Source organism: Electrona antarctica, assembly GCF_951216825.1.
Source record: "Electrona antarctica genome assembly, chromosome: 1".
Taxonomy (NCBI): Eukaryota; Metazoa; Chordata; class Actinopteri; order Myctophiformes; family Myctophidae; genus Electrona; species Electrona antarctica.
This window is the reverse complement of record NC_136806.1, coordinates 60247634-60319722: the sequence shown is the minus strand read 5'-3', so window position 1 is coordinate 60319722 and position 72089 is coordinate 60247634. Positions and strand designations below refer to the sequence as shown.

At 43.6% G+C, this 72089-nt stretch overlaps 3 protein-coding genes across 3 annotated transcripts in view; 1 reads left to right on the top strand and 2 right to left on the bottom strand.

Annotated features, from left to right (window-relative positions):
• rab33a (RAB33A, member RAS oncogene family) overlaps window positions 1–1871 on the bottom strand; it is a gene marked incomplete at its 5' end in the record, with an annotated part of 14665 nt that extends 12794 nt beyond the window's left edge. The window contains one exon of the mRNA XM_079497574.1: window positions 1461–1871. Within this exon, the coding sequence (XP_079353700.1) occupies window positions 1461–1871 (411 nt within the window). The remainder of the gene's footprint in view (window positions 1–1460) is intronic.
• An 18394-nt stretch (window positions 1872–20265) lies between these two features.
• On the bottom strand, window positions 20266–71294 carry LOC306924521 (matrix-remodeling-associated protein 5). The gene is made up of 16 exons (XM_079503069.1): window positions 71175–71294; window positions 70115–70242; window positions 62960–63089; window positions 55410–55648; window positions 53909–54060; window positions 46932–50012; window positions 45344–45624; window positions 43879–44194; window positions 43227–43421; window positions 30755–31273; window positions 29857–30028; window positions 28247–28519; window positions 27407–27533; window positions 25294–25374; window positions 23127–24273; window positions 20266–21100 (listed from the first exon to the last, which is right to left on the bottom strand). The coding sequence occupies exons 1-16, from the start codon at window positions 71259–71261 to the stop codon at window positions 20547–20549; spliced, it is 7482 nt and encodes a 2493-aa protein (XP_079359195.1). The 5' UTR covers window positions 71262–71294; the 3' UTR covers window positions 20266–20546.
• On the top strand, window positions 38069–39550 carry LOC306927113 (zinc-binding protein A33-like; the record flags this gene model as incomplete). The annotated part of the gene is made up of 1 exon (XM_079506774.1): window positions 38069–39550. One exon carries the CDS (start codon window positions 38069–38071, stop codon window positions 39548–39550), a length of 1482 nt encoding a protein of 493 aa, XP_079362900.1.
• Window positions 71295–72089: the final 795 nt, after the last annotated feature.

Sequence of the window (72089 nt, the reverse complement as noted above, 5' to 3'; positions counted from 1 at the left end):
CCATTGGTCATGATATTTATTTTGCATATAAATACCCCCCACAGAGGCATTATGTAAATAAAACGTGTTTTAGCTAGCCTACTGCAAAGTTGTGGCATGTCTTCTCTTCAGTGCCCTCTTATTTCTGTCACCGTGCATACAGTACAGTACAGTACAGTACAGTACAGTACAGTACAGTACAGTACAGTACAGTACAGTACAGTACAGTACAGTACAGTACAGTACTTATTACATACAGTATAGGCAGCTCGGCAAGGAGTCAGATACTGTAAAAATCATCATTAAACAACCACAAGACTTATACACTATATAGGGCAGGCCTATACTTTGTGTGTGTGTGTGTGTGTGTGTGTGTGTGTGTGTGTGTGTGTGTGTGTGTGTGTGTGTGTGTGTGTGTGCGTGTGTGTGTGTGTGTGCGTGTGTGTGTGTGCGTGTGTGTGTGTGTGTGTGTGTGTGTGTGTGTGTGTGTGCGTGCGTGCATGTGCGTGCGTGCATGTGCATGTGCATGTGCATGCTCATTTCAATGATCAATCAATTGTGTTCCGGTCAGTGTTACTTTCTAAATAAAAAATAAGATATGATGACAATTTTGTCAACAAATCAAAACTAGACGAACATGTTAGGGAGTGACTACTGTCGCGTTGTGAGATCTGCTGTTCGGGCAGGCAGGAAGGTATACAGTCATTACGACGCCATTGAGGCCTGCCAAAAACATATTTTAGTTCTATTGATTTATTAATACACTTATGCCTGCTATTTAATACTCAACTAAAACTAAAACATGTCAGATGGCTAAATTTAACTAGGGTTTAAAGAAAAATACATAGGACTACAATAGTTTTTTACTTATTTTTTACAATAAATTATATATATATATATATATATATATATATATATATATATATATATATAAACCACCTACTCCAAAATGTTTATTTTCCAGGAAATTAAAAATATACATTATTCAGAAATGTAAGAAAACCTTATATTTGTAAAACAAAGCAATACTGCCTCTGCCTCATCAAAGTTGGTATAGTGACTTTATATAATGTCAATTTACTTGCATGAGAGGAGAGCCTATTATTTTTTTGAGTTGACTGATTATGATTATTTTGGGCCCCACTTATTCACTTGCAATATCCTCACGGCACACCAGTGGGTCCCGGCCCACAGGTTGAGAACCACTGGCCTGATGGCCCATAGAGCTTAGATTTATTTGGATATATTTTTATCCTTATTCATTCACTTTACTGTTTACAATCATGAAACCGCCATGGCAAATAGAAAGGTCGCCTAAATTCAACGGCTGATTTGCATCATTAATGTTGTTATTATTAGCCTATTGTGGAGAGGTTGAATTGGTTGACAGCAGAATGACTTCATAATTCATATCGAAATGAAACAAAGAAGCGAAAGTGGCATTCTTCTCTTCTACGCGTTATTTGTGTTGTGTGTTTTACCTTAATCGTCTCTCCTTCGATCTCCACCGCCTTCTCCCTGAAGTCGACGCCGATCGTGGCCTCGGTCTTGTCGGGGAAGCTCCCCCCGGTGAAGCGGAACGTCAAGCAGGTCTTCCCCACGTTGGAGTCGCCGATGACGATAATTTTGAAGATGCGCGTCTGGATGCTCGTGTCCAGCGACGCGCTCAGCTCCATGGAGGACGACAGGCTGCCGGATCCTCCAGCGCCGCCGATGTCGTTGTTGTTGCTCGGCCGAGCATTAGTGCTCCGCGTGGGGATGTTTTTCCTCGTCAGATCCATGGAGGACGTGAGGATGGTGACATTGTCATTGGGTCGGTGCCTTTCTCCTCCTCCTCCTCCTCCTGCCTCGGCGGTGGTGATGAGGATGTCCTCCGGGGAATCGTTGGTCATGATGCCGGGCAGGAGTGATGCTGCGCCAGGCAGAGTGCGTGTGTGTGTAGCCTACACCCGGGTGGTGGTGGGAGGGTCCGAGGAGATGATAGGTGGATGGATGAACTGGTGGAGGAGGAAACCCGAGATGCAGTAGGAAACGGCGATGCGATTCTTTCAAGGCGAAGCGGTTAGGCAGAGAAAGGGAGGACAACAACGCAAGAAGAAAGCATTAAGAATATCATTCTGCAGACTTATAGGCATAACGAATAATTCATAATTTGGTGACGACTTCAAGCCAGGACACATGTTGGAACGGCCGAACGGTTAAATATCCTATATGTGCACATCACTGACATGCGATTTAATTGACTTTAATATAGCACGCACACACACGCACACACACACACACACACACACACACGCAAACAAAGCAGGCTATTTAATTTGCAGTCTAACGCCTGCACACTGGCTATACTAAAACCCACACAGCAGACTGTGTGACACAGACTGTGGATCACCATTTAGATTGTTCTGCCGGAGCTCAGAGAGCTCTGCTTGAAAGACTGAAACAGAAGAGAATAGGTGACATTGTGGTAGCTATAGCTACTGTGACACAGGTAGAGAGAGAGAGAGAGAGAGGGGGGGGGGGGGGGGGGCGGTGGGTTGGGAGAGAGACAGACAGTTCACACTGGGGTAGAATTGTCTTTGATTTGGTCGTCACAATGTCATGTGACTTGACCAGCTGATCACATCATGATCACATGTGGCAGCGGTGGCCGAACGGATAGCGGCGCGGTCTAGATACCGGAAGGTTCCCAGTTCGAACCAGCCGTCCGACACGTTAAAATTACCACCGCTGAAATGCCCTTGAACAAGGCATCAACCACTACGATGAAATGTGTTCTATGAGCAGGGCCTGGCTGGAAACAAGTTCTTGAGCTTAGCCCAGATACCCTGGGTAAATATAGATTTCATTTCATTTCATTTCATTTCATTTCATTTCATTTCACATTCCATATAGCTATAGCCTCGTAGACCGACAGGGCTATAGGATCAGACCTGACCGGCTGACCACATGATTGACTTTAGGGAAAACCTACAGGGATGCGATGCCCCCTTAGTCAGCTGGTCCAGGGACTATACACAAACGCAAGCACAACCACCAGACGGAAAACCCATTGGACGCAACCAGATTATAAGAAAACAAAAAGAAAGCTACCTGGCTGGCATAGCCTACTGGAAAGAGACTATACCCAAAACCAAAGCAAAATGGAATGATATCTATCACTAAAAGAGAATTGGCTGAATACCTGAATACGGTAAAAGACCCCAAACTAAGGAAACCATTGACTATAGGTACAGACCTGGTACAGACTCAGTGAACACAGCCTTGCAATAGAGAAAGGCCGCCACAGGCACAGACAGACCCCGCTCCCAAGGGAAGACAGATTATATGCACCCAGTGTAATGCTTAATTGTGTCGTCCACTCACAGTTAACAGCCTTTGTATTGAGTTTGTGCTTGAAATGTACTGTAATTCTGCAAACTGTTAATACAATTTTCAATCAATCAATCAATCAATTGCACACAAAATGTGGTGGAAACCACCTGCCCACTATTGGGAGAAATACAACAATGTGCAAACACGGCAGCAAGATTTGTGAACTGTTGTGACAAAAGAAGGATAGCCAATGGAATACAACCACCCTAAGGACTACTATCTGTACCAATACCGCTAGACCTTGCACATGTAAACAAGATCTGAGTTTTTCCTGTATTTAAATAGTCCTGAGGAAAAAATGCTGCCATTTGCCCCAAAGTGACTGCAAAGAATTGCTATTTGTTTCAAAAAAGCTTTATACTATAGGCCAGCGGTGGGCAACTTTGACAATGGAGAGGGCCACTATATTTCCACACTCACTCCCTAGGGCCATATATTACGGTCGTCGCAAAAACATTTCAAATGCCTTTAATTATACTTGTGTTGAAGCATTGAGCTACTAATTTAGACTGAAGTAATTAAAGCGGGTCATGTTTGCATGTTGTGGAATTGTAATCAGCTGAAACCAATATTATATCAGAATTCTGACATTAACCTGAGGGCCGCATTAAGTGAAGGTGGGGGCCGCATGTGGCCCCCGGGCCGCCAGTTGCCCACCCCTGCTATAGGCCTAACATGTATATAATGATGCAATGTGACATCTGTTTACGCTTGTCACCGTGAGGGTGTCGGTCAGAAAGAGTCATTGGTCAGTCATTGTTGTTCCCTGACCAGTGGTGGACAAAGTACTCAAACTTTTTACTTAAGTAAAGGTATCAATACTGCAATAGAAATACTTTGTTAAAAGTAATGGTCCGGAATTCGACATTAACTTGAGTGAAAGTACAAAATTGGCCTCAAAATGTACTTAAAGTACCAAAAGCAAAAGTAGAAATTGTGCAGAATGTCCCATTTAAAGTTTTCAAATGTATAATGATCTTTAAAAATAGCATTGTGAGCTTGCAGATTGTCTATTTTCAAATGGACGGTTGAAGTGCATGGATAATGTCAAAATCTACAAAGTAACTAACTATTACTAACTAGTTTTCAAATAATTGTAGTGGAAATGTACAATATTTGCCTCTGAAGGCAAATATTAAAGTCAAAACAGTGGACATTTGAAATACTCAAGTAAAGAACAAGTAAAAACAACAAGAAAAAAACCTCAAAATTGTACTTAAGTACAGTAGGCTACTTAAGTCATTGATAATGTCCTATTATGTGAGAGGGGTGTGTTTTTTTATTTCATTTGCATTCCAGTCCAACTAAATAGACTTTGTTGTCTTTAATAAAAGCATTGACAGTAAAAACGCTTGAACTAAGAACCTTATATATAAGTTCAGGCAAGTACTGTTGTCTGGCCACTATGTTTTCTAGAACGCCACTAGATGGCAGGCCAGAGCATAATCAAAGTGTCTATGATTCACCTTCAACATGAATAAAGGTAGAGTTCATTTCTCTATTTGGACATTATAATACAGCCTATATGTGGGACTGTAAATTATTTACACAATAGTTTGCCAGGCCATTTCTGTCCTTATGTCGGGCACATTGTTTTATTTCATAGATTTTCATTCTTTAAGAAATTGTCAAATGTGCCATTACAAGCTCATAGGCATTTCATTGCGACACATTATGAGCTTGTAGATCTGCTATTTTCACTTATTTCCACTTAAGTAAAAGTATCAATTCTGCAATATAAAACTACTCTACTCTGAATTCAAAATATACTTGAGTAAAAATACAAAAGTATTGGCATCAAAATGTAGCCTAGTAAACGTACTCATTGTGCAGAAATGTCCAATTTCAAATGTTCAAATGTATACAAATCTTTTGAAAATAGCAGATCTATAAGCTCACATGTGTCGCATCGGCGATGCATTGTGATCCTGTAATGATCTCGAAATGTATAGAGCTGCAGAGGTTACTGTATCTTTTGTAATTTAACAATTAAAGTTTTCAAATAATTGTATAGTGGAGTAAAAGTACAATATTTGCTTTTGAGATGTAGTGGAGTAGAAGTAAAAGTATTGGAAATTGGTACAAATACCCAAGTACAAATACCTAAAATGTGTACCTAAGTACAGTACTTAAGTAAATAAATGTACTTACAAGTACAAGCACGGCACGAAGTGAGCTTACTTAATTATTCTATTGTTTTTAAATTGCCAATGCAATGCATCTAAAGTGATACAGGTGCCGGTTTTAATAGGATAACTTTTACCACCATTGTTTTCTAGTTTTCCACCAAATAATAGAAAAGTAGTGATATCAATTATTATTATTATTATTATTATTATTATTATAGTAGTAGTAGTATTGTTCATGTCAAAATTAATGATCCCCATCCGCTGTATATGTATATGGCTGTTTATTTTTTATTTTGTTTGTGGATTTATTTTGTTATGTTTTTCTTTTCCTGTTAAAGGAATTAAAAAAGGTCTTAAAAAGACCTTCAATTTGTACTTAAGAAATCTGCAGATACTGTACCCTGCTAATTATCCTAATTTTACAAAAGGTTTTTATATCGGCTAAGCATGGATATAAAAACACTCGTTCACTCACCCTGTTTGTGTTGTTGTTGTGAGAAGAGATGCTGAGGGAATGTGTGTGTGGCTGGTCTACCACTCTGATTAGCTCTCTGTGGAACAATCCTAACACACACACACACACACACGCACATGCACGCACCCACTCACACGCACGATCACACAACAGTCTCCGTCTCAGACACATACACTAACTTGCTTCCTCTATAGCTCCACCGTACGATGGTGTCGCGCGCCCCGGAAACATCCGATCTACAAGGTCACACGCCGTCGCACTGTGATGTGCCGTGACCTTGTAGATCGAGCGTTTCTGCCACGTGACACCGTCGTACGACAACGTTTTAACCAAATTTGGGCGGGAACCCCTTTTGGTGTTTTAAACATTATGTTATAATTTAGCTATTGAAAAATAGCAGATCTACAAGCTCATAGCGCGCCACCGAGTGGCGCGCTACGAGCTTGTAGGTCTGCTATTTTTGAAAAATCGTGAAAATATTTATTTCAGAAAACTGGAGGATTTAGAACAATTTTTTTAAATTTCGAGGTCAGGCCTAAATGGGTTAAATGGGAGCTCAAGTCTCACACCCACAGACTCTCTCACACACGGAACAATCCACACGCTCTTTCCCCGTGTGTGTGTGTGTGTGTGTTCGAACAGTCCCGATGTTTGTGTCTGACAAAGATCCCTTCTTCCACCCCGAGTCAAAAGCCTGCTCTGTGCGAAGGCCAAGGCCTTAGTGGAGGGCATTCACAACGTGTGCAACACACAAACACAAATGAACACTCCAACGTGGCGAACAAATGCGTGCGCAGCAAAATCCCTGGTGTTGATTTAAATCGGAGAGCAAGAATGGACTCTTAACGAACGGGTCCATTCCGTTTGTAAGATTTGACTGCTCTTGTACAATCACAAACGCACATACGTTTGTATGTAGGAAAAAGTTAAATTCTGGGTTTCAAAATGCACTTGACTAAAATTGCATAAGTATTGGTATCAAAATGTACTGAAAGTAGAAAGTACCCATTGTGCATTGTCCCATTTCACAAATTTTCAAAAATCATATGAAAATATCAGATCTACAAGCTCACATTGCATCGCATCGTGATGCATTGTGAGCTTGTAGATGGGCTATTTTCAAATGGCCGAAATGTATGTCGTTACATTTTGTGGTCTCGAAACACAAGCACACAGTGCTTTGTGAGCTTTGTAGATCGGCTATTCTATTAGGCTACTGGGAAAGTGTGTGCGTCACAGTGCATGTGTTCACGACATAACATTGTGGCTGCTAATTTCCCCGTCGGACTGGGACTCCAAAAACCCTGTTGTAGCCGGCTATTTGTCTTTTTTTAATTGATAAAAATAGCACATTTTAATTAGCCGGCAAGGCCTGATGTTAACCGATTCATAAAATGTCTCCATTTGGCCAGCCCTAGTCAGAAAAGGCCAGCTCCATATATGGAGATGTCCAGAGCCTGGGCAGTGGCTTTTGTGCTGGTTCTGGACAACCGGCGATCCGACAGCCTTGACACCGAGCATTGCACTTCCTGTGGTGGTGTGGAATGCGTGTGAAAATGTGTCGGTGGGGCGAACGGTTCTCAAGTTATGTGTATTACAGACGTACGTACACACGTACGCGTACACGTACACACACTCATTTATATTATTAATCTGCCATTCTCAGTTGCTGCAGATGTCAGAGCATCATGTGATGTCAGAACAGGTCAGCTCCATATATGGAGATATAGGGGTGATCAGGGCCTTGTATGCTGATTCTGGACAACGGCGTATCCGACGGACTCGATACCGGGCACTGCACTCCCTGTGGTGGTGTTACATGTTTTTTTGAGTGGTGTAAACCACTCCTACAACTGGCTTTGTTAGTCTGTCTGTGCGCAAAAAATTAGCATGGTTGCTACGGTCACCCAGTTCACCCACAGCTGATCAGGCTATATAAGACCTTACACCACTCAGTTCACACGGGTGTGATTTTTCACATTGCAGTGGGTGGAGGTGTAATAAGAACGTGTCATGTTCAGGACACACGCACAAACTGCAGCGGTGGCTGCACAAATCGACATTGTTATAGCAATTGTGCGTGACGTCAGAAAAGATGTCCGTCAACCCATATAAAGGGTGAAAATGAGTTTAGACACCCACTTTGTCTGAGCGTGTTAGTGACGTTGTCTTCCTTTCAGAGACATGAGGTCAACATCGGACGAATCTTCCAAGAACAACGGAACTATATTCCATGCCATGTGTAGCAAAAGCTTTGACGTTGACCCAGGCATCCTGGAAGGTGCTGACTCCTCCCAGACTCAGGTTGCCTGTTCCGTGAAGAAGAGCCACAACGACCCCTACTGCCAAATGTCGAGGAATGGACAGATTATCTCAGCAGCCCGTCAGCCAATCAACGGCTCTATAACCAGCCAGAAGAAAGAAGACACCGACACGTCTAGATCCTACAACCATCAGCAGTTTACCGAGACGTTAACTCAACCAGGAGAAGTAAAGACACGACAGCCATCTTACACGGGAAAGAAACCCCAAGCCTGTAAACTGTGTGATAAGAGTTTCAGTCGGTTATCTAATCTGAGGACACACCAGTTTATCCACACTGGGGAAAAACCTTTCATTTGTAAACAGTGTGACAAGAGTTTCAGTCGGTTATCTAATCTGAGGACACACCAGTTTATCCACACTGGGGAAAAACCTTTCATTTGTAAACAGTGTGACAAGAGTTTCAGTCAGTTAGGTCATCTGAAGAGACACCAGCGTATCCACACCGGAGAAAAAACATTCAACTGTAAACAGTGTGACAAGAGTTTCAGTCAGTTAGCTAATCCGAGGACACACCATTTTATCCACACTGGGGAAAAACCTTTCGTTTGTAAACAGTGTAACAAGAGTTTTAGTCAGTTAGCTGATCTGAAGACACACCAGCGTATCCACACCGGAGAAAAAACATTCAACTGTAAACAGTGTGACAAGAGTTTCAGTCATTTAGGTAATCTTAAAACACACCATCTTATCCACACTGGGGAAAAACCTTTTGTTTGTAAACAGTGTAACAAGAGTTTTAGTCAGTTAGGTAATCTTAAAACACACCAGCTTATCCACACTGGGGAAAAACCTTTCATTTGTAAACAGTGCGACACAAGCTTCACTACCTTATATTCTCTGACGATACACCAGCGCACTCACACTGGGGAAAAACCTTTCGTTTGTAAACAGTGTAACAAGGGTTTCATTCATTTAGCTAATCTGAAGAGACACCACCCTATCCACACTGGGGAAAAACCTTTCGTTTGTAAACGGTGTAACAAGGGTTTTAGTCATTTAGCTAATCTGAAGACACACCATCTTATCCACACTGGGGAAAAACCTTTCGTTTGTAAACGGTGTAACAAGGGTTTCAGTCATTTAGCTAATCTGAAGAGACACCACCTTATCCACACTGGGGAAAAACCTTTCGTTTGTAAACAGTGTAACAAGGGTTTCAGTCATTTAGCTAGTCTGAAGAGACACCACCTTATCCACACTGGGGAAAAACCTTTAGTTTGTAAACGGTGTAAAAAGAGTTTCAGTCATGTAGGTAATCTGAAGAGACACCACCTTATCCACACTGGGGAAAAACCTTTTGCACGATTTACCATTCTTACCATACTTAATGTTCAAACGGCTTGAAAGGGCGTTTGAACATTATGCATCCAAAGCATGATAGTCCACCTCATCTCCAGGCTCGTCTGTCTCTCTGATGTGGTATGAATGAAGATGGCTTTTAAATTCCACTGTTGAGAAAAGGTTCCCAACAAGAATCCAATGTGCCCTAATATGCAGAATTAGGGTTATCTTTGTGACCGGTGGCCGAAATTAGTCACATAGGGCCTCATTCACAACGGCGTTTACGCTCATAACGTTACGTAACGTGAGCGGAGCGTGAGCGGACTGGCATTTACGTGGATTCCCACATTACGTGGGAATTCATGAACTTGAACGTGAACTTTACGGTGACGTTGTTTGGTCGGAAACTCCGCTATAAGCTGCGCCAGCTCAGAGGGTCGTGTACTGCTTGCGTAGATTTATTCAGAAGGCTTTAGTCTTCATTCTGAATCAATTAAAAGTCCCCAAATCTCAGATAAAATATGTAGGCATGTGTCCAAAACATTGGTCAGCACATAAACAAATGATAGCTTATATAAAAGCCAAGTATCACTCGGATGCCTAAATGCATGCATTCTAGAGGCAGGTTAGCCTAGAGTCCCATACAGAAACTGCCCCTGCAAACCCGACACCTTTTTATTTATTTATTAGGATATTTTTAGCATGCGCGATTGCGCTGCACTTGACAGCTTTCTACTCGCAGTGCAACGCGTTGTGAGCTTGTAGATCGGCTCTCGCGGACTCACGCTGCATGTTAAAAAATAAACTCACAATTATAATAAGAACATACACTTATCTGCATTCTGCACTGTACGAATTCATTGGAAAATGAATATAACGGTGCGGTGAGCCCGGCCCGGACACAACAGATTATTTCTATGGTTCACAGACATGCCGGTCTGACAGACAGACAGCAGTCACGAGGGCTAATTAGCCCTATAAAAAAATAGAAGTCCACATTATTGCATCAGCGCGTGCAATTCGGCCAGTCATAGTTTTAAGCCAGTGCACCTTAATTAATTATAATATGGGGAATTTATAGCTAGGCTGTAGGCTACTACATTGATGAGATCAATCAAGTTTGGTGCCAAATGTCCCGCGAAATTCGCGAATCATTTTAATATGACGACATCATCATAAATGAACCTGCACTTAGATCTGACAAAGAGGAGGCTACCCGCCGTATATGGTTGAAATTTTAAATAGCTATAGGCCTATGCCTACGTGTCCATGATCAGAACAAATCCATTCTCCACATGGCATTCAGACAGATGACAGTGAGATGATATTATTATCTATTCCCCGCATGAATCAATGCAGCTCTGATAAAAATATCGGATATATGTTTTACCTCTGCAAAGGTGTGAGTGAGCAATTGTTCAATAGAAAAGAAAAGGCTTTATAATATAATTGCCAAGTATACGCTAGCTTGCTGCCTTGGTCCCGAACTTAAATAAATAAATGGCCAAGCTGCATTTTATGCCGTAAGTCAGCTTGACATTGCTGCAGCGGTGCGGAGCAGCGTTCACCGTTTTGTAAGCTTGGGGAAATGATTTATATAGTTTAATGGTAGGCTATAGAGTAGACAATATAAAGAATCACCCACAAATGTAATGGTATATGGATGTAAAAAAAAGCAGGTGGTGGTCGTCGCTCCGGCGCTTGACATGGTCAGATCATTTTCTTTTAATTTCCTAATATAGCCTAATTTCTTTCCAGCAATCATTTTTATTTTAATTTGTGAAGCCACTATACTGGAAAATATCATTATTTTGTTGCATTCCGTCAGGAGGACCTCTATTTCGTTTGAGCTGTAAGGCCTATAGTTCTTTTTTGTTTTTTTACTGCTGTCTGCTGAGTCATGCTTGACGCCTTTTATGGTGTGAAATGGGGCGTGGATCAATGCAAATTAAGTTGTCGGGTGATTTTCCGATCATTTGGCACCCGCTCGCATTCTTTATGACATACACCTGCGTACCTGTGGTACACACCGCTCTTTGAATTGCACGGCAAAACAACGTAGCGTGATCGGACGGAATTTCCCGCATCTGTATACGCTTCCGTTACGCTTCCGTTACACTCTGGCGTATTTCTCCTTTGTGAATGAGGACCATAGAACCTAATATTCAGGCGCACTGTTTAAAAGTGCAAGGTGCATATTACTGTGTAACTCAATAGACCCTTTTAAGTCTGCTGACTACGCCACTTGATTTAATAGCGAGACCAAGAACTCCTTTCAATATATTCATTAAATAGATAAGGTACACACAAGGTTCGTGTTTTTCACCAGGTAAAAGAGCATTGCAATTCGGAGTACCAGGAAGAAGGACTGAGGCGGAAACGGTTTTTGTAGGGGGCTTACAATATCAAATGTTTTATTTATCTAAGACAATGGCACTCTATATGGCCGTAAAAACACAATCTTTAATAGAAAAGCTAAAACCCTAATCCTAAAAGTATTAAACACTAAGTAAACCTAAAATAAACAATTAACCAAAATAAAAAACCAAAAGAAAGAACTATAACTGTTTAAAACGTTCAGTTCATCATTTGGATGTGCTATTAAAGTGTGGGGTGCTTCAGAGGACCATCAGTCCGGTGTCCCAAGGGCAGGCGTCTACTTATTGTACTGTAACACACAGGAAAGCTGGCGCCAATTCAACTGTTCCATTTACATTTATCCCATGCTAAGATGTAGCCGTAGACAGGTGCATATACTGCGTCGGTTCGGTACTAATTACAGGCAACCCAGGCATAACCTGGGTCTGTCTGTGTCTGGCGTGCAGTACCCTCTGGTCTCCGTCTCTCTCCGTTCGGTTACCACGGTCTAGGCTCGTCTCTATCCGGCTCTCTCCCTCACTGGATCTCCCCTTCCAGCGATGTCGATCACCCTCACAGGATGACTCGACACGCTCGAGTTGTCACTGTCCCGACTCGATGGCTTGGCGTGGGAACAGTGGATCAAGTCCCCTCTGCACTGTCACAATCCTCTCTCGCACGGCGCTCCTGAGAGCTGTCAGCCGGCACAACCTTTACTCCTCGCTGCCTTCCTGCAGACCGAGGTTGGCCATTTGAATGCACCTCATGGGCCCGCCCCTCAACGGCGTGTGCAGCCGGTGTTCATCAGCGATCAGGGAGACGTTCAAGAACACAATGAACAAATACACTCAGACACCCAGGGAGAAACATTGCATTAACACAGGGGTTCTCAACCCGTGGGTCGCGACCCCTCGGGGGGTCGCCAAATTATTTTAGGGGGTCCCCAAATTATTATTTTTTAAAAAAGAAAAATATATATATTTTTTAAAAGTTTATTTTCACGATTTTTCAAAAATAGCAGACCTACAAGCTCGTAGCGCGCCACTCGGTGGCGCGCTATGAGCTTGTAGATCTGCTATTTTTCAATAGCTAAATTATAACCCCTTTTGCTTAAAACAACAAAAGGGGTTCCCGCCCAAAATGGGTTAAGGTTATTGTAGCAGTCAATTTATATTGGGGGTCGGGAGGGGGCGGGGCGGGGGTCCCGAGACATTGCCAAAGCATTTCCGGGGGTCCCCGGCCAAAAACGTTGAGAACCCCTGCATTAACACAACAGCACATTAAGACAGTAATATACATGACAGAAGGGAAACAACATTACTGATTTACAAGTAAATAAGGCCATTATACATAACACAAACAAAAAGAAAAAGCTGACCCCTGTCACATCTTCACAAACAGTGGTATCTGCTCTCCATGCACAAGATCAAGAATTAAGAAATCCCCAGCCGCAATACTTGACAAGAGTCCAAAACAATATACGTTTACTCTTCCAGAGCTTCTCATCAACACCAATGGGAACCTCCAAGTTCTTAGAATGAGCCTGCAAGTTCACTGGAAGTTCTCGAAGGGACAACTCACTGACTGCTGGTTGTGCATCATCTTTGATGAGACTTGAGGTCTGCCAATCCCAACACTGCCGAAGCTGATTTCTCTTCGCTAGAGTCTGACAAATGTTTACAAAGATATTGGTGATCTCTGGCAACTCTCTTGAAAAAGAAATGTTTGGCCTCAAACCTCATGCACCAATGGGACCGAGGTGGCCCGTAGTACTCAAGGATGAGCCGAGGGTAATGCACTAGGAAATGCAGCTTAGGTGTGAAAGCACCAGGAAACAGCTCACTGAAATCTGTCATAAACAATGAGTGTTGTAATAGTTGGTGCAAGAATAATATCTCCTATTTCTCTGGCCACGAGGTAGAGCTGCCTGAACTTGTTGCTTTCTTCAATCCTTTCTCCAATAAGGAAAGGAAGAGTCCTGAATAATGTCCATTTCTCTACAGCCTTTCCAGAAATATGTCCATCAACTGCTACCTTCTCAGGTTTGGAAGGGCTATATCATTCTGGCCAAAAGAAAATGTCTTTAAAATGTCATTAACATCAGGCGGGAATGCCTGTGTAGTATCAAAATACACTTCAAATGGTATGCATGAGTTTCCTTTGTCCTGAGAACACAATCTCCTCACTCACTATCTTATACTGTAAGTCAGTGGTTCCCAAACCTTTTCGTGTCAAGGACCCCCAAATCAACATTTATTAGGCCGCGGACCCCCATTTGAAAACATATGCCAGTGACCCCGATAAGGGAGGATTTTTACGGCTCTAGCAGTGATTCCGAAACATATTCATTTCATGGACCCCTATATTTCACACGCATTATGCTACGGACCCCCGATTTAATGGCATTTCTATCTCTGGTACCCCAATTTATATTGTAAAACCACTGTTAATTTAACTCTGATAGTGTACAAATGGAACCAAATGGACCCGTTAGGGTCCATTTGGTTCCATTTGTACACTCTCTGAGTTACAGACCCATAAGGGTGCCTTTGGTTCCTAACTATCTCTAATTGAGTTAGGTAACCCCTGGAACTCCCTCAAGTACCCCCAGGGGTCCCCGGACCCCACTTTGGGAACCCATGTTATAAGTCATCATTCATAGTGACACGTACAAAATCTGCATATCCTACCACTGCTGAATGAGCAACTAAAAGCTGCAAGTCCGTGAGCTGAGAGGTTGTCTGCCGATACAGTTTCTAGAGCACTTTTGATGCAATAGGGCTTTTCCTCAAAAAGTTGTTGTAAACCGTATACTAAACCATACGTTTTTGAAGTCTGAAGAGGCGGCTGTTCATAGCTACTGTGGAGTCAGTACTGCTGTATGGGGCCGAGACATGGACCCTCACAGTACAACCTGGAGACTACACAAGAATGCTACGAATGGCACTAGGTGTCACATGGACGGACCGCATCAGAAATGTGGACCTCTGTGGGGACCTACCACGGGTCACGGACAAAGTCAGAGAGAGAAGGATGAGGTTGGCAGGGCACTGCGTCAGGCACCCAGAACTTGAGGCAAGTACATTGACTCTATGGGAGCCAACGCAGGGCAAAGCCAGGAGGGGAAAGAAGTGTACCACCTATGTAGACGTGCTGCGGCGCGACAGCTTGGCTAACAACACTGCAGAGCTCAAGAACCTGATGATGGATAGGAATTTGTGGAGGGCAGCGATCCAGGAATCCCGAGTTGGTGTTGGCTAGACCTCACTCTCGCAGTTACTAACTAATTTGAGAAGTATCAACAGATGAATGTTCCTTAAAGCAGATCGGTGCTTTGGTGGAAGATTTCCAACAGTAAAATAAAAAGCTGATATTTTATGCACAGTCCTCTTGGATCCTAACGTGTATACTTCATACTTTGTACGACGAAGAATAAATCAGGCATCAGTGCGCTTCACTCACTGGGAGGGAGATGTCTTTTGTTGGCCGATCATCATAGTATGGACAGTTTGGACACATACCTCCTCGATGCAAAAATAACAAGCTTTGGAAGCAATTTTTCGTGGCACATTATGTTTAATCAACAAGTTTACCTCCTCACTCAGTGTTTGGGTCGGGAGCAGAGGCGTATCTACAATAAGGCGAGGACAGGCATCCGCCTGTCCAAATCCATTTTCTGCCTGGCCAAAATCCAAAAACAAGACCTGAGAACTATTAGTGGACAGCTGATTGGCCGTTGCGCGTATAGAGCGCGACCCTCAATCACCCATGCGAATGCAAATGCATGCCTTTCAGCCTTTGTATCCTACTGTCTGGCAGGTATATCTCTTTGAAAACCTTTGCTACTGATTGTTGGACGACAATGAACACATCGTGCCTGCCCAAAATGTAATTCCTGGAAACGCCACTGGTCGGCTGTCTGCGTAGATGACTGGTCGACTGGATCATCATGCAGTTAGATTGTACAGCTGAGAAAGATTAGTTAATTTGTGTCGGATAAGCTGCGTTCAGACCTGAATATAATATATTGGCCTTGGTTCGTCCAGTTTGTACCACGGCAGGTCGTCTACAAAGTAACTATAGTAACTAAAGTTTTCAAAGAATTGTAGTGGAGTAAAAGTACAATATTTGGATCCGAGATGTATAGTGGAGTAGAAGTAAAAGTATTGGAATTTGGAATTACTCAAGTAAAGTACAAATACCTCATAGTTGTACTTAAGTAGCCTACAGTACTTAAGTAAATGATGTACTTAATTACTTTCCACCACTGCATATACACACTGTATATTGCAATGCATAGTGGAATACAATCTCCTTGTGGGTGTCGCCAGGAAACATATTAAACAAGTGTTTTGATATGTGTTTAATAGAAAAATGACATGACAGAAGACAGCATAAATAGTATTTTCTCGACAGAGCCGCAGCCTGCTCAAGGCCAGCCTCAGGCATATGGGGCATATAGTAGATTTAGCAAATTGTATGCAAACACAAGTAATATACCATATTATCCACCCATTATGAAGCCCATCATAATTAGCACAATAGAGTCTGCGAAGGTACAACTTTGCCACGACTCATCTTGACACTATACAGTATATTCGTTGACCTCTATAGAAGGCTAATAGGTTCCCTCCTGTTTTCCCTCGGAATCCTTTCACCGAAAATAGCCAATCTACAAGTTCTGTGAGCTTGTAGATTTCTTTGCTGAATGTTCGCTTATTTTGCCAAATGGTCACCTCTGATGACGTCATGTCAAGGCATGCTAGGGTTCATGTGGTTAAGTTCAAGTTCAAGTTGATTATATCAGTACAATGTTGGGTCCTGTTATTCAGCCCCATCACCCCTGCAACTGCATTAGTTTGATCCAAACTCTTCACCGACCAACAACACAAAGTTAACAAAATACAAATAGAATTCCTCCTTTTTTTTCCTTTAGACCTCATGACAATGCTTTAACTGACCAGTGGTGGGAAGTAACTATACGTACATTTACTTAAGTACTGTACTGTACTGTACTGTACTGTACTGTACTGTACTGTACTGTACTGTACTGTACTGTACTGTACTACAATTTCCAGTACTTTTACTTCTAATTCACTACATCTCAGAGACAAATATGGTACTTTTACGCCACTACAATTATTTGAAAGCTTTAGTTTCTAGTTACTTTGTAGATTTTGATTATTATTATTATTACAAAACATACATTAACCACTTCAGCCCTATATATAAAAATAGCAGATCTGCTATTTTCAAAAGATTCGTATACATTTGAATACTTGAAGTGACATTCTGCGTATACATTTACTTTTTGTACCGATACTGTACAGTTTGATGCCAATACTTTTGTACTTTTACTCAAATACATTTTGAATTCCGGACTTGTAACTTGTAACAGAGTAGTTCTACATTGCATTTTACGTGAGTACTTGTTCCACCACTGCTAGATTCTGAATCAAATCCTATTCCAACATTAATTCATAGAACACAATATGTAGGTGTGTTTGACACATTACTGAAAATGTCTTATCACAAATAAGAAGGCTTAGACTAGTTGAATAGCATATTGTAGAATATGTTTTTTTCCTTCTTCTTGTTAAATTGTAGGCATTATGTACGAGTTTCTCACACAGTATCACAGAAATGATCCGATTCTTTAAGACACTTTTAAATTGATTAAAAATATCACAAACTCAGTTAATTTTTTTACACTGAAAACAGAACACACACAAAAGGACAATCATCTTGTAAAGTGCACTGTAATGGTTAAAAATACATTGTCGACAATGTTTATGTGTCTGTAATATCCCCATAAAAAGGACAACTTTGTGTTATTTTCAACTAAGGTTCATGTTTTAGGTTGTTATTAGGGAAAGTAAAAGATGAGTGTTACATTTTGTTAATTTGCTGCCTTCTTTCATTTTAATGATTTTAGCTATTTTTGACAGGGGGACAAGGGAATTCAGCCAAGCTGGACACGTGGCTGAATATGTATTTTTCTTTACAAAATGTTACGGCGATTTCTTTATTATTATTTACTATAGTCCTACTAGACCCCAGGAAATTACATCTGGCCTAGCCTGGGCAGCATTCCTTTTCGGGTTTATGATCCGGTCGGGAGCGAATGATATCGCTATGTCATGTTGTAGTCATTGTTTTGTAGTCATCAGGCAGGAACCATCAATCTGGAACTTCATTTTCCCTCATTCCTTTTCCCTCATAGCTTTTGTTATTCTTCCGGTATTATTTTCCAGATGATGAAATTAAGTTCCAGATGATGGTTCCTGCCTTATAACTACAAAACAATGACTACAACATGACGTAACGATATCATCCGCTCCAGACCGGTTCACATGGCAATTTTGAAAGCCTTGTGATGCGAGGTTACATCTGGCCACAAAAGATCACGGGATCTACTGAATGTGAAGGGGCATACTGACATATTGAGGCTACGACACACATTATGGTATATCCCCCTTCACATGCAGTTGATCCCGTGATCTTTTGTGGCCAGATGCAATTTCCTGGGGTCCAGTAGGACTATAGTAAATATCAATAAAGAAATCGACGTAAAATGTTGTACGAATATACATATTTAGCCACGTGTTCAAATGCCCCCACCCCCCCTGTCAAAAATAGCTAAAATCGTTAAAACGAAGGAAAGCAGCAAATGAAGAAAAAAATATATAATAATAATAATAATAACAACAACAACACTCATCTTTTACTTTCTCTAATAACAATCTAAAAAAAAGTCCTTTAAACACTTCACACTGCATGTTTTAAAACCATCACTGTAATCTAAAGTGAAAACTGCAATGGAAACTCTTCTTAGAGAGTCTCTCATGGCAACTGTAGGTAGTGTAAAGCACTGGGGAACCTTTGGGGACCTTGGGGGGGTTCCATGGGTACCCCAGATAAAAGATTCACCCTTTATAGGGGGTTGTCATTTTGTACAAATGTTGTTTGTTTAAATTAAGGAGGATTTTACAGTGTAGATCGGGGTCGCAGAAAAAAAAAAGAAGAATAGGTCGGAAACATATCAAATAGGGATCCATGACGTAATGCATATCAAACCAGGGGTCCATAAAATAATAAAGGCCATAAGACAAATTCCAATACCCAAAATCTCGGCCACTCGATCACTCACATTCAGTCACTGTCACTCCACCATGGTGGTGCTACGGTGAAATTGGTGACCTGCTGAAATATGTGAAAATCGTACTGTAGACAATCACATAATCTGTCAGTGTCCGAATGTAAATCGTTGCAGTTTGTTTAGCAGAGTTCAACCTAGCTGGTATTTAGGCCACGTAAATACTTCCATGTAAGTTACGTGAAGTCAACAAGAATGGTCACATATTTCGGCATGGTCACCAATTTCACTGTAACACCGCCATGCTGGAGTGAGCGAGTGTGAGTGAGCGAGTGGCCGAGATTTTTGGGTATTGGAATTTGGCTGTCAGCTCCAGACCCTTCTAAGGGGATTGTGGCAAATGTCACACCCTAAAAGAAAGACGCTGTCAGTTTGTCTGCTTATGTACTCCATGCACAAGATTATGTCACCCTGTCTGTAAAATGTCTGTCCATCCGAGGGTGCTGAATATTCCAAAACAAACGTGGGCTAAAACAGTGGTTCCCAAACACGAGGTCATGTTTTTTCATATACATATGAAAATACCTCATTACGAGATTTAACCATTTTTGTCTACTCGGGGTGTGTGTGCCAGAGAACCCACTTACCAGTGACATTATCGATGGGGAATCCAAGCTAATAGAAACGGCATGCTATAATAGAAGCCGTTTTTCTCGCATTAATAGAAAAATAAAATTTATTTTTTTGAAATCTTGTTTGAAATGACCAAACCTGCGTACCGATTATGTTTCATAATTCATAATGTTTTTTTTTTGTACGTTTGGGTCCCGGGAGGGAGACACCAAATGTCTCTTTTGGGTCTTGAGCTGAGAATTTAGCCAATGGGCTAAAACCAGTGTTGTTTTTGGCAGCACATTTTTATTTCAGTTTTAGTCATAGTCTCTTGAATAGTTTTCATTTAGTTTTAGTCACATTTTAGTCACCCGGAATGTTTTAGTGTTAGTCTAGTTTTAGTCGACTAAATATCACAAGATTTTAGTCGACTAAATCTACAGTTGAACAAAATGTGTGTTGGCGGGCCTTGATGCCGTCGTAATGACTGATTTTTTCACTTGCTGAAAATAGCCGATCTACAAGCTCACAACGCGTCGCGCTGCGACGCGCTGTGAGATTGTATATCGGCTATTTTCAGCGTGCAACTAATTGTAAAATGACTTATAGTAGATATCTTGTCCACTAGTCCCTTTCCTAACATTTTAGTCTAGTTTTTATTTGTTGACAAAATTGTCAGTATATTTAGTCTTATAGTTTTAGTCATCATAGCTTAGTTTTCATTTAGTTTCCATTTAGTTTTCGTCAGTGGAAAATGGTAGTCGACGAACATTCTTCGTCTTAGTTTTAGTCGACGAAAACAACACTGGCTAAAACACACCACCACCCACACAGTGTCCACATGAAAGGCAACTCATCTATGTATGCACACCTCTTTGTCACCATGTTTGACTGATAGAACCGCACGCTGTCAATGTCAGTTCACCTGCAGGTACGTGGCTTTGAAGTCGGTTCCGAGGGCGTTCCGAGCGTTGCACTTGTAGATCCCAGAGTGCGTGAGCACGGGGTGCTGTATGACGAGGCTGCCTTCCTCCGTCATGTGGATCCCGCCCTGCGCCGAGAAGCGGTTATGGGGCACCAGCGTGGTGCGTCCGGGCAGCGTCCACGAAATGTCCGGCCTGGGCATGCCGCTGGCGACGCACCGTATGCTCACCGGCGACCCTCGGGTCACCTTGGTGACGGAGGTCGGCGCGCTGGTGATGCGCGGCGGGAAAACCATGACCACGACCGGGTAGGCCAGCGTGGACGAGCCCAGCGCGTTGGAGGCCTTGCACGAGTACGTCCCCCGGTCGAACGTGGCCACCTCGTTGAGCCGGAGCGTCCCGTTGGCGAGGAAGGAGACGCGGCCGACGGTCTGGGGCCTGTCCATGACGAGGCCGTTGGGCAGGGTCCAGGCGACGGTGGCCTGCGGCCAGCCGTCTGCGGAGCAAGGCAGGGTCAGGCTCTGGCCGTACGCGATCCTAATGCCACCTGGACAATGGGTGTGAAATGGGAACGACAATGACAATTGTTGATATAGTCCTATCCTATTCACACAGCAAAACAAATGTCCTAATAACAGACATTTCAGACTCAAAAAAAGCTCTGCTCATGCCCTTTGGTGGAGGATAGACTTCATATTTCCCTGCTGTCTTCTGACAGAGGCATTGTTTCATCTAAAGTCCTGGCCGTCCTGTATATCGCAGGCTGAGGTTTATAGCTCTGATGAACACACCTGCAACACCAGACATTCATCACAAGGTCTCTTTACGCTTGCCTGATGTAACGCGACACACTCTATACACAGTAATGTACAGAGCAATGAAAGTGCCACATAGTCTTCCATCACCACTCAACTCATACAGGCAACACGTAAAATCTGATTAAAAATAAATAAATTAAATAAATATCTCAAGGAATCTGCTTTTTGATTATGGCTAACACATAGGCCTACTGCACAATATTTAATGTTTCGTAGCAGTATCTGTTTTTTGGGGGGTTTTAACTATGGTTGTTGAGATATCACTAAGATGTTATATTTATGAAATGATGTACTAACACCGCGTATAAAAAAAGATGTAAAATGTTTTCATATTATATAATGAAATGTATCTTCATGGATCCCAGGAAGAGTAGCTGCTGCTATGGTAGTAGCTAATGGGTAGCCTTGCGTAGCCAGCCTTCATCTGCCTTTGCAATTGCCCAGGCAGATTAACCCAGGACTGATGTCGAAATTTAAAAAAAATCTTCTAAATCCGAAATAAATATTTTCACGATTTTTCAAAAATAGCAGACCTACAAGCTCGTAGCGCGCCGCTATGAGCTTGTAGATCTGCTGTTTTTCAATAGCTAAATTATAACATAATGTTTAAAACACCAAAAGGGGTCCCCGCCCAGAATGGGTTAAGTCTGTCCCCACTCAATTCACGGCCGAAATGGTGACGGCCAACCAGATTTGTCTGGAACCAGGCTATAACCAACCCAGTTAACAAGCAACAGCAAATTCATATCAATTGATAGTGTCCTGCTGCAAAACCCTGGTTCTGAAATTGGGGTCCGGGGGAAGGAAGCCAGCCAGGGGTTCTATTCCACATAAAAATGAGGAACAGTTTAACACAATGCACGATACCCCTATAAGCCAGAACGTGGCGCCAGTGCCATAGAAATCCGCCCTATGAGCTTACAAGACGGGTCACGTCCGTCCGCCTGCCCCGGAAGTGATAGCCGTCCATATTTGACGCAGATTCTCATTCCAGGCGATGCATCGGCGTGGAATGGTTTCATTTTCTTAGCGTGATCAAAGTTTAGACTTATATAAGGTCTCAAAGATCGCAGTTTGTCTCATTTTGAGGAGAAAAAGGACTATTAAGCGTGCGCGCGGCAACGCGCGAGTCAGATCCGTGTGGAGGCTGTCTAACATGTGAGTAATAGCAATTTTTTAAAAAAAGATTAGTGATGCACCGAATATTCGTCCGCAGAAAATATTAGGCAGAAAATGGCTAGAAATGCATTTTCGGCCTATTCGGTTTCGGCCCGAATAGGCAGAAAATATCACCGAATAGTGTATGCAATGAATGCATTCAAAAGAGCTGAATAAATGTTTTATGGACCCATAATAGTGATTATTATTTAAGTTCAGTTTTTCCATAACCATTTATTTTGCCATAAATCAGGTAGCTTTAAGGTACGGCCATGACAGCAATGGTAGGAAAAAAAGATATAATATTAATCATATTTGGATATTCGGTATTCGGTTTTCGGCCAACTGTTTCCTATATTCGGTATTCGGTTTCGGCCATCATTTTTTAATTACTTGATTAAATTAAATGAAAGAAAGACGAGGTCCCTCATTTTGGCACAGGCGTGTCGTGGAGAGAAGAACGAGCTCCCACGGTGAAAACCTGTATCTAATTAGGAATTGAAGTGAGTGACACTATCGATGGGGCAGCTTTTAGTTTGGATTGTCAGATAAACTGTTGGCAGTATGCAAGTGTGAGACATGAACAAAATAAGTTACCTGGAGTTCCTCTGATCACGGGCTTCCTTCCTGCTTCCAGGGCATACTGCTTCTCGGCTTGTCCCGCAACGTTTTTCGCCACGCACCTGTACACCCCTTTGTCACTCGCGACCGGCCGGGAAATCCCGAGAGTTCCGTTTCCGGGGTGGTGGGTGAAACGCTGGAGAGTGACGCCGGGGGTCAACTCTTTCCCGTTGGGAAGGATCCACAGAAAATCCGGGTGCGGCTTGCCGCGGGCGGGACACTCCAGCGTCAGCTCGCCGCTGTCTGGCTTGATGGGAAGGATTTCGATACTGGGCGTGACGAAGCTCGGCTTCTCCGCCAGTGACGCTACCTCTAGCTCGACCGACAGAGCCGCTTCGCCCAGGCGGTTCTTGGCGAGACACACGTACCTTCCGGCATCTGTTTTCCTCACTCCTCTCAGCTCCAAGCTCCCGTTCCGGTGTACTTGGAAGCGACCGCCTAGGTAGGGGGTCGGGAGTGAGACGCCATAAGGTGTGGCCCACGAGACCTTTGGCTCTGGCTTCCCTTCCGCTCTGCAGTCCAGCATCGTCGTTTGGTAGTTTACAGCCACGACCTTTGTGGCGCGCTCCCCTCGGACTCCGTCGATGTGGGGTTCCTGGGACTCCACCTCCAGTTGCATGTTTTTAATGTCGTCGCCGGCCGGATTTCGAGCCACACACGCATAATTCCCTTGATCGGAAAGGGTCACCCTCTTGACCACCAACATGCCGTCGTGCAAAACCTGATAGCGATCCGACGAGGACGATATCACTTCATTCCCCGGCGAGATCCACACGATGCGAGGCCTGGGATCCCCCGACGCGTGACAAATCAGCCTAGCAGCTTCTCCCAACCTCGCCGTCACCAGCGACTGTGATTTGAAGCTGATCTTCGGGACGTCGGGTGCCACCTTGACGCTCACCTTCCTCTCGTCCTTGCCTAGTTTGTTCTCGGCGTAACAGGTGTAGTCGCCCTCGTCTTTTTTGCCCATCTGCTGGAGGAGCAGCGTTCCGTTGCCGAAGATGACGTAGCGGCGGTTCCGAAGGCCGCTGTCGTCCGACTGGAGAGCGTTGTTGATGAGGGTTCCGTCTGGGAGGCTCCAGGAAACCTCGGGGTCAGGGAGTCCTGTCGCTACACAGTCCACCTACACACCGGGAAAGGAAACATAGAAACGTGTATGAATTCACCTGTGTGTGTTATGGCCTTGGGCAGAACGTTAGGAAACAATGCAAAAAGTTTCCAACTGTTCAAAAACAGCACAAAAAAAAAGGCAGCTCTACAAACTCACAATGCATTGCATCGCTTTGCATTATGAGCTTGTAGATCAGCTATCAACTGGTCTCGCGTTGCCAGACTATTGCCTCTCGCAATAAGGGCCTTTCTCGGCCCCACCTCTCTCCCTGTGTTTTAGGATCCAAGATGGCCACAGCACCAGGAGGGGGTGGGGCAGAGGTGAGCAGGCGGGGTCGACATATGACCTTACTGAGCTGCATTCAAGACACTTGTCAAGAAGTCTTGTGTCTGACACCTGACTTGTGTCTGAACACAGCTTTGATGGATGTGTTCTGCCCCCCTCCCCCCCATCAAACACAATGTTTGGTCAAACCATATGGGCTTCCATTGGAAATGCATTGGAGTGGCCATTAAACACAGACACAAGACAAACGCAAGACAGGTGTCTTGAATTTGTGAATGCAGCCCAGTAAGGCCACCCCCTCCTGGTGCTGCGGCCATCTTGGATCCTAAAACACAGGGAGAGAGGTGGGGCCGAGAAAAGCCCTTATTGTGAAATGCTTCTCTCATGCAGTCTGGAGTAACGGAAGCTCTATCACGAGCAAGCGATAAAGCGGACGTGGAGACTCCTCCCCACTTCTGTTTCGTCTTAACAGTCGCACAAATTTATCCTAATATAAATATAAATCACCTAAGCATATATAGCGTGTTGTTTAGCAGAAAAGGAAATACAAAAATAAAATGTAAAGACATTTTAAAATATATCTTCGTGAATGGAAATGGCAGCTTCCTTACTCAGATTTCGGGAGGTGTTGTTCCAGACTCTATAGCATTCGGAAGTTGTGGAATAGTTGTCTGGCTACGCAAGACTATAGCTATCAACTATTCATTTGTACGACAAAGAGTAAAGGGCTGATATACTGCAGAGTACCTGGAAGTTTTGTCCGAAGGTGACTGTGGCCTGAGGCGTCCTCAGGTGTTCAATCCTTGGAGGGGTCATCAGAACCTCCACCTTCACGTCAGAACAAACGCATATGGAGGTCAATGAATGAGCAAACAAATCACATTTTGTGCCCAAGACGTCCACAGACGTCCTGGGAATTACCGCTATGTGGTGCCCAGGACGTCTGTGGACGTCTTAAAAAAAAAAAAACATTATAATTTTTTTGGTGATTTTTATAAAAAAAAACATTGGGCACCCTGGGTCACTATTTTGAAAATGTTGAAAGGGCACACAAAGCGTTAAACATAATTCACACCCTATTTCAAATGTACTGTACAATGTTTCAAAAGGCAACACCGATGGGCAAGTCAAAATCTAAACGTGAATTCATAGCGAAAACAGCCAATCTATTGCACAGTGGGAATGTCAAGTTCATATCGGCTGAATCTCTGTTTGGTGTTCATTGACTGTTACCTGCTGTGGTGTACAGTACACAGATCATAACCCTCTTGTCTTCCTAAGGCCTCACTCAGACCTTCACAACATATTGTTGTATAGCTGATGCATGAGACTTGTTTACTGATGCAAGCTCGCAATGCATTTCCAATGGAAGTCACATGGTTTGACACAACATTTTTGTTGTATGAGGGGGAGGGGGGCAGTCGGAACACAGCCGAAAGCCGTACAAACCATGTGACTTCCATTGGAAATGCATTGGGGCGGCCATGACACTCGACTGATGAGGTGGTCGTTGCTACTGCAGGATTTCAATATTGAGATACGTCACAAAAAGGGACAAGACAACGTCATGGCTGACGCCTTGTCCAGGGTATAGGTATATCTTTCTTTTCTTCCGGCCTTCGGGGAGAAGTTTTTCGGGGAAAAGCTTCTCTCTGGGGAGGGGAGTGTATAGGCGAGCCGTTTATCCCATTTAGGCCTGACGTCGAAATAAAAAGAAAGTATTCCGAATGAATATATATTCAAAGATTTGTGCCTCATTTTCACGATATTTCAAAAATAGCAGACCTACAAGCTCGTAGCGCGCCACTCGGTGGCGCGCTATGAGCTTGTAGATCTGCTATTTTTCAATAGCTAAAGTATACCATAATGCTTAGTTAAAACACCAAAAGGGGTTCCCGCACAAAATGGGTTATTATTGTTTTTTTTATGTTGTTATTTTCTGATTATGATTCGTTAAATATATATATGTACTTATTCTTATTTCCATATATATATTTACGCTAGCCATTAGTTCGCTCCTTACAACTATGGAGCTAAGTGTGTATTAGGACTGTCAGCAGCGCTGGTATAGCTGCTGTGTTTACTGATTCTGTTCTCTCAAGTCCAGGTAAAGAATATCCTTACAGTATATGGAGCTGTGTGTAAAAAAGCTGTGTGTAAAAAATATTTTGACACACACCAGAGCATTTTGGAATATCATTATCCAATCAACACACCAACTATATGGAACATATCTCGAGTTACATTATTGCAGGGTTACTACACAACCCAAACCTCTAATTACACTTTAAAGGGGTATACCACTCATTTTCAACATTGAATTATGTCATTAATATAACTTTAAAAAAAACCCTGGCAGTACGCAATCGATGGATGAATTAATGGTGGCGGCAATTGGGTTTTTAAATAACACCGCCATTACCCTTTTCATGTCACGCACCCCCTAGAGGGCGTTCATGCACCACAAGGGGTGCACCGTACGCACCACAGTTTGGGAAACCCTGGCGTATACGGTAGTACCATTGGGATTTTAATAAGGGCAAAATGAGAAAATAACCCCCCAAAAAAAAACACCTTCCATTAAATTCCTGATCTATTTCCTATTACCAGCTCAGTGGCCTTGTGGTTAGAGTGTCCACCCTGAGACTGGGAGGTCGGGGTTCGATCCCCGGCCGGGTCATACCAAAAATGGGACCCAGTGCCTCCTTGCTTGACACTCAGCATCAAGGGTTGGATTGGGGGTAAGTCCCTGCGACATGCTAGCGTCATGTCCATGGGGTGGACTTGTACATCAAGCTGCCTCACGCTACAGAAACAGTAGCCCTATGGGCCTCATGGCTCTGCAAGGCTACTTACTTACCTGGAAGAGCTCCATGTCCTCTCCGTTGGGTTTCTGGAAGACACAGAGGTAGTTTCCACCGTCCAACTCTGTGAGCTGTGAGATCCTCAGAGTACCGTTAGGAAAGACTGTGACTGGTCTCTGTGGGCTGAGAGAGAGAGAGAGAGAGAGAGAGAGAGGCCAGAGGAAGGGGAGGTGGAAACACTGCACGCTCAATGCAACGGAATCATATCTGACATCTTAAAGCATTTTAGGTGGGAACCCCTTTTAGTGTTTTAACTAAGCATTATGTTATACTTTAGCTATTGAAAAATAGCAGATCTACAAGCTCGTAGCGCGCCACCGAGTGGCGCGCTACAAGCTTGTAGGTCTGCTATTTTTGAAAAATTGTGAAAATGTGCCTCAAATCTTTGTTACAGAGTGAACATTTTAACTCAAATCTTTGCCTCTGGGGAGGTCCCTGGAACAACATATTTTCAGATGGGGGGCGGAGGCATAGTATTACATATAATTTTTGGGGTTCTTGACATGAAATATTGAGCACCAATGATACAGAAAGACATACTGAAGAAATTTTTCGTCAGGCCAAAATGGGTTAAACCAGTGGTTCTCAAACTTGTTCATGCCAAGAAGTCAAGGACCCCCAAACTGATATGAATTTGGCTGCAGTCAGTCAGTCAGTCAGTCAGTCAGTCAGTCAGGTGCGTGCACGCACACACACACACACACACACACACACACACACACACACACACACACACACACACACACACACACACACACACACACACACACACACACACACACACACACACACACACACACACACACACACACAGAGAGAGCTATCGGCTCTTATACCTGTACCGATGCTCCATGATGATCTTGGAGGGTAGCTGCCAGACGGTCCCTCTCGCGGAGCCAGTGGACTCGGGACAGTGCAGGTAGACGGTGGATCCGTACATGGCAGAGACCGAGTGGTGCTGGGAGGGCCGCGGCGGCACGCCGCCGCCGTCGCCGTAGCGGCTGCTGGAAGGAGGGACGGCAGGGAGCAGCGACGGATCCGAAGCTCGCACTTCCAGCTGGAGAGTTCTCTTGGCGACACCCACCGGATTGGTGGCCGAACACTCGTATCTATACGGCACAGGTAGATATAGACGGGGGATCGGAAAGGTAATTATTCCAGTCTTGGAACTTGAGTACATAATGTAATTTAGAAATACTTTGTTAAAAGTAAAAGTCCTGTATTCAAAATTTTACAAAAGTCTTTGCATGAAATGTATTCATAAAGTACCAATTAAAAAAACCTCATGAATCGTGAAGAAAAAAAATGTATCCTGCGATTTTGTAACCCATTTTCTCATGCAGTGTAAATTATCTAATGTAATCCTGGGTGCTACACTCCCCCTGCCAACCTGGGGAGAGCAACGGACTGACCTCATACTTCCTTCAATGCATGAGGAGTCCATGCCACTTCTTTTCACCTGACAGCCGGTTGGACGTAGCGTGTGGAAGGAACACGTAATTCCAACCAGTTCCTTTCCCCTTCATAAGGCGCCCCGGCTGGCCAGGGGGAGACAGTATGTTTTTTGTGAGGGTACCTACACTATAGGGCAGGGGTGGGCAACTTTGAATATGGAGAGGGCCACTATAGTTCTACACTCACTCCAGAGGGCCACGTTGCACATAAAATGTGTCGCACTGCGACGAGTTTTGAGCTTGTAGATCAACTATTTTTGCTATATTTGAGTTGAAATCCTGAATAATCTTTTGCTACTTTTAATTATTGGAAAAGTAATTGTTTTATTTAATTTCAAATGCAACTATATAAAGTGCTCCTTGGGGCACTTTATCATGCTGCAATCTGGAGGAGTAACATCCAAAAATGTGTTTTATAAAAGTCAGCCTCCAGGTGGCACTATAACAGGCCGTTCTGGAAAATTTGGGGCAGAGGTTCATCGTTGGCATCCAGGGGAGTGTGCGTGCAAAATGTGGTATCGACCGGGTTAACGGTGCCGGAGATTAGCTGGTAATAGACGGACGGAGACACACACAGACAGACTCACACACGGACGAGTGCAAAACATACTCTCTCCCCGTGCCTTCTGCAGAAAGCGTCCTGAACCTCTATAGCAGGGGTTCTCAACGTTTTTGGCCGGGGACCCCCGGAAATGCTTTGGCAATGTCTCGGGACCCCCGCCCCGCCCCCTCCCGACCCCCAATATAAATTGACTGCTACAATAACCTTAACCCATTTTGGGCGGGAACCCCTTTTGGTGTTTTAAGCTATATAAGTTATAATTTAGCTATTTTTGAAAAATCGTGAAAATAACATTTTAATTTTTTTTTTTTTTTTTGAAAATAATTTGGGGACCCCCTAAAATAATTTGGCGACTCCCCGAGGGGTCGCGACCCACGGGTTGAGAACCCCTGCTCTATAGTAACAGACAAGAAGGTGACTCCTCCTGTACCTCCCGGCGTCGGCCGGTGTAACGCTCCTGACGTACAGCGTCCCGTTGGGGAAGACAAAGAGCCTGCGACCCAGGAACTGGGACGGCTTCACGGCCACCCCTGCTGGCAGCATCCACTTCAGCACAGGCTCCGGTTGGCCTTTGGCAGAGCAATGGACATACACACTCCTCCCTGGTTGTAGAAGAGGTAAAGGGTTCGGTCAGTGATTCTCAGCGTTCTGAATTTATAACCCATTTTGACCTGAGATCAGATTCTAAAAATGTCTTCTACATCCTGACAGTTTTCTGAAAAAGCTATGTTTCTATGTCAGTCGTTCTTCGATTCTGCTATTTTTCAATAGCTAAAGCATAACATAATGCTAATACCAAAAGAGGTTCCCGCCCAAAATGGGTTAAGGACACCCGGTTTGATACTGTATGCATTATTAATCCACAGGCCCCCCATTTGTTAATTTAACTGTGTATGAATGGAACCACCAATTTGGTTACATTTGTCCACTCTCAGAGTTACATACCCGTAAGAGTCCATTTGGACCACCGGGTTGATATGTGTACACATACACGGACTCATACTGTACTGTATACACTATACTACACTGTGGATTGACTGTTCATTACTCTGAATCTCCATTGGTCTTGGGTATTTTATTTTAGATCCCAGCTGTTTACGCGGCACGCCTATTCTTCTTCTTCTTCTTCTCCTTATTCTTAATTTTTTAATTGATAGCTGTATATATTTATTTTCCTTGCATCTGTCCTGCGTCTTTACTGCAGTGCTGAATTTCTCTCATGAGATCAATAAAGGTCTGTCTGTCTGTCTGTCTGTCTGTCTGCCTGCCTGCCTGCCTGCCTGCCTGCCTGTCGTTTCGGCTTTGCGTCTACGGCGAAACGTATATACCTGGCTGAATGATCACGGTGTCCGTCACGCCCTCGCTGATGCTCGGAGGCAGCGCTGCCACGTGCAGATGGTAGGTTATCGTGTCGGCGCCCGCGGCGTTGCTCGCGATGCACTTGTAGTCCCCCTTGCTGGAGAAATTAGCCGCCTGGATTCGGAGGGTCCCGTTGTGGAGCAGAGACAGCGCGGAGAGGTGCACCTGAATGACGCCGACGTCCCGCACAAACGTTCTGTCAGGAAGGATCCAGGAGATGTGCGCCGGCGGCTTCCCCGAAGCGAGGCAGTCCAGACCGACACTTTTCCCCAAGTACACTGCCATCTCTGTGGACTTGGGAGGTGTGATCTTGGGGGCCTGCGTCTGCACGGCCAGCGTTACCACCATTCGGTCCGATCCGAAGCGGTTCTGGGCCGTGCAGAGGTACTGACCGCGATCCTGGAGCTGTACATTTCTGATGACGAAGGTCCCATTCTGGAAGACCTCAAAACGGAGACCATGCTTGGTGTTGGCAGGAATGGTGGCGCCTATAGGGTAAAGGAATGGAGGGATGTGAGAGTATAGTCTCTGGATACATACGCACAGTTTTCGAAGGCTTTCGCCCAACAGTCAAGGTCGTATTTAAAGACGGAAACATGATCATCGGGTATTATTGATTATACTACCTCAAAAAGGTGTACAGAAAGTGTTAAAATTATGTTACTATGTGGCCACAGCCACCAGTTCATTAAAGGGATAGTTCAGATTTTTTTAACTTAAGTTGTATGAAATACTTGCCATTAATATAGTGGTTGCAACTGTATTAATTGATTGCCCGAGTCCTGTGGTGGGAGTTCTGCTCTGGTTTTGGTGAAATATCAAGTAGTTCCGGTCATTTTGTGGGGGGCACGCAGTAAAAGTAAATTAATCCACAAAACTAACGTAATTTGTATTGTTGACCTATTTCTAAAATATTAGTGCAACTTCCGTTCTTTTTTTACCCCTCTATCACACAGAACTATGTTTTTTGTGTCCATATCACTACGCCCAAAAAATAGTTCCATGTGATAGAGGGGTCAAAGTTGAACGAAAGTCGCGCTAATATTTTAGAAATAGGTCAACAATACAAATTACGTTCGTTTTGTGGATTCATTTACTTTTACTGCGTGGCCCCAGTGCCCCCCACAAAATGACCGGAACTACTTAATATTGACCAAAACCAGAGCAGAACTCCCACCACAGGACTCGGGCAATCAATTAATACAGTTGCAACCACTATATTAATGGCAAGTATTTCATACAACTTAAGTTCAAAAAATCTGAACTATCCCTTTAAGGTAGCACCTTAGCACAACCCACCTGACCTGAACTGAAGCCCACCACAGCTGTAGTTGTATGAAAATGGGGTTGGGGAGGGAGGGGTTATTGGAGGGGATGATTTTAGTGTGTCACTAAAGTGGTGTATTTCGATTAGGCCTTTTGACTCAAAGGTTTTCAGCTTTCAGGAAGAAACCAAAAATCACACCTGTGTGAAGTGAGGGGCGCTAATATATTAAAGTCTAACTCATGTTGATTAGGTGATGTAACGGTGATGTAAAACAAACGGTGCAAACACAGACATTAAACGCCATTAACAATAAAGAGACAATATGACGTAAATGACACATTATGATGTAAAATTTCCCTTCATTGTCAATGCGTTTACAAAACAAACATTAAACCTGTGTATAGGAGCTCAAAAATACACATGGGAAGCCGCTTACAAAACAGAAAAAGTACCTACAAAACTATGGCACTCCATCTTTACGAAGGAAGGCAAGCGCTCCAATACCAGACATGTGTATTGTGTACCTCAGTACCATTGGGAGGCAAACTGGAACCGGAAGTTCAAGGGAATGCATTGAAGTCAGTGAGACCCAGATGGACCGGCTTATGAACAACACTGTTTTTGAATGATTATACAACCTGGGTCAGATAATCCGCAAAATAAGATAATAATCACACATTGTTTTCTGATCACTTGTTTTTCAATGTGCATGTAATGGTGTCTGTGCCAACTCATGATCGTTTCTGGACCTGGCAGGCTGAAATGTAGTCTGTGCTCCTTAGATACCTCAATAAAATGATATAGTGTGCAAAACCAAAAACAATTGACAGCAGGAAATATGACATGTTTTCTTTTATTATTATTACTAGCCCTTACCCGTTGTGAGATATTGCCACCTTGTGGTTGCGGGGGGGGTACTGCGCCCTGGGTGCGTTTTCGCATTTTTAATTCACTAATAAATTCATTATTAATTTCTAATTTGTTAAATTGGAAAAAGGGGCTTCGTTAAGACCTCCATATTATTATGGTCAATGCCTGTGTGAAAAGTGGGAGCGATTGGTGCAGGCGGTGAGGAGATACGGCGGTGTTTCTGACAGACATTCAGACATTGAGTTATAATTATAGTAGGATTTTACAAAGATCGCAGTCATTCACAAACGGTGTGTTCTTAGCTGGTCCACCTGGCTCTCATTGACTTCAATCCAACGTCCGGCTCCAGTTTTCCGCCCCCATGCAGTGTGACCAATCTGCCAGCTGGATCTGCCGGACAGATAAAGTGACGTAGATTTCTGTTCCTTCCTAAAGAAGTTTCCAAGTGCCAATTAATTTGCTTATTTCAGAAGCTCTTAAAACGTGTCATTTACCAACCCAGTTAACTTCCGTGTTGCTGCAGTCATGTACATAATTAACTCCTACTGGGAACCAAATGGGGTCTAAGCCTGCGTGTATAGCTATCTGTTTAAAAACTAAAAAAATATATTTTAAAGATATCCTTAACTTCGGAAATGTACCCTAACCAGAGAACCAGAGAACCTAACCAGAAAACCTTATAGCCCGCGCACGCACGCACGCACACGCACACACACACACACACACACACACACACACACACACACACACACACACACACACACACACACACACACACACACACACACACACACACATATACACACACCCACCCACCCCTCCCTTCTTTCTATTTTCTGGAAACGATCAAAAACAATGGAGCTTGCACAAAAACAAAATGTACCCACTGTTTTACAGTGACAATAACGATGATTCTGATTTTGAAATGCAGACTCTGTTGAATATGAAGACTGTTGCAGATATAGCTGGCTAACTAATGATAGAAGGGAGCAGCGGAAGATATAGCATATACAGTTGGAGGCCATCGATATTGTCCTTTTCTTTTTGCTGAGGTTTGCGTGATCTGCGCAAAAGGACAGTTAACCCATTTTGGGCGGGAACCCCTTTTGGTGTTTTAAACATTGTTATAATTTAGCTATTGAAAAATAGCAGATCTACAAGCTCATAGCGCGCCACCGAGTGGCGCGCTACGAGCTTGTAGGTCTGCTATTTTTGAAAAATCGTGAAAATATTTATTTCAGAAAACTGGAGGATTTAGAAGGATTTTTTTTTAAATGTTGAGGTCAGGCCTAAATGGGTCAAATGATAAGGGACAATATCGGTGGCACCCAACTGTATAATAGTCATACTAAATCATCCTAAGCAGTGTATCCCTTTCAGCCACACACGCACAGAAAGCAAACACATTTACCACCGACGTGTGAGAGAACAAAGAGGAGTTGTGATTAGTCTCAAGTTGTAAAGGTTTATGTGTGGAATCCTCTGGCAGAGCTTGTCTAATGTCCCCCTGTCCAGCATGAAACAGCAGAGCTTGTCTAATGTCCCCCTGTCCAGCATGAAACAGCAGAGCTTGTCTAATGTCCCCCTGTCCAGCATGAAACAGCAGAGCTTGTCTAATGTCCCCCTGTCCAGCATGAAACAGCAGACACATGCAGGATGGCACACATGCATGAGCAGTGAGCACCATACATACATAGTGCGCACGCACACACGCACACGCATGCACACACAGGTATGTGTGTGTGTGTGTGTGTGTGTGTGTGTTTGTTTTTTGTTTCTTATTTTCCTTTAACTATATACAGTATATCCTGTTTTTATATAGACTGAAGTATACATCCTTATAGAGAGTATGCACGTGACATCATCATCAAACCAGGAAGTTATGCAGGAATGCCTACTGAGTGGCAAAAAACTACTTTCTGGCCTTGATAGCCCATACATCCAAACAGAAAAGTCCTATCTGATTGCATTAAACAACATTAAACAATGTTAAACTCACTTTGCATGTTGCTTTGCCACTCGATTTGCCACTCGATGTGCCATTCACTTTAAGCATGCGCATACCCTCTATTGTACTGTTTTTGTCAGGAATACGAAAGATTTTGATAACAAAAAATGTAATTGGACGAGTATACCAGTTCATAGCATCAAATGTGTTAACCAATCAGAGTTTGAGTTTGCCCTGCTGGGCGTTTTCTTTCATGTGCCAGGGGTCCTCTAGCTGGTCTTTGGTGACGTTAACATCAAGAGCCCATAAAAATCTAATTTTAATGACTTCCTTTGAACGAAAACGTGTTTTGCGCGATGACGAAACGCGGCCCGGTCCCATTGCTTCACCGTCTGCACGTTCCTCCATCAGCACAACTGATTTTGATTACAGAACTATATTATATTGAAATTCTTTATTTGGAATACCCCTTGAGATACAATATCTCGTTTTCGAGAGGGTCCACAAGTATACAGTCGCACAGTATACAGTCAGTACAAGGTAATTACAAGTAATTACAGTACAAGGTAATTAACAGAAAATAAAAAAGGAAAATAAAAGAAAACAAAACAACTACTCTCATTCATTAATCTCATTCAAGAGGACATGATCTGACAGTGTATTAGTCATTTTAAACTTAATCAGCAAGCCAAAATATGTATCTGAAAGCATCTTAGGTTTAGAGATAAGCCACGAAAGGCTACATATCAAGTGATTCAATATACCGTATAACATAAGACATTGTTATTTCTGCATCCTGCTGTCTCTCAGTTTTACCAACAGCCAGATTTAATTGTGGAATGCACTCCCCGTTGCAGTCAGAACTGCGGCATCACTCCCAATCTTCCGCCGTAGTCTGAAGACCCACCTTTTCAGACTCCATCATGGCCCATAGCACTTATCCTACCCCCTTAGATAGCACTTTTTAGACTTAGATAGCAGACTTATAGCATGTCATGTAGACAGCACAATAATTGCATTGTATATAGTCATAGCACATCATAGTAGCCTACATATGTATAGCATAGTATAGTATATATGTATAGTTAATATGTATAGTGTCATTATATAGATATGTTCTAGTTACGTTCTTAGCTTACGCATGTTTCGCGATAAATGCATTTTACATATGTGATGTATTCCCATGCTTTTTGTTCTTGCTTAATGTAAATCGCTCTGGATTAAGAGCGTCTGCTAAATGCCTAAATTGTAAATTGTAAATTGTAAATTGATTAAATATACCGTATAACATAAGACATTGTTATTTCTGCATCCTGCTGTCTCTCAGTTTTACCAACAGCCAGATTTAATTGACTGAAAATCCTTTATGTTGAATGATTAATCAGAAAAGGACAATTGGCCTTTGATCATGGCTGCCTTGTCGACGGACTGCACTTGATTCAATCAGTGTGCTTTTAACAAAGAGAGGCTATTGTGTCGTGTCATCATGTCACTCATAGATCTAACTCCTCCCCTTTCTGTGTTGTGTATAAATATGTTGTCGCAAGATGATGGATCAATCATCTCACATGCTGGAAGAAAGGTGTTTCTCTAGGGTCTCATCACGTCTGGTTCTCTAGTTTAAGGTGCATGCATTAAGTAAGATTTGCTAGATATAGAAAGTGAACTGAATATTCTCACTATTGACAACGGATTCGAGTCAAGAAGGGATTCCAGTTATTCCATTCGAGCAAGGTACGTTTGAATACTCAAGAATTAATCTTTGCTGTTTCATTGTGGTGTTTTTCTTCTGTGCCGGCGTGAAGTTAGCAGGAGGAAGTATATCCTTCTGTTAGATAAATAATTAGTGCTAAACTTTATTAATCCATTTTGGGCGGGAACCTCTTTTGGTGTTAGCATTATGTTATACTTTAGCTATTGAAAAATAGCAGATCTACAAGCTCATAGCGCGCCACCGAGTGGCGCGCTACGAGCTTGTAGATCTGCTATTTTTGAAAAGAACCACTGACATAGAAACATAGCTTTTTCAGAAAACAGAATCAGATTGATTGATTGAATCTCAGGTCAGATTGATCTCAGGTCAAAAGGGTTAATACAGATGGACGGGTCGGTAGCAGCAGGGCAGCAATCTTCAACATGTTCGGTCAGTGTCGGCATGTTTACTGTATGTTTCTAGAGATTGCCTGATTTAAACATCAACGTAAACAAACACCTTAATGTGGTCTGGTGAATTAGCCTGGCTAATAAGCCAGATTCAAATCACACTGTCGTGTGGTATTTGAGTCTGGAGATGCTGTGTATGGATCTTGTTTCCCGGGGGGCGGGTTCAAACATTTTCTCTTTGACGCAATTGGTCAGAGCTACTGTCAGTCAAAGGTCTCAAGCATTGAACGTCACTGTACCAAAGCCCGCCCGTATTGCATACCGTGTCCCGATTGGCCACACCAGTTCTCTGGTGTAGGAAATGGGCGTACAACGGCTGATTCAGTCTGGCTTATTAGCCAGGCTACTGGTGAATAGCTTGAGTGAATGATTTCCTAATTATACAAATGTGATTGCATGGTGATGCAGCAGCCCATCAGATGCATTTAAGAATTCACATACCGTACAGGTTTAAAACATTTTATCTAATATTGCCATCACCACAACTAAAACATACTACTGTAGTATTGCTACTGCTGAAACTAGTAGTAGTAGTTGTTGAGACACTACTATCACTCTCACTGGTAGGCTGTTAGACTACTGTTATGAATATTAAAACTACTACATATAGTTTATTGTTGTTCTTGTTCTGTTGCATCAATAGCAATAATAATAATAATGGTAAACATATATAGGACATTTAAAGAAAGGAATAATCAAGAAGGAGAACAGTTTGGGCCACTGCCCTACACTATATTTAAGGTGTGCTTGGTTGCGGTATGGTTCTCACTCCTAGGTTATAAACATCTCTAATAAACAACTCAGTGTGTAAAGCTGTAACGTGTTAGTGGACTTGATGTTGTTCAACACACAAGCTGCTTCAGACACCATGACAGGCAGTCGAGGGCCGGGCAGGTGGAGGACTACTGTATAAATAGAAGAAGTATAACCTTAATACCACTGTACTCATAATGTTATCATCGTTGAATTGTCTTCCAGCTGTAACAGCCTCAGGGAACATTCCACGTCAGAAGAGTAGTGATGACTGCAGACAACATGGCTTCATGTCTGGCTCGTCTGGGAGAGGAGCTCACCTGTCCTGTGTGCCACGACATCTTCAAACATCCTGTTCTGCTGGCGTGCAGCCACAGCTTCTGCAAAGGCTGTCTGCAGCAATGTTGGACGGGGAGACCAGCACACGAATGTCCTGTGCAGCAATGGTGGACGGGGAGACCAGCACACGAATGTCCTGTTTGTAAAACAACATCCTCCAGTGACAATCCTCCTACAAACTTGGCGTTGAAGAACCTGTGTGAGAACTTTGTGGAGGTGAAACGCCAGAGTGACTCGTCGTCGGTGAGCTCAGAGGTCCTCTGTGCCGAACACGGGGAGAAGCTCAGGCTCTTCTGTCTGGACGATGAGCAGCTGGCGTGTCTCGTGTGTCGGGATTCAGAGAGACACGCCGGACACAAGTTCTTACCCGTGGGTGAAGCGTTGACTCGTTGCAAACGGAAAGTCCAGGAATTACTGAAGCCTTTAAAGAAGCAACTGGAGGACTTTGATGAAGTTAAAACAAATTATGACCAAACAGAAAAACACATCAAGGTTCAGGCCCAGAACACAGAGACACAGATTAAGGAACAATTTAAAAACCTTCATCGGTTTCTACGAGAGGAAGAGGATACCAGGATTGCCATTCTGAGGGTCGAAGAGGCGCATAAGAGTCTGGAGATAGAGGAGAGGATCGAGGAGCTGAACAGAGACATGGCGACCCTCTCCGATGCGATCAACGCCGCAGAGGACCAGCTGAGAGCCGACGACCACGTCTCGTTCCTGCAGAACTACAAGACCACGATGGAGGGAGTCCAGCTCACACCGCAGGACCCACAGCCGGTCTCGGGACCACTGATAAATGAGGCCAAACACCTGGGCAACCTGGCCTTCAGAGTCTGGGACAAGATGAAGGACATTGTCTCCTACACTCCTGTGATCCTGGACCCCAACACCGCACATCCAGAATACATCCTGTCGGAGGATCTGATCAGTGTGAGACATGGAGGTGAGCAGCAGCTTCCCGTCAACCCAGAGAGGTTTTTGGACTATTACTACGTCCTGGGTTCTGAGGGCTTTAACTCGGGGACTCATAGCTGGGATGTTGAGGTCGAACACAATAGAAACTGGACAGTGGGTGTGTTAGCAGTGTCTCACCCGAGACAGGGAGAAAACGACGGTATATGCTGGCAGATAGAGCTCTATCAAGGCGAATACAGAGCCGCCTACTCGCCAGGCCTAGGGGCTTTAACTTGCATGACCGTTCTGTCGGTGAGGCAGAAACCCAGGAGGATCAGAGTCCAGCTGGTCTGGAACCGAGGAGTGCTGTCCTTCTCTGATCCTGATGCAGACGCACACATACACACCTTCACACACGCCTTCAATGGGAGACTGTTTCCGGTCTTTAGCAATTATGAGGATGCCGATGATGTGTCTCTGAAGGTGTTACCGGGGAAGATCCATGTCACTCTGTGTGACCACAGTTAGAACGTATGGCATGTAATAAAAGTAAACCCTGTTAAACTCTCCATGGTGATAAGAACTAATTATGACAGGTTGTTTGAATTGAATTGACATTGACAATCATTTATTTAATGTATCATTCTGTGTTGAATCACGGTTGAGGACAGACGGAGGGATGGACTGTCGGATTGAATGATTAACGATGAAGTTTTGGATTTTACAGTGCACATGAATCAGTCAAATTCCAGTTATTTTCGCGACCGAAGGTTGCAGTTAACTATGGAATTTACCATCAATATTAGCCAGCAACTCTACATCTAGCCTCGGAAACCCAGACGTTTTATTTCCTGGAAGAAAGAAACTCTACATCTGACCTCAAACCTCAAACCCTTAGATCTCCATATATGGACAATTGGACATATGTCAGAACCTGTTCTGTCTCCCTTGTGACTTATACCGGTCCATTCAAATTTCAAACTCTAGACGGACGTGCCCCAAAGTTATTAGTGCAGCCGCGCCCGGCAGCCGGCGAAAACTAGAGTTCTCAACAGGCCCAACTGCCCATTCAAACTCTAGACGGACGTGCCCCAAAGTTATTAGTGCAGCCGCGCCCGGCAGCCGGCGAAAACTAGAGTTCTCAACAGGCCCGAAAATTAAGGCCTGGCCCTACCTGGGCCCTCATCAAACCCTGTACACTCAAGAGAATGTCCCCACTGCCACCCTTAGATCTCCATATATGGAGCTGACATTCCATAGTTGTTCTGACCTCATCGAACCCTGTACACTCAAGACACGCTCCATGACCCCCAATGCCAAAGCAGTCTGCCGTCAACGAGGTGGATGCGTGCACAAGACCTCGCCCTTTGGGGGTGCTTCTCGCCCTCAGGCGTCTTACTGGTGGGTATTAGGGTTACATGTTTGATGTGATTGATTATTATTGATAACATACGTATTTTTGGTGGCCATTCATGACATTCTAATCAATCTAATGCAATTGATATTATTAACATGTTGTTTAGTATTCTGTACAATTGTTATAATTCAGCCTTGAATTATAATTTATTATACAGTGACCTGTTTTGAAATTATGAGATTAAATGAGAACATAAATCACAAGGCTCATGTTGTTGTAGCTATCAGGGGTTTAGCGTCTTGCGCCTAATAAACATTTAATAAACATTTAAAAAACATTTAAAAAATGTTATTCATGTCCTCACTGTATTGTTTATGCCCTGCCTTTCTTTTATTTTTTTGTGTAAAGCACTTTGAGCTGCATTTCATGTCATGAAAGGTGCTATACAAATAAAGTTTTATTATTATTATTATTATTATTATTATTAATATGAAACCTGCGGTAAGAATTTAAAATGGTGTCTTCTGATCTATTCTAATATATCAATCATCCCGTGGCACCCTAGGGTTAATATTTCTGTCATTTGTGTGTCATGTTCATCCCAAACAAATAATTATTAACACACCCCTCACCAACCTTAATCCAGTCGGACCAATGCTATGTCTAATCAATGTCATGTCTAACCAAAGTATGCCCCCCCTTACAAAATGACTATAAACAACAGCGGCTGATCACGTCTAGGGTGACCATATGTGACCAGGTCTGGCAAATAGGCCCTCATCTCGACCAGAGTAATTTTTCAGTTTTTTACAGATTATTAAAGTACAGAATGTAAGCTTTCATATGATGTATCATTCAATGAAATTGGAAAATATTTGAGATGGAGATATGACCATTTTAAAATGATTGTGCCGTTTTACCCAAAGCTGAGAAAATCCCCTTTGAATGTTCACAACATTTCAACATCTAGAGCTGGCTAGCCTACTTTGACTTATAAATGTATACATTTAATTTGCCCAAATCAATAATCTGTTGGAATGAAAACCTTCTTCAACATTCAAACTGTGTTAATATGAAAAAAAAACGAAAATCACAAAAAAAAAAAATCAAGTTTATTTTCGATTTTCTGCCTTTTCATTATAGGCGAGATGAGGACCATTTTGCTAGACCTGGTCACATATGTCCTCTTTTACCCGGACATGTCCTCTTTTGGGGGACTGTCCGAGCTGCCTGTTTTAAAATATATAAAAATTACTTCAAATATCCGGGGTTTTGCGCGGCTCTGTACGGGGAACGCTCAGAGGATCATTAAAACATGTGTATTAACAATGAATGCATGTTCAATGGTGCATTTGGAAAAACACTCTGAGCGGCAGACTTCCAGCCCAAACCCCGGAACGTGTATTATTCATAACTCAACTCTGCCCTGCATGCGCTCTTGCACCGAACCGAGGACAAAATATTCGGTCAATATAATTTGTAGCTATCACCTCGGACCGAGGCATACAGAAGTCAAGAGGCATACATTAATTGGTTCTCAAACCTTTTGATTTCAAGGACCCCCATAACTCTGAGAGTGTATAGGCTACAAATAAAAATGGACCCATAACTTGCCATAACAGTCCCATTTGATTCCATTTGTACAGTGTCAGAGTTACAGTCCTGTACGGGTCCATTTGGTTCCATTTGTACAATCAGAGTTACTGTCTGACCTGTAAAGGGTCCATTTGGACGACAGCATAAAGGGAGGGGTTGTTGTAAGTGAATGGAAGGTCTACTCTATCTAATAGAGCATAACGGGTTAATAAAATAACAGGAACCTAAACGGGTATATAGACTAGTTTGATTAAATTTAAGAGCATAACCTTTTTGTTATAGAGATAATTTTATATCAGAATTTTCAAATCAAACAGATATAACAGATTGTCGATATAGGTCCAAAGTTTACGTGTAGAACATTTCGTAGCATGTTTGTTGACCAAAGATTCTGGGAGGAGATAGATTTTAACTGTTTCTCGTATACTTCCAAATGGTGGGAGATCTAAAGGCCAGAGGTCGAAAGTCAGAACACGAAAGTTGTCCGGCATGAGGAGACGCATGTATGCGTATCAAAGTGTTATTGCTGACGGTCAAGCGGTTCATGAGCTATGCCTGTTCAAAGTTTGCATTTTCAATGGAGTTCTATAGGCCTAGCAGCGTAACCCTTTGGCCAATGGTTGTGGGAAGAAGAAGAAGAAGAATTAGAAGAAGAAAGAAAGGAAGAAAAATCCGGGCAAATACAATAAGGGACCATAAGCCCTTTGGACTTGGTCCCTTAATAAAAATCCTTAAAATGGCCGCCCACAGCCCATTATATGGGAAAGTTTATCTCTCACCTTTAGAGACTTTGGTCCATGCAGGGGAGGTAAATGGTCAAATAAATATTATATAGCGCTTTACATAGATTGTGCATTACATTCACCCATTCACACACCAATGGTGGAGGAAACCATGCAAGGCACCAACCTGCACATCAGGAGCAATTAGGGATTCAGAGTCTTGCTCAAGGACACTTTGACATTAACCCATTTTGGGCAGGAACCCCTTTTGGTGTTAGTATTATGTTATGCTTTAGCTATTGAAAAATAGCAGATCTACAAGCTCATAGCGCGCGGCGCGCTACAAGCTTGTAGGTCTGCTATTTTAAAAAAAATTGATGTAGAAGACATTTTTAGAATCTGATCTCAGGTCAAAATGGGTTAACTCTGGGGGAGCCCGGGATCGAACTGGGAACCTTCAGGAACCTTCTGGTTCCCAACCGGCAACTCTACCCCTGAGCCAGCTGCCGCCAGAGGTATAGTTACTCACCCGTAGAGACTTTGGTCCATGCCAGGTTGGGGGAGGGGTTTCCTGAAGCCTCGCAGGACATGAACACATCGCTTTCTGCCAGCACTGACACGCTAGCCCTGGTTACCGTGGTGATATGGGGCTTAACTCCGCCTCCTGTTCCCATAGGCCCTGGGAACGGCGGCGCGGGGGTTGGTCGCCGGGAGCCGGAACGCCCTGCAGGAACGTCAGGTACACACAGTGGTGGAATGTAACTAAGTACATTTACTCAAGTACTTTTACTGTAATACAACGTTGAGGTATTTGTCATTTCCAATTTCCAATACTTTTTTACTTCTACTCCACTACATCTCAGAGGAAAATATGTACTTCACTACAATTATTTGAAAAAAAACTTTAGTTAGTTGTTTGAAGATTTTGATTATTACAAAACCACTATCAGCCCTATGTACATATTTTGGCCATTTTGGCTATTTTAAACAGATTAATATAATCAGTATAGTGAGTGCTTTTATGTTTGGTACTTTAAGTACATGTTGATGAGTATTTCTACATTGCAGAATTGATACTTTTACTTAAGTCAAAAATGTGAATCTTTTAACTTTGTCAATTTGAAAATTCCAGGTGGCAGCATTTAGGCTATACTTTTTAGCATGGTACTCCTACTACTAACCTCCATTGGACCATCGTCCACCGTGCATTACCGCAGGTGTGGTGTAGGGGCGGGGAAAAGACGTTGGGAAAAGACCGAAGGACCACAACGGTGATGATGATGATGATGTGGTGGGTGAAGCACGTTTTGGAGGTTTCGGGGTGTAGGTGTGTGACACGGTGGCTGCTGCTGGTTTGGGTGCATAGGATGTGGGTGACGGTGGAACGTGGGGAATGGGTACGCTGGAAGATGGAGAGTGGGGGTAGCTCGTCTTAGGCCTGGGAGTCAGTGGGAATGTCACCCTCCTTCCTAGCTGAGCGATGCGTTCCAGCTGCGCCTGAAATAACCCACACATCCAATCTGAATTACAATTCACATTTTCAACGTTAGGATTTGAATTCACGCATTCACCCCCGTGTGCCATTACAACCCATTTTGACCTGAGATCAGATTCTAAAAATGTCTTCTACATCCCGACAGTTTTCTGAAAAAGCTATGTTTCTATGTCAGTGGTTCTTCGATTTTTCAAAAATAGCAGACCTACAAGCTCGTAGCGCGCCACTCGGTGGCGCGCTATGAGCTTGTAGATCTGCTATTTTTCAATAGCTAAAGCATAACATAATGCTAACACCAAAAGGGGTTCCCGCCCAAAATGGGTTAAATCCAAGTGAAGATTGTGTAGTTGTATTGTGTATAGATGGCCATATAGGACTCCGAAGATGCATTTACACACAGGTAATGAATGGCTTGCCTTGCACTGCTATTTCAATACAGTCATCATAATCACAGTTATGCACAAAAATATTGGACTGCATGGACACACGCATGCACGCACAGACACACTATTACTATACTTATGAGGACATCAACATTTTAGGATAGTGCATTTATAAATGCAATTTATAATCCCAATCTTTTCCTAATTGCAAAACTAACTCCCAAATCTTTTTGCCCTCACAAGTACACGCGCGCACGCACGCACGCACGCACGCACGCACGCACGCACGCAGACGCAGACACGCACACACACGCACACACGCACACGCACACACACGAGTGTCAATTATGTAGTAAAATATAATTTATATAATAAAATGTATTATTAAAAAATACATTCATGAATGTGTTCATGTCTCTCTGCGTCGATTCATTACTGTAAAATAAATCAAATGCAAATTAGAACAAAGTGATCGCAGACACGAATAAGGAATTACCAATGACTGCATATTCTCCACAACACTTGTATCCCCACTATCTTGGCAAATGGTATATTCCCCGGTTCAGTGCATGGATTAGCGCAGATGCCCAGAATTTGAGGACCCCCTTGAAGATGAGTTGCTGCAACTCAAGGGACTCAAGTTCATTTTAAGGTAAGACAGCACTTGGGGTTTGGTGACCTTTGACATTAATGCTGTCACGTGACCTTGCCATACCTTAGCCTTTGCTGAATCGACGCCACTTGCACGCACAGTAAAGTAAGGCATACCTGTCTATATCTGTTCCGCAGCTTGGTTAGAAGCAGGTGGTCCCTGGTTGAGCTCTTACTGCCTGGGATCACGTGTGCTCCTCCCCCGCCAACATTGTGATGATAGCGATGATGCGACGGGTACGGAGTCGTGGGTTCAAATCCGGAGCGCCCGGGACCGCCGGCCGTGGGCCTCACCGTCTCCGCGGTGATCTCTGGTCTGTTAGTGGCCCGTGACCCTTGACCCCAGAGGTGCGGTTGGAGCCACGTTTGGTGGGTGGGAACAGGCACCCACCCAGGTTCTAGGTCAAGAGAACATGTCTTGTACATACATTTATTTTGTACTGTAAACACAGGTTCCCAAAGTGGCGTCTGGGGACGCCCAGGGGGTCCTTGAGGGAGTTCCAGGGGGTCCCCGCAGCTAAATGATAGTTATAGGAACCAAATGGACCCTTATGTTTGTACACTCTCAGAGTTAAATTAACATTCATTTTACAATATAAATTGGGGGTCAGAGAGATAGAAATACCATTAAATGGGGGTCCGTCGACTAATGCATGTCAAACTGATGGTCCTTGAAATTGAACAGGTTGAGAATCACTGCTAGAGCCTTCTCTACAATTTACAATTTAGGCATTTAGCAGACGCTCTTAATCCAGAGCGATTTACATTAAGCAAGAACAAAAAAGCATGGGAATACATCACATATATAAAAAAGCATTTATCTTGAAACATGCATAAGCTAAGAACGTAACTAGAATATATCTATATAATGACACTATACATATAAACTATACATATATGCTATACTATGCTATGCATATGTCCTATGAAGTGCTATGACTACATACAATGCAATTATTGTGCTGTCTACATGAGATGCTATAAGTCTGTTTCAAATGCTATCTAAGTCTAAAAAGTGCTTGGCATATATTTTCAAATGGGGTCTGCGGGCGAATTTGTGTCAATTTTGGGGGTCCTTGACATGAAAAGGTTTGGGAACCACTTCTGTAACACTCATACTAGCCTAATGCGTTATTTTAGGTGGTTTTCCATTGACTTTACATTAAGTCAGTGTTGATTTCGTCGACTAATACTATGGCGAAAAATGTTCGGCGACTACCTTTTTTCACTGACAAAAACTAAATGGAAATTAAATTAAATCTAAGGTATGATCACTAAAACTAAGACTGAATATATTGGCAATTTCGTCAACAAATAAAAACTAGACTAAAATGTTAGGAAGAGACTAATGGACTTATATACATCATTTTACACTTGGTTGCATGGTGAAACTCAAGCTCACAACGTTGTGAGCTTGTAGATCGGCAATTTTCAGCAAGTGTAAAATCAGCCATTACGACAGCATCAAGGCCCGCCGAAATACATTTTAGTCGACTAAATCAACTGTAGATTTAGTCGACTAAAATCTTAAGCTATTTAGTCGACTAAGACTAGACTAAAACATTCCAGGTGACTAAAATGTGACTAAAACTAAATGAAAACAAAAATCTAAATTTGCTGTCAAAATCAACACCGCAGATCCTTTTAAAGCAATTCATTTCTCTCCTATATTGCATCAAATCCTTTCCCATGACATTTTGATTACCTTGTTCAGGACGAGGGAACGTCCTTTGACCGGGCAAGAAGGGGTAGCGGTGACGAGTGGAAGGCCTGTATGGAGTTGGGGCGACGGGGTAGCGGTGACGAGTGGAAGGCCTGTATGGAGTTGGGGCGACGTGGGAAAGCTGAGGAAATCGCCCGCCCCTCTCCTCTCCCTTCCCTTTCTTGTTCTTTCCGTCGTCGGCCGGGGTTGAGAGTGCTGGCCTGGATGAGGGGATCTGCCGTCCTCTCTGGTTGTCCTGGTGGAGCCAGGGGTGAACTGGATCCCTCCCGGGGAAAGCGGTAGTCTGAGCCCTTGCTTTAGACTTTTCATTCTCTCTCTCCTTCTCCTCTTCACGCCCACCCCCTTGTCTCGTTTCGTCTCTATCTGTGTGTGATGGCCTCAGGACGTTCTCTTGCGAAGGAACGGCATTGGAAAGGGATGTCACGGCATGCGTTGTGGTTTTGTCTTCTCGTGGAGGTTCTGGAAAAGGTCTGTTTCGGGTCGTATGCCGGGTGACTTGGGTTTCTGTTACCTGTTCCTTTGTGTCTTTCCCCGCTTCCCTCTCTCTCCCTTCTGTGTCTGTTCTAGATTGCTGTTGTCTCTCGTCCGTGGCTTTTAGAAACCCCTGGCCTCTGTCAGGTTTTTCGTCAACTCTGTCCCTTTCTCCGTTGAATTCATCAGTCTCTCCTTTGTACTCCTGACGTTGGTTTCCAACATCTTCTATTCGTTTTCTACTATTGCTGTCCCTCCCCTTATTAGGTTCTTCAGAGTCTTCCTCCTCTTCTTCAGTGTCATGCGACACGCCGCCTGCCTCTGGTCTTGGATTGTTTTTTGCGTGAATACTGCCGGACTCATCCGTGGCATGGCGGGGCTCACTCTTCAAATCAGTGATTTCCTTTTCTTCCAAGCCGTCTTCGACGTCCTCGTCGTACTCCTCGTCATCATAATCAACCTCTTCCTGCGTTTGATCATATTCATTTGAGACTTCCTCGTGTTCCGTTGTGGTTGGAGCAGCTGTAGTAGTAGCAGTGGTGGTGGTGGTGGTGGTGGTGGTGGTGGTGGTAGTAGTAGTGGTTGTTGTTGTAGTAGGGGTTGTTCTCATTGTGGTGGGCTGAGGGAGAGTCGTTTGGGGCTTGTTTGATGACGGGTGGGAGGGTTTTAAGTGTGGAGGGACACCTCTCATTGGTGGCCTCCTGCGCCTATAAGGTGGCCTTCTCCTGTTTGGCCAACCGGAAGCAGGCTTGGAACTCACTCTTCCTTCTCCTGTGTGTCTGTTCACTTCAACCGGAACCGTCTCTTTTTCTCTCGAGTGCTCCTCAGATTGACCTCTTGCTCTTAGTGGTTTGGTTGTCATATCGAGGCTGGTAGTAGGAGCTAAATGAGTGGTAACAGCGTTGGTAATAACAGCTGTCGTGGCAGGTTCGGGAGTCGTGGTTTCTTCCATCACAGTAGTCATTAAACTGCTAGGCTCGGTTAGCAACTGCACTGTGGGCAGAGCAGTGGTCACTCTAGCATTGGCTTTAGCCAATACCTGTGCCCAGCGGTGTGGGTCTACCTCTTTAACAGACATATTAGGCTTTCTCTTTGAATCTTTCACTCTCCTCCCTTTCACAACCCCCCCGGGGGTCCTCTGATGTGTCCCTGCCCTCTTAGGAGCCTGGCTAGCGAATGGTTGTTTGATTTCCTGAAAGCCTTCCCCTGATCCCTCACCTTCCTCCTCGCCGACCAACGAGACCGTCCGCCCGCTCTCCGCCTGAACCTCTGCCTCTTTCTCCCCGGTGACCTCTATCACGTGTGACAACATGTCCACTCCGTACAGGTTGGACGCCATGCAGCTGTACTCCCCAGCATCATCCCGGGTCAACTTCTTTAACACCAAAGTCCCATTTTCGAACACTTCTGCCCTCCTCGTCTGTTGCGTAGGGAGAAGGACCTGATTTTGGGGCAGGTACCAGATAGTTTGACTGGGCTGTGCTGAGGTGACTTCACAAGGAAGACTGATTGAGTGTCCTTTCTCGACAATCATCTTTTGCCCATTCAAAGCTGTAGGGATGAGTAAGTGTTCTTTGACAGTGAGCCGAACAGGAACCAGGTCCACTCCAGCTTTGGTTCTGACGAGACAGTGGTACAGGCCAGAGTCAGACGCGGTGGCGTTCAGAATGATGAGTTCTCCTCGTTCAGATATTTCCATCTTATCATTGGCATCTTCAAGCATGGACAGATCCGGCAGCATCCACTCCACTTTCACCTCCGACCCTCCAGTGACGACTTCGCATTCTAAATTGACCTTTGAGCCCTCAACGGTGGCCTTTACCCGCGTCGCCGTACCCCTGCGAATCAGAGCCCAGGACGAGGCGGTGTCGTCGTCGCCGTCATCCTCCCGTCCTCCGCGGACGCTGGTCTGCTTGGAGATTAGCGTGGTGAAATCCATGACGAGCTTCTTGGTCGTGGTCTGACGCCTGTTGAGCTGCAGGGTGACTTTGGGCTGGAGCAGCCACGACGGCTCGGCGATTAGGTGACCCTTTAATTCGGTGAAGTAAGGGGAATTCTCGTTGACGGCCTGGTCGTACTGATAGGTGGCTCCGGTGGTGGCATTTCCCCGTTGCAAGCCTCTCTCTAAGATCGCGGGGAATTCATAGTAGTACGCCACCAGCCGCCACAGGTTCTGCAGAGCGTCCCGGTCAATCTCACACTCGAGGACGGTCACCAGGGACGCGTTGACGGTCACCTCCCCGGGTGTGCGCGGACTCTCTGTCCAGGTGATCGGCGAGCTCTCACCGGGCCGGCGCACGTCGCACGCCACGTTGGCACTGTTCCCGTGGCTGTCGGAGAGAACGAAAGTCAGGTGGCCTAGCGGCCTCTCGAGATCACGGGTGTACGGGAGATCGGGCTCCACTTCGGATTCAGCCCAAATGGGGCTGTCCCATTGCTTGAGAGGGGACTGGAGCACCGGGCGCTCACAGGTCAACTTCTCAGGGGTCAGCTCAAGAAAGGCACTGCCGTTCAGGGCTTGAGGAGAGGTGCACTGGGGGCACGTCTCACTGGAACCGCCTGGGTCACGCTCCTTCTTACATTTGATCACCCCTGAGAGGGAGAGAGAGGAAGAGAGGCGGAGAGAGGGAATGGTCAGAAGTGGTGACAGACAGGGGAGGGTAGAGAGAGAGAGAAAGAGGGGGGGGAAGAATAAGAACAGATTGTGAGTAAGGGAAATGAGTGAATATCAACGAATACTGAGAATTATAAAAGTCCAGAACAGAATACTTAAGATGGTAAGATCTTGAAGTATTAACCTCTTTCTAAAATCTGAGTTCAGACGTATAGTTCATGTTGTATCGATAAATATGTGTTTTGGCTTTCAAACCCACCTATATCTTCAGCGGAAATAGGTCATAAACATAATGATGTGTTATCAACTGTTCTACTGGTACAAACATCTCACATGTGGAAGTGATTATGATAATGATGATTGATTATGTTAAAACATAACAAAGCACAGGCAGATAAATGGTTTCACTTTGAGTGCATGCGTAGCATAACGGCCGTTGCAAGACTCGGCAAAAGAAAAAGTGCAAAGAAAAACAAAAGGCTCATTTAAAAAAGAGCTGTTAGATTGTCTTGTCGTACGTTTGTGTGTTTGTTTCAAAACTTGATTCAGGTTATGTGGTTTGTAACTATCAGTGGGTACGTTTACATGAGGTCTTTCAACCCCTCTTAATTCCGAATAGAAGTTAAATCCTATTAAACGTTGTCATGTAAACACCTACAAAAACTTAAATCCGAATGAAAATGCTCGATGCGATTTAAAAACCATTCCGATGTCACTGGCCGGATTATTCCGATGTTGAATGCGATTGGCCGAAAGTTGGACTCATGTATACACTGCTTCGGATGTAAATTCATTCTGGTCTTTCTGAGCATGCTCATTTCCAAGGCGCTCCAACTCCAAGGCGCTCATATCCAAGGCGCGCCGAGGTGTTTGCACATAGAGCGCGTTATTTCGTGCATTTTGCAGATCCGAAATAGCCTACACACAAAAAAAACGTGGAGCAGGCTGCAGCAGCAGTGGTGATGATGATCCCCCTGATCTGTGAGTGTTCAAAGATCCAACCGTCCCGAGCTGATGATCACTCTGATCATTTTCAAACATGTTTGATAGGCCTATAGGTTATATAGCCAGCCTATATGTATCTGGATGCTTCATGCTACTGTAGGCTAAGTGCATGGGGGACTCACAGAAAGACGGAGGAGAGAGAGGACGAAATGCCGTGAGTCCGCTGTTCAGTAATCTCTCTCACACACACACACACACAGTCCCAAGAATACGCTATTATCGCTATAATGTCCATCCTATCCCTTTAAACTTTTATAGGCTATAACTTGCCTATTCCAAGTTGCAACCAAAACGTCATGAAACATAACGGCTTTGCAGTTTAATTGGGACACGTTGTCAGCCTGTAGATCAGCGCTTACTTACACAATGTACGTGCATTGTGCAAAGACGAATCACAAATAAACCCAATAGCCTTGTGAGGCGCACAGCGAAAACTTGATAAATGCGATGTGTGTGTGTGTGTGTGTATGTGTGTGTGTGTGTGTGTGTGTTCAACAGTCTCTCTCTCTCTCTCTCTCTCTCTCTCTCCTCTCAAAAATAACGAGCGACCCTTGATACAATAATAATCAGTGTGCGTGCCCTGGCCGTGCTGTAGTGTAGATAATAAAGTACAAATAAAAACGAGATAATCACCTTCCCAGCGGAGAAGGGGAGCCGCAGCGGGTGGGGAATAAAAGACGGTAAACATATACGCCCGCCCCTATCCAACCAGCAGCATCAAAGCTACTGCAGAATGAAATGATGGGATTTCAAAGTATCGTCTTTCACATAATGAATGAACTGCCTATATTTGTATATATGTGTCCAACACGTGTCCATCACGTGAATTAACATGTATCATGTCTTATATCACATCTCCTTGTAAACGCTCATTCGGAATGACCATTTCCCATGTAAACACGCAGCAAAAAACATTACTTCGGATGTATTTTATTCGGAAGTATTTATTCGGAATGATCAGCCTGCATGTAACCGCGGCCAGTGTCACTTCCCTGTTAGCATAGGACTATACAATTTATTTTTCTTTTATGCTACCACAATATTTTGCATATAGTGGTCACGACATTTAATTATATACTGTACATGTTATCTCTTTGGTATGTTCCGTATGGGTGTGTCACATATACTGTCATATTATTTGATTTACTGTATAGCCTGAAATCTTGAATAAACAAAACTGTAAAAAAAATTAAAAAAAAAGAGCTGTTAGAGACCGGTCAATAAACCATAACTTAAAGGGGAATACCACTCATTTTCAACATTTTACTATGTCATTAATATACCTTAGTTAATAATAATAAAAAAGTCCCCCCATTCTGGGTTTCCTAACTGTAGGTCTGAAAAAATCATTAACATGGTGAATCACATCTTGATGATGTCATCAAGATGTGATTCACCATGTTAATGATTTTTTTCAGACCTCCAGCGCATTTGCATTGATATCAAATGAGAGAAACGTTGGCCTCTCCTTCTGTACCATACTACACGTAATATCCCATTTTACAACCCTTTTAAGAGTTTGTTGCAAGCTGGTTCCTATTGTCCTTCCTTGTTCCTATGTTTTTGCCTGCACAGGAGAATCTCGCCTAAAGCCTAGTGATCCATTACCGGGATATGTGGTCATCATTTTGTGCTGCTGCGTTACCACAACCAGACATCAGATAAATCCGATGTTGTTTCTTAAATGATTTATGCATTGATGTATCAAAACACCATGCAAACCTATAAAGAGTAATTTGAAAAAGAATCTGCCGTTATTCAGTTGAGTCTCTACTTTCTCTTCATAGCTGCCGCGTTATGGCACAAAAGAACATTGTAGACCAAATTACGTTCAATGACATTTTGGAAAATGAACGAGGGATTTAAACCATAAATGTTGAAAATGTTGATCTTTGAGCAGGTTTAATACAGTGAACTAATGAACCCCCTCAGATTGCCTCGAGTAGTGTTTCGCAACGTTGGTTCCAGGGAAACCTCCAGGGATGAGAGAGCATGTCTATTGACTATTCTCTTATCTCCGAACCTATACAGACTCCTGTACAAGATCTTATCGAACATTAGAAAGCATCTTCTCTAATTGCAGTCCCTGCCACAACACATTTTCAAACGAGGGTCTGCGGCCTAATGAAACCACTGACCTAGCAGGTCTGGGGACTTACAGGGTTCCAGGGGGTCCCCACTCCCCAGTAAAATGATTGATAGTTATAAGGAACCAAATTGAACTTTATGGAGAGTTAATTTAGTTATTTGCAGTCTAGTTGGTGCCGTGTCATTAGTCCGACGGCTCATTTTTCCGACGGTGCGTTGGTCCAACTCGCGCATTACTAACCCTAAACCTAACCTAACCATGCGGAAGCCACGGGTTAGTCTTAACCGGCCACGTATGTCGCAGCCACGAGTTAGTCTTAACCGGCCACGTGTGTCGAAGCCACGGGTTAGTCTTAACCGGCCACGTATGTCGAAGCCATGGGTTAGTCTTAACCGGCCACGTATGTCGAAGCCACGGGTTAGTCTTAACCGGCCACGTATGTCGAAGCCACGGGTTAGTCTTAACCGGCCACGTATGTCAAAGCCACGGGTTAGTCTTAACCGGCCACGTATGTCGAAGCCACGGGTTAGTCTTAACCGGTCACGTATGTCGAAGCCACGGGTTAGTCTTAACCGGTCACGTATGTCGAAAGCCACGGGTGGGGCCCCAGAGGTTTCACAAAAGTAGCCATATGGATATCAAACTTGGGGGATCCTTGGAATTAAAAAAAGGTTGAGAGTCACTGCCTTATTAAGTCTAATTCATGCTGGTCTGCTATTGCCCCGGCGCAAAACCGCCGTTGCGAAATCGACAAAGCATAAATTAGGCTTTAACAAATACCGTCGTGCCTGGAGTTCCACTCCAGCAGCCAGTGGAGTTGACAATCACACGACCAGGGGTTGCCGTGCAGGTAGAGGAGCTCCAGTCTGGGGGCCGTCTGCAGCACCGCGGCAGGGAGACGCTCCAGCAGGTTGTCTGACAGATGGAGGTGCCTGGAGAAGAATCATACAGAATTAACTATTACTGAAGGTGGAGTTATAAGATCATGTATTAAATACATATTCCCAAGATCTGTCTAGAACGCTGCAATCAGTAACGGACAAAATGAAATGTGATCATGAGATCTTCAAAGTAATGTTGTTCTGCTGGTGCAAACAGGAATTAATTTCTTTTAGGTTTATTTTGCATTAATGGTTCAAACATGTAGTGCAAACTTGCACTACCGGTAATTTTGTTTCTCATGAGAGATGTAAGTCCCCTAACTTCACTTCAGTTTTAACCAGCCATGTAAGTCCCCTAACCTCATATCAGTCTTAACCAGCCATGTAAGTCCCCTAACCTAATATCAGTCTTAACCAGCCATGTAAGTCCCCTAACCTCATATCAGTCTTAACCAGTCATGTAAGTCCCCTAACCTCATATCAGTTTTAACCAGCCATGTAAGTCCCCTAACCTCATATCAGTCTTAACCAGCCATGTAAGTCCCCTAACCTCATATCAGTCTTAACCAGCCATGTAAACATCATATCAGTTTTAACCAGCCATGTAAATCCCCTAACTTCACTTCAGTTTTAACCAGCCATGTAAGTCCCCTAACCTCATATCAGTTTTAACCAGCCATGTAAGTCCCCTAACCTCATATCAGTTTTAACCGGCCATGTAAGTCCCCTAACCTCATATCAGTTTTAACCAGCCATGTAAGTCCCCTAACCTCATATAAGTTTTAACCAGCCATGTAAGTCCCCTAACCTCATATCAGTTTTAACCAGCCATGTAAGTCCCCTAACCTCATATCAGTCTTAACCGGCCACGTAAGTCCCCTAACCTCATATCAGTCTTAACCAGCCATGTAAGTCCCCTAACCTCATATCAGTCTTAACCAGCCATGTAAGTCCCCTAACCTCATATCAGTCTTAACCAGCCATGTAAGTCCCCTAACCTCATATCAGTCTTAACCAGCCATGTAAGTCCCCTAACCTCATATCAGTCTTAACCAGCCATGTAAGTCCCCTAACCTCATATCAGTTTTAACCAGCCATGTAAGTCCCCTAACCTCATATCAGTCTTAACCAGCCATGTAAATCCCCTAACCTCATATCAGTCTTAACCATGCAGTCATGTAAGTCCCCTAACCTCATATCAGTCTTATAACCGGCCACGTAGTCAGTTGACAATGCACATCGTCGCTGGTAGCCGTGATCAACCGCACAGAATGCAGCCTACTGAGATCTGGTAGGTCGCTATAGACGCGTCTACTGGAGCATTGAATGCTCCGATTAAACGTGATTTTGTCCCTTTTTCAAGGCATTGATGGCATTGAACCGAGAACGGGGTGCCTCACCTCAGGCCAGAGGTCCAGAAGGCTCCGAGCAGCGACAGCGTTATGAAGGTGTGTGGGTGGACCTCCTTCAGGAGGTTCCCCTCCAGCTGGAGCAGCTTGAGGGAGGCCAGGCCAGAGAAGCTGTACGGCTCCACAAAGTGGATGAGGTTGTGGTCCAGGTGGAGGCGGACCAGACCCGCCAGACCCTCGAACAGACCCGCGTTCACCGTCGTTAGCTTGTTGTAGCTGAGCTTCAAGATCTGTGTGTATAGGGAAGAAGGCAATCAATCGATCGATCGATCACTGCATACTTGCACCCATTTTAAACTTTAATCTTTCCTGTCTACAGTTCAGAAACTATCCTTATCAATGACATCGTCATCAGTAGGAAGGTGTGGTCATTTCAAACTTTTTTTAAATTTTTTAACAGTGGCTTCTATCTCAGCATGCCAACTTTCTATGAAGAGAAAGACCGCATCATCACAGCGCTAGCATTTATTGAAGAATTAGGATCTAATTCACGCCAGCATTTTTTCCAGTCGAGCTCTTATTTTGAAAAGCCACATTTCCAGTCTACCGGAAGTAGTATTAACCTAGGACGATGAACTGGGGAGGCCTTGTTTACAATATGAATCCTAACCTGGGCACTGGAGTGCTCCACATCGCCAGCTCTGTGCCGTCAAAGAAACATACAGGCGATTGAAAGAAACAGATTATTATGGCGACGATGATCTAAGATGAGCGATCCAGTGCTGTGCTAACAACATAGCTAGCTAACCGGCTAACGTAAGTAGCATTATGGCTCGATCGATCGAATGCACTATAAAAGCGCAATTGCCATTAATCAACGGCAATGGCGGTAAGCGTATAGTGTCAAAAAATAGGCTTCAATTGACCTAGATGTACGGCAATGGCGCTGAAAGTATTAATTGGAATCCTGATCGATGATGTCATATGCAGATTTCTGAACTGTCCACAGCTGAGCTCGCCAATGAGACACTGCAGTGACTAGATGGAAATTGTACAGTACACAATGAGGACCAATTACATGGAGATAAGGTTGTAACAGTTAGGACCAATTACATGAAGATATGGTTGAAAATAGATGAAGTGCTCCTTTAGGGTGTAGGTATACCAGGGGTGCCCACGCTTTTTTTTTTTACTTGAGAGCTACTTTCAATAAGATCTATAGCCACCAATTCTTTGTTTTTGTTATCCCATTGCTGAAAATAGTTTAAAACTGTACCCGAGGCGGCTTTGGAATAGCATTATTACATAACAAACATACTTGGAATGGGAAGTTTATTTGTTTTCTTCCACAAACTTCGTCTTAAACAAACATTAAATTCCCATTGACAATGAATTGAGAATGTTACGTCATAGTGTCTGAGCAAATAGGCATAGTGTCTAATTTACGCCATGATGATGTACGATGATAAGAGCACCCCTCACTTCACACGGGTGTGATTTTTATTTTGTTTTAATAACCTTGTAATGCTACTGATGTTTGTGTGCAAGTATTTCATTATGGGTTTGAGCTGACAGGCCCTTATAAATCAATCAAGTCGCCTTAATTCAAGTGGCAGATGCCAAAAATATATATATTTTATATTTAAATTATATATTTTTAGGGGCATGTCATGTGATCAACCTGCACAGCCTTTGTGATCTACTGGTATAGATTACGATCTATACCTTTTGGGCACCGTACACTTAAATATGAAGGACCAATGTCACTGTATCCTCTCTCAGGTGACATTCACACCAGAAAGCTTTGCTGAGATTAAAACGAATCCTGCTGCGCATTGTCAGAAAGTGCACTTTGTTTGGCAGGTGTGAAGGCTCATTTGAATCCTAATGCGTATCAAAGAACCGCATTCTACTCCGAGCAAAAACGGGGGTTTCGCTTCGCTTCCAATCGCACTTGATTACGATTCGGTACAGGTGTGAATGCAATCCGCAGTAAATAAAGGAAATGAAGCAAACAATGCGGCGGGTGAGGAGCTGAACACAGTTGGAGACGGAGAAGGCATATTTTACGCAGCGCAAAGATGTCCGTTACCGTGGATCGAATGAGGAGACCGAAGCCCTGATCGAAATGAGGATGAGTAGATTAATCAATTGCTTAAGGAAACACATAAAAACACTGCAGTGTATTATAGCCTACAGAATATTCTGTCTGTCTCTGTCTGTCTGTCTGTCTGTCTGTCTGTCTGTCTGTCTGTCTGTCTGTCTGTCTGTCTGTCTGTCTGTCTGTCTGTCTGTCTGTCTGTCTGTCTGTCTGTCTGTGCGTGCCGTAAACATGGAGTGCTGTCACTGTGTGGGGACCGGGGAGTAGGGACTTTTATCTCAATAAACTTGTAAATATTTTGCGCTGCTGTCTGTTATATCAGTGCGCTCAGCGCACCGGTGCCTCCATGCCCAAAATAGCAGTGCGTGGCTGCGTGCGTAGAGAGAGAGAGTCCCAGACAGCACGACACGTGCACGTTATGAGTATAATTTTATCACCATAGATTTCACTGTGTAGGCTAGTTTATGAATGGAACACATTGATAAAGGTCCCCCCTGCTGCGTTTCCAATTGCTGCGGATGACAGTGTGAAGGCAAACCGCAGCAAATTAAATATGCAAGAATCCCAATTGCTCCGCCCATTCACATCGAGTCTACCGAAGTATTAGGTGGGAATGTGACCTCAGACTCTCAAAGACGGTGACAAAATTTGATCAGGGTTTTTATCGGGCCAAGCGTGCAATGTTTTATGATTCCATTCCAACATCTTAATTTATCAACCGACGGTGCCAAATTATGTAACTTGCTCCAGGGAAGCTTGTTGCAACTCAACATCAGTCTGTTACAGTCAAGTAGCCTACAATGGAGTCAGCCCTCAGGCTCTGGCAGCACAGGTGTGTCAACAGAGTTTGAGTATATACAGTATAAACCACTGTTTCCCAAACAGTGGCTCAGGACCCATTTGTGGGTCACGGACCACATTTTACGAGTCACAAAATCCCTTTTTTCCCTCTACATAAATTTTTTTTTTATATAAAAAAAAAGTTAAATCATTTTATAGAATTTAAAACAATCAAACAAAAAAAATCTAAGGAATTCCATGAATAAAATAATAATGCTAATATGATAATAAGAATACAATACCGGAAATGAGAATTGGTGAAAATAGCCGAGCAAACGTCTAATAATCTCTCTTTTGGGTCTCGACCTGAAAGGTTTGAGAACCACTGGCAGAGAGATTAACCCATTTAGGCCTGACGTTTCTGAAAAATCCCACGTTTCTATATCCGTGGTGCTCAATATTTCATGTCAAGGACCCCAAAAATGATATGTAATATGCCCCCGGCCCCCATCTGAAAATATGTTGTTCCAGGGACCCACCCAGAGGCAAAGATTTGAGTTAAAATCGTTATATATATATTCCAAATTTGTGCCACATTTTCACAAATTTTTCAAAAATAGCAGATCTACAAGCTCGTAGCGCACCACCGGTGGCGCGCTATGAGCTTGTAGATCTGCTATTTTTCAATAGCTAAATTATAACATAATGTTTAAACACCAAAAGGGGTTCCCGGCTCCTGCCCAAAATGGCTTAAAGCTGTGCATGGTTCCCGATGTGGGGTCATTGAGGGGGTTCCAGGGGGTCCCCAGAAAAATTATTTTAACCCAACATACTTTGGCTGTTTAAAAATAGCCAATCTTTGTCTGTTTGACGTTTTTTTGACTGCACACTGAAACAGGTTTTAATTTCTTTTTAAGAGATTTACCAAGAGATCTTGAGATTCACCCATAAACACATGAACAAACAATTAAACCCATTCTACAGTAGGCTACCTGCAGTGACCTCAAGGCCCCTAGGGTGTGCTGTGCTGATGAAATGTATTGTTATACAGCTCACTTCAAGGGAAAAGACTCGCTCAACTCAAGTTGACAGTCTGTGAGGGTTCAGGCGTATGCTGGGTGCAGATTCAGGAAATACGTATAGAAGGAGAATGAATTCTGCACTCTCAGTAATAGTAGGCCTATAGCGTGTGAAAACGTGTACGTCACCAAGAGGGGGGCGGCGTCTGAAAAGCTAGGGACGGCCCTCTCGTGGGCATTAAATTCTAGCCCACATCACTCAGAATAGAGTGGTATGTTTTTGTAAATATTGAGCTCGTTCTTGGCGACAACATAGTGAACCAACACCAGGATGGATAGAAAGAACGTCGGGCCCAAATACATTACAAGGACAAGGAAAATGTCGTGAACAAACACGGCTGTGCTTAGATACTTTGTTGAACGTTATGTCTTTGCGCCCGTGCGCCGCACAGCCGAGATCCAAGCCATTCTACGTCTTTTTGTAAACTCGTCAATCTGGGTTCCTTGGTGCTGTCTCCATGCTGGAAAGCTGAAAATGTAATTCCGTTTTCTGGCTCATTCCATCGGCGTGACCTGCTGTGGCACTTACTTACTGAGCAAGTCTGCACCATTGTGAGGTCAGTTTAAAAAAAGAACGTATACAAGCACACTGGATAGTCGCTCAATGTAAACAAACCAGACAAGCCAACAAGTATGACGGCCGCTACCACGTGACACATATGTTGACGCCCCCTCCAGGAGATTTTGGTACACACTATAGGAGCCATCCTACTATAAATGCGGTTGTAATGCACGTAACTCGACAACCGTTTGCCCCACCAACTTCACATTCGACACACGCGTTCCACACCCCCACAGGGAGTGCAGTGCTAGGTATCGAGTCGGTCGGACCCACGGTTCTCCAGAACCACCACAAAAGGCTGTGGTCAGGCTCTGCCAGTGGGCCTAATGAGGCCAACTCCTTTCACCTGGGCCAGGCTCTGCCAGTGGGCCTTGTTGTCGATTAAATAATCGTCCAAAGATGAAGGAATGACAAAGTTCTTCAGGGTGAAATATTGAGAATGTATTAAGAAGATTCAGCAGAGTAACAATATACAGAGAGTGAGGAACAGGCCTCCTTGCCTGTTCCAGCAGCCCCTCCGGACGCAAGCCCCCTCAACCCTATTCTCAGACAGTCCTTATAGTCTTGTCTTAACAGAGATGCTATACAAAATGTTCATATAAGGATCTGCGCTAAAGATAAGGGTGACACACAAATAAGTATACCTTTGCTGACAGCATGGAGGAGTCAAGTCAGCTGTTAGATTGACAGCTGCATGAATTAGACTGAGCACATTGGTGAGCAAAGAGACTTAATGGAAGGAAGATAAATACACAATAATGCATATATTTGGCACTGTAGTTGGCATTCTAAAATTCCCCTTACAGCCTAATGAGGCCAAATCCTTTCACCTGAGCCAGGCTCTGCCAGTGGGCCTAATGAGGTCAACTCCTTTCACCTGTGCAATTTCCAGCCTCTGCCTCAGCCAATTGAGGCTCAACCAATCAGGCTCTGCCAGTGGGCCGAATTGATTGCCAAGTACACTTCAGTTTGCAGTCTTCACACACACAGGCACATACACAGACCTCCATGTGGGACACCGGCTGACAGTTCAAACGGGTGCTATGACAACGTATATCATTAGGTTCCCAAGTTGCATCGTTCACAAGTAGGCCGGTGGCCGACTTCGACGGGCACGTATAGGTCTAGTTTTTAATAATGGTGTATAGGATCCAGCAGTCAAACCAAACAGATGCGTTTTGGTTTGAAGAATTGGTGAAGAATTGGTGTTAAATTGTTTTCTATGAATTTCTGGGTATTGTGGTTATTGTGTGTTATTATGAGAGACTACACCTTACATGATACTTTGTGAAGCGTTATTTGTGTAAAGAAGACAGTGGGTTGTTAAGACTGGACTGACACTTTACTTGAGAATTGTTGTTAACAGAAAAGGCATATTCAGAGGTAGGTGTTACATAGATATAGGTCCGGTACGCGCGCTGCGCATTATCAGTTCCTACCACACATGACTACAGTACATCCCCTCTGTTTAGTTTATACATCCCCCCTGTAAACTTAGTCCTAACAAATTCTCTGCAAAAGGGTCATAATAAGGCATAACATTCCTCAAAAGAACAATATAGGCAACATCACTTCACGATCACTGCACGATCTGCACACTCAATGTCGTCATTCATTTTAATCCAGTATACACTCCCTCTTGCAAAGACGACGTGTTTTCTCAATGCCTTGATGGCCAACATGTAGCTGTTTCAATATGTCACATCAGTCATAGAGTCTGGAATGAGTACCTGGTCTGCCCTTGAATATGACTATTCCATTGCGAGCTCATCTCTGAAGGACGCAACAAGCACGCAGGACTTTTGGCATGTCTTTAATGTTCTCCCTGGCCAGCCTTGGTGGATCACTTCTTTGAGTGTGTCGAGCCAGAGATCCTTGGCAGTTTCAGTGCGGAGAAGAGGGTCCACTTTGTATGCTTTTTATTATTAATCATTTAATAATGAGACACAGCTGTATGGTTTGTCAATGAATCAGAAACTCTATGTAATCATGTCATTTCCGCTTGTGTGTAAATTCCTACACGGACGAAGGCCTGCGTGCCGGAACGCATCGGTCTGCTCCTACTGTTCCTGAGAGTGCAGATTTCATGGTGTGTGTGGCTACTTAAAGACATCACTTTAAAGGTATATTCAGTGATTTGACTTAATTCAAATATCACTTATTTTTTCTTTTTTTCTGGATAATCCTCCCTACTATAGAGGGGGCTGACCATATAAGGAGTTCCTCCCTGTCCCCAGTGAGCCCCTGGGGTCAAAAAACCCTAGTTTCAGTTTTGGTGGCAGGTGGCAAAGCCTTCATCCAATCAGGATGAGAGGGGCCTTCCTCCAATCATGATCGAGTGGGGGCGGGCCTTGGTGCACATGCTGTTGGCCTGTTGCAATTCCCCCCACTGTAGAGCGTGCATGTGCACATTTTGTTACCGGGGCGGACAGGGTGGTTTTCCAAATCATCCAAATCACTGAATGCTCCTTTAACACTACATTCTGTACAACCTTTTGAAAAAATACAAAAATAAAAGTAAAATTTATAAATCTAGTATAATCATTATAGTACCTGATGATCATGTTTTAGGGGAGGGGGAATCACAGTACAACACTGAGGATTTTACAGTGTGCATTATTGAGGTCCCAGAGATTTAAAAGAAAATAAATATAATATGGAGTGCTACCACCTTATGCACCTTATGTCTGACCTAATGTACAGTAGGCCTACATACCAGCTTAAAACCCATTCTGGGCGGGAACCCCTTTTGGTGTTTTAAACATTGTTATAATTTTGCTATTGAAAAATAGCAGATCTACAAGCTCATAGGATAGCGCTATGAGCTTGTAGGTCTGCTATTTTTGAAAAATCGTTAAAATGCGGCGCAAATCATTGAATATATATTTCAGAGCGAACATTTTTAACTAAAATCTTTGCTTCTGGGGGGTCCCTGGAACTACATATTTTGAGATGGGGGTCCGTGGCCCAATAGAGATAATTCTGGGGGTCCTTGACATGAAAAAGGTTGAGCACCACTGACATAGAAACATACGTTTTTCAGTTTTTCAGTCCAAAATGGTGCATATAATGTGAGTACCTGCAGTGACCTCAGGGGGTAGAAGGCCCCTGGGTGAACCGTGCTGATGTCATTCCCGTGCAACATGAGCATCTCCAGTTGCCGCAGTGACCTGAATTCGGAGCCCTCCACTGCCGTCAGGCTGTTATACCTGGAGAGGGGAGAGAGAGAGAGGGGGAGAGAGAGAGAGAGAGAGAGAGGGAGAGGGAGAGAGAGAGAGGGGAGATCTAAGTCTTCAAAGTTAAACCTTGTAAGCTTCAACACTGCCTTTGGTCTACTTGTTTTCCCTCTACACCAAACCACTCGGAAATAGACTCACAATGCGCTCTCGTGTGTGTGTGTGCGCGCGTGCGTGTCACAGGGGACTGAGGGGAGAAGGTCAGTGACTTCAATTCCACTGTGCATACATCTCCGAGACGCGCACACACACACACACACACACACACACACACACACACACACACACACACACACACACAAACTCTAAACACCGTCTCTGTACTGCCTCACGCAGCTGAAGGATTTCAGCATGGGCCCCCCACATCCTCAGCTCAGGACATCGACTGCATGCATGTATGCAAGCAATCGCACAGCAAAACAGCAGAGTTGAGCTTCCCAGCCCTCCCCACGACTCATATGACAAGCAGCGTATATAGGCGAGGTATGCATGGATCATCGAAGGCAACACTTAAACCATCCACGCCACAGTCAGTTTAGACTGTCAGGCGCGCTCAGCCAATTTTGTACATCAGTTGTCAAAAAGGTTCCCATTACACTTACACTGATACTAGTACGTTATGTGACGTTATGGGCGGTGTTGTTTTCGTCGACTAAAACTAAGACGAAAAATGTTCGTCGACTACCTTTTTTCACTGACAAAAACTAAATGGAAACTAAATGAAAACTAAGCTATGATGACTAAAACTATAAGACTAAATATACTGACAATTTCGTTGACAAATAAAAACTAGACTAAAATGTTAGGAAGGGACTAGTGGACAAGAGATCCACATTTTACACTTGGTTGCACGCTGAAAATAGCAGCTCTACAAGCAGCGCGACGCGTTGTGAGCTTGTAGATCTGCTATTTTCAGCAAGTGTAAAAACAGTCATTACGACGGCATCAAGGCCCACTAAAATACATTTTAGTCGACTAAATTAACTGTAGATTTAGTCGACTAAAATCTTATGATATTTAGTCGACTAAAACTAGACTAACACTAAAACATTCCGGGTGACTAAAATGTGACACTAAAAAGTGAAAACTATTCAAGAGACTACGACTAAAACTAAAATGGAAATTCTCTGCCAAAAACAACACTGCTAGAGGGTCTATGCGTGTGCATAAAGTGAGTGGAGAATTGAGTTTAACGTTGCTTAATATCTAACGAATTACATGCATTACAACCATACACGCACGCACACACGTACGCACGCACGTATGCAGAGACGTGCCGCATTTATAGTAGGATGTTTTGTCCCCGGAGTTGTTATACCTGAGTTGACTCACCAGTTCTGTGATTATTAGTTTGCTCCACCTGTGTCCTTTTAGTCTTGTAGCCTATCCCAGTGTTGATTATCAGTCGTGTTCACCTGTGTCCTGTTACCCATGCCTTTTTATACTTTTTTCAGTTCCTTGTCAATTGTGTGTGTGTGTGTGTGTGTGTGTGTGTGTGTGTGTGTGTGTGTGTGTGTGTGTGTGTGTGTGTGTGTGTGTGTGTGTGTGTGTGTGTGTGTGTCTGCGTGCGTGTACAGCACAGCACCAATCACTTCAGACGGGTCTGATTTTATTCATGTAACTGCAATCCGTGGGTAATGGTAAATGGTGCATTTATATAGCGCCTTTATCCAAGGTGCTTTACACCCATTCACACACACATTCATACACCGATGGCAGAGGAAACCATGCAAGGCACCAACCAGCACATCAGGAGCAATTAGGGGTTCAGTGTCTTGCTCAAGGACACTTCGACACTAACTGTGGGGGAGCCCGGGTTCGAACTGGCAACCTTGCTGTTACCATCCAGCCACTCTACCCCTGAGCCACCGCCGCCCGGGAAACATGTACAACAAATACATTTATTTTACACCTGTAAATTTGTGTTACGCTAAAACCACAATGTTTGAAGCAGAGCCAGACCAATATTGGTTTGACCGATGCATTGGTCATTATACATACTGTACCAACAGAGGGGGTCAGCAGTGACAGGACGCATATACGCAGGGGGGAATTAGACTTAATTGGTAGAAAAATACAAAATGTTACATGAATATATAGCTGTTGTACAGTATATAGTACAGTATATATCCCCGGGCCAAATACATTACCTCACAACGGAGACACAATGGAAAATAGTTCAAGATGGAATGCAGAGGGCTGCATTAACATGATGGATTGCTCCCGTATAGGGATCCAGCCAAGGTTTCTAACAAAGGGAATCAGGGATAGCACAGAGCAACATGAATTCCTCAAACCTAACTGGTGAAACACATAACACAGGATGTGGATTTAATTATACCCAATTGAACACACGTGGGAGATTTTGGATCGCTGCCGGACACAGTGTGTGTACCACCACCACCGACTATAAATCAATAATCTCTCGATTGCACCGTATGGTAGAAGAACAACAGACCTTATCTAATGTGAGCACGTGCCTTTTTTTTAAATGAGGTGCCCTGATAGGACAATACAATACAGCTATAATGTGTCTATAGAGGGTATGCGCGTGACATCATCATCAAACCCGGGAAGTTATGCAGGAACGCCTACTGAGTGGCAAAAAAACTACTTTCTGGCCTTGACAACCCATGCATCCAAACAGAAAAGTCCTATCTGATTGCATTAAACACCATTAAACAATGTTAAACTCACTTTGTCTGTTGCTTTGCCACTCGATTCGCCCCTCGATGTGCCATTCACTTTAAGCATGCGCATACCCTCTATAGTGAGGGAAGCAAACAATGCAAATGTATTATGGATGAATGGTGTCATATCTACAGAAAGAGAAAGACCCTTACATGTGCATCAGTTTACACTGTGCAGCTGTCCTATCCAGAGTAAAGTAAGTCCAGTGGTAAAAAAAAATAGCCAAGGCTTTTGTATGGTCCAAAAACCACTTTACATTGCAGGTTCAAACCCATTTTGGGCGGGAACCCCTTTTGGTGTTTTAACTAAGCATTATGTTATACTTTAGCTATTGAAAAATAGCAGATCTACAAGCTCATAGCACGCCACCGAGTGGCGCGCTACGAGCTTGTAGGTCTGCTATTTTTGAAAAATCGGGAAAATGCGGCACAAATCTTTGTATATATTCTTTCAGAGCGAATGTTTTTTTAATTTTGACGTCAGGCCTAAATGGGTTAATTTGGGGAGACTTTACTGCAGGTTCAGACAGAGTCCAACACACCAGAGGGCATGCATGGGCTCTCTAATCCCATTTGGTGATGAGAGCCAACTTCTTTACCCATAGATATAGAAACCTAGATGCCTCATTGGCCGCTGCAGTTCATCGGAGACGTGGACATCAAGATGGCCCTACTGGTCAGAGGTCGGACTGCAGGCCGAGCCGTGGATTTATGACTATAGGAAACCCCGTGCAGCTGGGCTTTAACATTGAGCGCTCGTTTGCACTTCCGCATACATTGGCTGTTTTATTACACAAAAAATAAAGTTATTGTTACAAAAGTTGTATGAACTCCTGGTCTGTGTGGACAGGGCATCAAGGCCACTGTGGCCTTTCAGGGCATGTCATCTTTTGAGGGGCAAAAAAGGCCAAACTGAGGGCCCACGGCTGCCATGATGGCCTTCAAATTCCTGTCCTGCTTTTTTTCCCCTTTTTTTTTGTTTTGTTTTTCAGTCATCACCAAATGCCTTCGCCAAAGATAGCTGATTTACAAGCTCACAACCAATACCCCCCCCCCCCCCCCCAAGCGGGTAAAGTTAACGTTTCTGTGCCTGGATTCAATTCCTTGCCAATTGTCTCAACTTGCGTGTTTAAGAGATCGGCTAAAGCTGTTCCCATACAGTGTAGTCCATATGGAGGTGGTTTGTGTCTTGTGTAAAATACACTGTACTGCCTTCGTCAGCACATACTGTATATCGTCATTGTCAGGCAGAAACCTTGTATCTCTATAATTTCAACTTTTTATGTTTATTTCCGTTGATTCATGCACTTCTTCGCTGTGTGACATGCAGTGTCACACACTAGCCGATCTACGTATACAAGCCCTAATGAAAAGCCCAAAGGATTTGTGTGCAGCTCACAACAACAACGGGTCACATTGCTAGTGAGCTTGTAGATTGGCTATTGTTGCAACTTTATTCTTTTTTTTAAATATAAATAATGAAAAAGTATAAACAAGAGCTTATGACTAAATAATAACTACATTGGTTCATTTAATTTCTGGAAAATGATTGGACATGATTACGTAAGATGGCTTTTGTGGAAATTTGCTCTTATCACTTTACATCATTATGCCACGTTCTCAACGTTTTTGGCTGGTGGGACCGCGGAAAATGCTTTGGCCATGCCTTGCGAACCCCGCCCCGCCACCCTCCCCACCACCAATACAAATAACCGCTACAATAACCTTAATAATTGAGAAAATACATCATAAATAAATACTAAAATATGATATGATCATTAAGAAAAGTTTATGCATGCACATGTGTACTATGTAAACTCTAAATTTACATTTTCCAGCCATTCAGTTGCAGTTTTTTTTTTTTATCATTTTGGAATCCTCCAAAATAAATTCTGGACCCCCTGAGGGGTCGCGACCCCCAGGTTGAGAACCCCTGCATTATGCAACGTTATAAAAAGTTGTTTTAACAACTTAAGCCCTGGCTATACAGTACTTCATTGTACGACACTCAACTAAAATAACCGAGCTACAGATTGTGTCACAATGACTCACATCACAACGTGTTATGACTTATGAGCTTGTAGATTTACTATAATGTCACAAATGTTTTTTTTACGTTTTGACAATGTTCATCTACTATAATAACATGGCCAAATTAGGGACACCACACCGGGTTCAAAGTGTTTTTTTTAACATAGTTTTTTCTACAGTATGTCACATTTTAATTGTAAAACACATAATGAACCGAGAGCATTTTCCCACGCAAATAGTAAGCGTGATATGAAGACTCATTAAGCACTAAATGCTTCTTGGCAGGTGCTGGTTTTCTTGTCTGTGGTATACAATTACTCCCTGAAATCTGCGTTCTATAGCAGTTCATTATTCAATTCATTCACAATACAGTAGTTTAAACAGCAGCTGTGGCTTTTCTCCTGAACAACCGTAATGCTCCTGGAATGCAGGGATAACTTTGGTTCCAAGATGGTAAGATCCACGTGGAAATGATTTGTCTCCTGTTGAGCAATCATGGGCATAATGACCTGCTGCTGGTGCACCACTGAACCCAATCATGGGCATAATGACCTGCTGCACCACTGAACCCAATCATGGGCATAATGACCTGCTGCTGGTGCACCACTGAACCCAATCATGGGCATAATGACCTGCTGCTGGTGCACCACTGAACCCAATCATGGGCATAATGACCTGCTGCACCACTGAACCCAATCATGGGCATAATGACCTGCTGCTGGTGCACCACTGAACCCAATCATGGGCATAATGACCTGCTGCTGGTGCACCACTGAACCCAATCATGGGCATAATGACCTGCTGCACCACTGAACCCAATCATGGGCATAATGACCTGCTGCTGGTGCACCACTGAACCCAATCATGGGCATAATGACCTGCTGCTGGTGCACCACTGAACCCAATCATGGGCATAATGACCTGCTGCTGGTGCACCACTGAACCCAATCATGGGCATAATGACCTGCTGCTGGTGCACCACTGAACCCAATCATGGGCATAATGACCTGCTGCTGGTGCACCACTGAACCCAATCATGGGCATAATGACCTGCTGCTGGTGCACCACTGAACCCAATCATGGGCATAATGACCTGCTGCTGGTGCACCACTGAACCCAATCATGGGCATAATGACCTGCTGCTGGTGCACCACTGAACCCAATCATGGGCATAATGACCTGCTGCTGGTGCTGCGCCCTGGCTTCAGTGGTGTAAAGTATAACTAAGCACACTTGCTCAAGTACTGTACTTTTTAAGTAAAATGTTGAGGTATTTGTACTTTACTTGAGTATTTCCAATTTCCAATACCTTTACTTCTACTCCAGTACATAATCTCCGGATCCAAGTATTGTACTTTTACTCCACTATACATTTATTTGAAAACTTTATAGTATCTAGTTTGTAGATTTTGATCATTATTATAATATTTTCACATCAAACACTTCAGCCCACAATAGCCGATCTACAAGTGAGCTTGTAGATCTGCTATTTTCAAAACATCATTTTAAACAGATTTTATACATTTGAATACTAGTGAAACGGGACATTCTGCATGATGAGTATTTTCTACTTTCGGTACTTTAAGGACATTTTGATACCAATACTTTTGTACTTTAGTCGATTTTGAATTCCATACTTTTTGTAACGGAGTATTTCTACATTGCAGTATTGATACTTTAGCTATAAGTAATAGTGAAATGTGAGTACTTTTTGCACCACCTAAGGCCTCACTCAGACCTTTAAAACATTGATGCATGCTTGCTGTATGAATGTTGTGAGTGTCATGGCCGCCCCAATGCATTTTCAATGGAAGTCACATGGTTTGATACAACATTTTGGACTACAAGCTGTTGTATGGCTTTCGGCTGTGTTTCGACTGCGCCCCTCCCCCTCATACAACACAAATGTTGTGTCAAACTATGTGACTCCCATTGGAAATGCATTGGGGCAAGCTGTATCACACCCTTTGCATACAACAAGCATACATCAATCTGTTGCGACCGTGTGAGTCAGGCCCAACACCACATGGGCACAGGAATTAGAATAGAACAGTGATTCCCAAACAGTGTGTCGGGACCGATTTGTATGGGTGGCATTATGCAATATGGGTCCCCTAAAAAAAAGAAAATAAATCAACTGTAGATGTAGTCGACAAAAAACGTACAATATTTAGTCGACTAAAATCACATGATCTTTAGTCGACCAAAACATTTCAGGTGACTAAAATATGACAAACTAAATCAAAATTCGCCGTCAGAATCAGCACCGTTTCTTACCCCAGGTTGACTCTCTCCGTGTCCTTGGGCAGGGTCTTTGGTATGGCCGTGAGATGCCTGAAGGTGCAGTGGACCTCTTTGACCCCCGGACAGGTGCAGCTGCGAGGGCAGGAGGGGACAGCGTGGGCCTGGAGACCCACAGGACACAGCAGGAGGAGAAGGAGAGGAAAAGAACACTTTGTATCGTTTTGGACATTTTCACCTGTATAATGACCATAGAGTTCATTATGATCTAGAGACCGGACAGCCGGTCCCCACGCTCTCCCCGCCCACCTGAGAGCCCCACAGTCGGTTGACACTTTTAAGAGAGGACTAAAAACTTTCCTTTTTACCAAAGCATTTTTATAGCCTTACCCTTATGTTTTAAATGTTCCTTATGTTTTAAATGTTCCTGTTTTATTAGATGTTTTTAATGGTGTGTTGTTTCTTCTGCTTTTATTTTGCTGTAGCACTTTGAGATTCCATGGAATGTAAAGTGCGTTATAAATAAAATCCATTATTATTATTATTATTATTATTAGTTCATTTCAATGGAAGTTGCTCAGTGGCGTTTGAGGGACCCAGAAGAACGCTCTACTTTAAAAAAAATTATTGGACTGTTAAATACTAACGAGCGCTCCATGTTAACCCATTTAGGCCTTTATTCTGAAAGAATATATATTCAAAGATTTGTTGACTATACAAGCTCGTAGCGAGCCACTCGGTGGCGCGCTATGAGCTTGTAGATCTGCTATTTTTCAATAGCTAAAGTATAACTTAATGCTTAGTTAAAACACCAAAAGGGGTTCCCTTAAACCCCAGCTGCCCCCGTGCCCCGTGCTAAATGCAGTTCCAGCTTTGACCACTACGTCTCGGTGGCTTCAACGTTGGCCAGCCGCTCTGGGGGGCTTGGTAAATGACATATCCATCAGTGGTGGAAATAAAGTATACTCAAATGTTTAAACTGAAGTGATATTGAAAAATTATCAACGCATTCTCTGATGGAAATAGCACCCTAGGGTGCCTTCATGGCACCCACTTTGAGAAACCATGCTGTATACATACTGTACAGTAGACCTACCATGTGCCAAAGTGGGAGCGAGAGGAGCAGGGGAAGCCACAGCGCCCCCAGCCTGCTGAGGAGGACGCCACACCACCACAAAGCCATGACTGGATGGATGGCGGCCTGGACCAGCGCTCCCTCACGCCATCATCACACCTGAGGAGAGGGAATAAGGCAGGACTGAAAAAGCCTGAAAGACACTTTGAGCTTCGCACAGTTCGGGCTCTTGTCATCCGGTATAGGTGTCCATATAGTATACCAGAACACATCGGCTCTAAACTTCCCAACAGAAGACTATCAGGGAGCAGGTGTGATATTTATCCCATTTTGGGCGGAAACCCCTTTTGGTGTTAGCATTATGTTATGCTTTAGCTATTGAAAAATAGCAGATCTACAAGCTCGCCACCGAGTGGCACGCTACGAGCTTGTAGGTCTGCTATTTCTGTCAGGATGTAGAAGACATTTTTAGAATCTGATCTCAGATCAAAATGGGTGACGTACTGCAGGCCCACTCCTTGAACTTTGGACTTTGGATTTACTTCCTCGTTTGGTTTTGGTGGTTTTTGTTTGCCTGATAAAACATTTTCTGTAACTCTATGTTCAGTATGTTCTGTGTCTACTCTATAGGTCTTAGTTAGCCTGAAACTGGCACTGTTTAGATGCCTCAATACAAATATAGTGTGCACAAAAAACAAGGGATTCGAAAACAACCTGTCTTATGCCTTTATTTTTATATTCCTGAACCGATTAACTGACAAAGATGTTAATCGTTCAGAAATAGTGTGTATTCATTGGCTGTCATGTATTTCATCAAACTTCCGTATCCAGTCAGGATAGACAAAAATTCGGCCCTGATATGTTTGCGGAATTTGGCCCAGACTGGCCACCACAAACAGCGCAGATACTCTACAACATTTTCAGGTCGAGGCACAT

Excerpts from the sequence above, each read along its gene's own strand:
- LOC306924521 (XM_079503069.1), bottom strand. The coding sequence starts at position 71,261 with ATGGCTTTGTGGTGGTGTGGCGTCCTCCTCAGCAGGCTGGGGGCGCTG. Across the intron at positions 70,243-71,174 it reads CGCTCCCACTTTGGCACATG|GCCCACGCTGTCCCCTCCTG; the intron begins GTAGGTCTACTG and ends GTGGGTCTCCAG. Across the intron at positions 21,101-23,126 it reads CGTGATCAGAGGAACTCCAG|GTGGCATTAGGATCGCGTAC; the intron begins GTAACTTATTTT and ends CCCATTGTCCAG.